The sequence below is a fragment of the Pinus tabuliformis genome, chromosome 5_1, assembly GCF_031772625.1.
Source record: "Pinus tabuliformis cultivar Carrire ecotype Pingquan chromosome 5_1, CPIR1, whole genome shotgun sequence".
Taxonomy (NCBI): Eukaryota; Viridiplantae; Streptophyta; class Pinopsida; order Pinales; family Pinaceae; genus Pinus; species Pinus tabuliformis.
The window spans coordinates 374925653-374997741 of record NC_142305.1 but is presented as its reverse complement, the minus strand read 5'-3'; the positions used below and the strand labels follow the sequence as shown (position 1 = coordinate 374997741).

Below are 72089 nucleotides of genomic sequence, written 5' to 3'. Positions count from 1 at the left end.
GAAAGAAATAGATCAAACAAAGAAGAATCATAAATTTTACAGTTGAAAGACAATGTTTTTCCTAGAGGATTAGCCCCCTTAGAAGATTTGTTTGACTTTAATGACGTAGCCAAAAAGCCTAAATCAAACCTACTGGAGCCAAAGTCTAAGAATGTAACATTGGAACTGAACAACAACCTAAGAAGATTAAATTATCCAAATCTATACCCCCAGCAGAAAAGCAAAAGTACATAGACATTTTCAAAAAATTCATAGATGTGTTTGCATGGAGTTATGAAGATTCAAAATCCTATGACACCAATGTTATACAACATAATATTCCATTAAATGAATACCATAAGCCTTTTAAGAATAAGTTAAGGAGAATCAACCCAATTCTCATGCCTCTAATTGAAAATGAGGTCAAAAGAATATATGGTGCCAAGGTCATAGTGGCATTAAGATATTCTAAATGGGTGTCTAATCTAGTTCCGACTAGAAAAAAGACTGGAGAAATCAAACTTTGCATTGATTTCCGAAATCTTAATAAAGCCTCTCTGAAAGATAATTACCCTTTGCCTAATATGGATCACATTTTGCAAAAGGTGGCTGGATCTAGTAGAATTTCTCTTTTAGATGCATTTTTCGGTTACAATCAAGTCCTAGTACATCGTGGAGACCATGAAAAAACAACATTTACTACACCTTGGGGCACTTTCATGTATGTCAAGATGCCTTTCAGTATAATGAATGCTGGTGCCACTTTCCAAACAGTAATGGAATTTACCTTTGTAGATGAAATGGGTTGATTTATAGTCATATATCTTGATGATATCACTGTTTTTTCAAAAAGAGATGACGAACACTTACTTCACCTAAGTAGAGTCTTTGAAAAATATAGGATGTTAGGTCCCTATACTACTAGTGTAACCCCTTATTGTTATTACTACAACCCACTTATTATATTGTTGTGCCCATGTAGTCACCATATTATTATTATTGTGTCCCATAAAAGCCTACTATTTTATTATTGTGCAGTTACATTATTATTCTTATGTCAGCTCTAATTGTATTATGACCCCTTCGACTCCTATATATAGGAAGGAGGTCTTTTAATTTGTATCATCTAAGAATTGCTCATTTCTTTAATGTAAAGGAGGTTTCCCTATCTTTCTGTGAGCTAGTTTCATAACATTTGGTATTAGAGCTTTGGATTCTAGGGTCTCACTGCTCCAAACAGGCCATCGTGGAATTTTCTCTATAACGTTTTTCACTACGAATTTTCAGAAGCTAAAACAAAAACCCATTTTAGAAAAAAGAAGTCTACACATCGGGTCCAAATTTCAGATATTGTCTTGCTATGTTTTCAGAGATATGATTTGAGTACGTTAGGGTTTATGCAGGCTCCTAAATTGCATCCCAAATATATGACCTGGGGAAAATTGTTATAATTTTCCCTCTAAGCATCAGATTGTAATTTCGTAAGAAGTTACAGAAAGAGGATGGACTATGGTTTTTTGTGCATATTTTTCAAATCCGAAGGTCAAAACAGTGACATGTGGCACTTCATACAAGTTATCTCTTCTAGAAAGGTATATAATCAGGCCATCTTGGGAGATTGTTCATAACTCTTCCTTGCAAATCCAATTTTGAGTAGACTGGTCGCATTGTAAAGAGGACATGAAGGGATACTGCAAGTCATGATTTCAGAACTAGAAGATCCAAAACTATAGAGTTATAGTCGTCTCAAGATCGACCTCCTAAAATCAAGAAAATGCAATATGAGGAAGTTTGATGGCAAGGATCTGGTAAATTGGATACTACAGATGGAGCAATATTTTGATCTACATGTGGTGAAACTATTACAAAAGGTACATATTGCATCTTGATATTTAGAACCAGATCAATTTTTATGGTATAAAGGTCTTTGTTCCCGTAAACCACTTGTTACATGGTCAACTTTCATGGAGAAAATGATAGCACATTATGAGGATACAAAGAGAAGCACCTTCTTTATCCAATTGATAAATCTCAAACAAAAGTGTTCAATGACAAAACACATTGAGGACTTTCAAAAATTGAATATAAGGGAAAATGATATTCTGGAGAAGCAGAGGATTGATGTCTCCATAGGGACTTTAGAGGATAACATTCAACATGAGGTTCGTCTTTGGGAACCTGATTCATTAGAGAAGGCATTCAGGTTGGCATGAAAAGTGGAAAGCAAAATTATGGCAACAAGTAAGTCTACCCCTCACAACTATAAATATGGAAGTGTTGTTTCTCCTAGCCTTCCACAACTTACAAGGTTGACACCACAACAATTGGAAGAAAAAAGAGAAAAAGGACTTTGTTACAATTGTGATAAGAAATACATTTAAGGTCATACTTGTGCTAAGAAGAAATGATTTAACATTGATTGTGAAGAGGAGGAAGAAAAGGATCAAGAAACATCAAAAGAAGAGGATGTACACTAGGAACCAACCGCAGAGAAAGAAGAAATGAATCCGACCATATCTTGTAAAGCATTGGCAAGAATTACCACTCCTCAAACTCTCAGGATAGAAGGACATATCAAGAAGAAAAAGGTTCAAGAAGTGAAAGATCACATCGAGAAAGAAGAAATGAATCTGACCATATCTTGTAATGCATTGGCTGGAATTACCACTCCTCAAACCATCAAGATAGAAGGAGATATCAAGAACAAAAATGTTCAAGAAGCGAAGATCACTTCGAGCATCAAGAAATGAATCCAACCATATCTTGTAAGGCATTGGAAGAAATTACCACTCCTCAAATTCTCAAGATAAAACGACATATCAAGAAGAAAAGATTCAAGCAGTGAAAGATCACATCAAGCATCAACAACAAGTTCTCCAACTTTTAAAGGATAATGCCACTTTGGTTCAGAATCGAATGAAGCAACAAGTAGATCAACATCGCAGTGAAAGAAGTTTTGATGTAGGCGATTGGGTATTTTTATGGCTACATCTCAACTAAGTTATTTATGAGAAGAAAATGTTGGCAATACTACGTGCACTTAAGAAATGGTGACCTTACCTAATGGGAAGACAATTCAAGGTAAAAATGGATCATTATAGTCTTAAATGCTTTTTAGAAGAAAGATTATCTTTGGAAGAACAGAAAAATGGGTCACAAATATGTTGAGTTATGAATTTGAAATCATCTACAAAAAAGGGAAGAAAAATGTTGTTGCAAATTCACTCTCAAGAAAGGATGAGGACATGGAAGCATTGTTTTGTGATATTTCTATTATCCAACCAGATTGGATAAACAAAGCAAAGGATGAATGGAAGAAGGACAAAGAAGTGTGCCCACTCATTTGAAAGTTGCAGAAGGTTACAGTTCAAACAATATTGCCAGAACATAACGAGGAAGGAAACATCATATTGGAACCTAGAGCAGTCACAGAAACAAGAACCCAAAAGCTACAAAATCTATCAATTTCAGGGTATCTCATCAACTAGAAGAACTTACCCACTAAAGATGCCACATGGGAGGACAATAATTTTATACAGAAGCATCAAGAACTACTCAAGCGTTGAGGACAACACTTTTTGAAAGAGAGGGGCATGTCAGGTCCCTATACTACTAGTGTAACCCCTTATTGTTATTATTACAACCCCGTTATTATATTGTTGTGCCCATGTAGTCCCCATATTGTTATTATTGTGCCCCATAGAAGCCCACTATTGTTATTATTATGCAGTTACATTATTATTGTTATGTCGACTTTGATTGTATTATGACCCCCTCGACTCCTATATATAGAGACGAGGTCTTTTCATTTGTATCATCTAAGAATTGTTCATTTGTGTAATGTAAAGGAGGTTTCCCCCTCGAAGAGGCTAATTTTTAAGGCATTGATCTATATTCCCTATCTTTTTGTGAGCTGGTTTCATAACATAGGAGATTTTGTATTTTCCTCAACCCAAAGAAAACATTGTTTGGTTTACAAGAAGGAAAATTGTTGGGACATATCATTTCAAAGGAAGGAATAAAAATAGATCCAACCATAAGTGAATCTATATTAAAAATTAATCCCTCTAGATATGTAAAGGAAGTTCAAACTTTCATTGTCTAGATCAATTTTCTGAGGATATTTATTCCTAATCTAGCAGAGCTTCTAGAAAATATAACAAATATGTTGAGAAAACATATAGAGTTCAAGTGGAACATTGAGGCTAAACAATCATTTGATATGGTAAAACAATTCTTAACCCAGGCTCTTGTGTTGATTAGCCCTGATTTTACAAAAGATTTCTTGATTTTCTCATTTTCTTCTGAGCATACTATTGTTGCAGTTCTCTTACAGAAAAATAATAGAGGACATGAACAACCTATTGCTTTATTTAGTAAATCCTTGAGAGATGTTGCATTAAAATATGATATCATGGAAAAACAAGCTTTTCCTTTGGTAAAAGAAATCAAATATTTTATAGTTTATATCCTTCATTCACATATAATTTCCTTTGTTCCAAATGATGTGGTAGAAGACATACTAACCCAAAATGATCCTGATGGGAAAACAGGTAACTTAATTTCTATTATCTTATAATATGACATTGAAATCAAACCTACCAAGCTCATTAAAGGTCAGGGGATAGATAAATTGATGGCTGAATCTAATTTACATTCTTTGGATATAAATTTTCTAGCTATACTCAATGAACCAGAAGAGTAGGCGACTCCACAAGTACCAGAGGATTTTGCTACCTCTCCCTGGTATGAACACCTTGTTTCTTTTCTACATCATTTACAAGCTCCTCATGGTTTGACCAAAATGAAAGCTATATTTCTTAAACTCAAAGGCATGAAATTGTGTATTTTAGATAATAATTTGTATTGGAAAGATATTGTTGGAGTTTTAGTAAATTTATTGTTGAAAGATGAGGCAGATAAAGTGACGTAGGAATTTCATGAAGGAGATTGTGGTGGACACCTGTACTGGAATACCACCACCAACAAGATCCTAGGAGCTAGCTTTTATTGGCCAACCTTATTTTCTGATATCCAAAAGAAAGTCACCTCATGTCACAAATGCCAAATATTGGAAGGTAAAAGGAAACTGCTTCCTTCACCCTTAAAGCCCATATTAGCTGAAAATGCTTTTCAATAGTGGGGTCTGGATTTATAGGAGAAATTCACCCTTCCTCTTTTTCCCAACATAAGTGGATTCTTAGAGCCACCGATTATTTTACCAAATTGATTGAATCCATACCTACTAGGCAAGCCTCTGATGAAGTAATCATTAAATTCCTAGAGAATAATATTATTTCAAGATATGGATGCTCTAGGAAAATCATTATAGATAATGCTGCAACATTCAAATCAAGAAATATGGTGGAATTTTTCAACAAGTATCAAATAACTTTGGTACATTCTACAACCTATTACGCTTAAGGAAACGGACTAGTAGAATCTTCCAAGAAAAGTCTGGTTAATATTATAAAAAATTTGTTGCAGGATAACAAGAAATGATGGCACAATAAGCTTGTAAACGCATTATGGGCAGACAGACTTCCTACTAAGAAGTCAATTGGCATGTATCCATACCAATTAGTTTATGGGATGGACGTTGTTTTTCCAACTTCATTAGAAATTCCTATTTTGAAAATGCTTCAAGAATTGGAGGTTGAAACAAATGACCTACAAAGAAGAATAAATAAAACAATTCACCTGCAACAGTCAAGAGAAGAAGTTCACTATAGAACTCAATTGATCCGAGAAAGTATTAAGAATATATATGACAAAAGAACTAAGGCTGATGATTTTTAGATAGGAAACCATGTTTTGAAATGAGATTCAAGAAGAGAAGAAAAAGGTAAACATTGTAAATTTGATCATTTATGGATGGGAATTTACATAATTCATGCTTATAGGGGAAATAATGCATTTTTTCTAAAGGACATGGATGGCCCAGAGCTACCTGGAGGACCTATCAATGGCAGGATGTTGAAACATTGTGTTTTTGAGGAATAGTAGTTCTCATCGCATTGATTGTAGAAAAAATTTTCTTTGTAATGTTATGATTGGGGTAGATTATGTCTGAAAGTTGAATCCCGTGGCGAAGGCCCTGAGCTTTTAGTCATCTTTGCCACCATAACTACAACAACTATAAAAAAATAAGATTTCGGAAAACAATGAAGAGAAGGATTCAAGGCTGCTAGTCTACTGTTCTTGACACCTCATAAGGAGCATGCCATCCCCAACTGGAGCCACTGTTACGGTCCTATCATTCATAGGATAAAATGATGATTGAATGTTTTCTTTCAATATTTGCACTTGTAAATAATATTGTATATTGCAAATTATTTCCAAAAAAATATATAAATAAATAAAAGACTGAAAAGAGGGTATATATATGAAAAAGTGGAATAGAAAAAGAAAAATAAATGATAAAAGAACCCAACATAAAAGAAAAATAAAATGTGAAAGTGATGCCAGTTCAAGTGACACTGATAGTACAATAATGTTTGAAGAATAAAATCTTGAAATTAGGTGTAGCTTGTTCAACATGCCACACTCCTTTTTCTTGTTTGAAACATATTGTTTAATCTGTTCAAGAAATTTCCAAATTATGTCAATTAGATTAGAATGAATAATTTAGCAAAACAGTGTAATCTTGGCTAAGATTATATTAGGTAGATTAGGTGAAGAAATTAATCCAACAGTGTAATCTGGATTAATGCAATTGTTAGCTTAGTTTTTATTATTTGAATAGGTGTTATTAATCATTTAAATTGAAAAATAAATAAGGGTTTGCAGTCATAAATGCACCCTAATCACTTTTGGTTGTGTTAGTTTAGGGGGAAAATGAACTTACTATGAAAAATGTTAAAAATTGATATTTTTTGCCCAAGGTTTGGGCCTTATTGTAAAAATATATGTGCAATGGGATATTTTATCATTAGCGCTTAAACCACAGACATCTTCCCACTCCTAATCATGATCCCCTTTTCATTGGATGGCTCCCAAGCTTCCCCCACCCTTGCCCAACCATGTTTCCCTTTATCGGTGGCGGGGTGGGGGGGGGGGGGGGCGTCAAAAAAGGTGGTTTCCCCATTGGGCCCTACCACTACATGTCCCTCTCACACCATTTCACACCCTTGCCTTCACTTGCCACTTACCACTCACAACCCCCCTGAAAACCACACAGTCGGCGCCCATTTCCGACAATGGTCCAGTGCCTTTTTCTGCCTATCACTCTTCGCCATGTCGATCAATCGTCGCACCCTTCCATTGCCACTTCCTCCCATTGAAATTTTCTCGTTATGATTTTAACACTTACAACCATTTCATCCAACGGTCCTGCTATGTTACAAACTTATAAATCCATGTACTCGCCTCGGTCACTTTCTTTCCTCACCCTCATACTCTCACAGTGGTATCAATCCGATCTTTGTTTTCCTTTTCTATCATCCATTTTTGACAGAGTAATTACTTGTGAATTCTTTTCCCATGCAACGAGCATTTTTATCCTTTGAAATTATACCTTGTTATCACAATGGCCCCGAACACCAAAACTCATTCCATAGTGGTAAACCCAATCCTTTTTCCTTATGTGGATTTAGACAAAATTCCCTTAGTTGACAGAGACTAAAAAATTGCTAAAACATAGTGTGAGTTCGACCTATTTCAATTACAGTGTTGGTTTCTAGACACCTATCTAGACAAAATGGAAGTCCTCTACAAAAAAGGACTTTGCAATTTATTAGTGATAAATGACAAGCTCAACACATGGTTAGATTATAGCTAGAAATTAATAACCATTTCTAAAAATGGTTCTTAGCTTGCATGCGTGAAAGGCACCATAATAGGTAAATCATTTTTAGAATCATTAACATATGATTTAGCAGTCCAGTATGAAATCAAGAACATCTTCATTTCCAAACCAACCTTTCTAAATATACTTAAATGAACAAGGTTTACATGGAGTTAGTCAAGACATATCTCCCCAGTGAACAATGTTGGGATCAATTGTGTGAGCTACCGGAGTAAGGAGATGGCTTGGTTGTACAGCTCATCATCAACAACACAACAATATTCAAAGGGCTGGCTATTAAGCAGTTCCATAAATCTAGTGCCACAAATTCAAGAAGTTTCAATTTTCCTAAATTATTGCAACAGTTAGATAAATTATGTTTAGGAATTCCTTAAATACATCCTAGTTAGTTTGACATGATATTTTGTAAATAACTTATAAATACTTCTCATTTTGAAGTATGAAGGGTTGATTTTTGCATTCCAAAAAGCTATTGTACTTTTTTATTTCATGGGTTGACCAGTAATAAAAAGGATATTATTCACAGGTTTCATGTGTTGGACTATTTGGTGAAGTGCTACTCTCATTGTTTATGTGTTTCTTTATTTGTTTCCATACTTAACTGTTCTTAAATCTGAATTATTTTACAGAAAGTTGATGAACATAATATGTTGATAAATACACTTTGATTCTAGTTGTGGATAATTTAAGTGTTTTATTATGATATCAAGTTAAAGAATTTTTAACTACTCTTTAGCTTCAATTGAACCTATATCTTTTCTTCTATTACATTTCATTTAAATCTAAAAGATCTAGTTAGTTCAACTACCTTGCTCCGTCATGCTCCTTAGAAAATATGAAATAGATCCACATTAAGTTTGTAGACTCCATAGCCCAGTGGAAGTTTCGGGCATTTAATCAACCAAATCAATTTTAAAATGAAACTCCGAACTCTCATAACTAGCCTAATATCTAAATACAATAAAGTTAAATATAATAGAGAGATTCATTTATGAGTTTAGGAAGGCTAGATCCTAAGCTCCAAAGTGGTTTTGTGGTTACCTTTTTGTTTTCTTTCATAACCTTAGAAATTAAAGAGTGCTAACAATAGGAACACAACGAAGAACCTTACACAATTCATGCTAACCTTTCCCTTCCTTTATAGGATTCCGCATAGTCGCAAATTTCATGGCTACAGGACAAAAATTACAAGCTCTCATCCATCCTTCCATCCATACATGTCATCTCCATACTCTCCACTCATATAACCATCTCTCTCCACCATCTAATTAGCAAGAAATACTAATTTCACCTCCTCACTATGATGTTATAGGAAGGACATGTACTGCTACACGAGGTCTTGTAATGCTAAGGAGGTCTTATAATGCTACAGGACGAGCTTGTGAAGCTATAGGAGGGGGATCTAATGATGAGAACCACCAAAAATACCATGATTCCTCTAGGAAAGGATAAGGAGAGTCCTCCAATGATTTTCTCATCATCCATCCATCACCCATTTACTCCATTTCAGAAAAACTTACTCAAATTTTATACTTTGTCTTACTTATAAAAAACCATAGAAGTTCTACTTTTCTAATGTTTTCACTACTCCCTCATGAATCTAACCATTTCCTCATGAATTTTCATCATCTTCCTCAACACCATCATGCAAATTGAAGACTTCAAGGGAGGATCAAAAGAATGCTACAAGAAGAAAACTCCTCTTGTAGCATCGTATGCAGCTACAACATAATTCACTAATATTTTATTGCACCACTAGAAGGCATGATGGAGCCTTGTCTGCAACTAGGAAGGGACACATCATCCTTACGAAGGATTTCCAACAGTAGTAGTCTCCTAGACAGCATAGTGGCACGTGCACACACTCAACAAAATCAATAGTCAAGGTATCATCAAGTATGAAGACATCCCCAAGAAACAAGTAAAAGTGTTAACTCCCTTGATCATAATGATATATGGCCAAACTCTAGCATGCAACCATCTACAAAAATTCGATCCATAGGTAGGACCAATTATGGAAACCCTCACCTCTTCCCTATGCATAAAATGACCAGAATGTGTTTTGATTGAGAGAGGTGTTTTAAAAGGGTAGAGGTGGCCAGTGAACTTGGCCACCCTTAGCTAGTAAAATTATGTTTGAGTTAAGTCACCCATACATTATGGAGATGTCAACTCAAAATAAGATGGTGTTATCAAAGAGTGGGTTGATAATCATGAGGAGAGAGAAATTATTACAAGCAGTGGGGAAAATGGTCCAAAAGAGTAAACCCGTGTTAATGCCATGTCATTGGAGCACTCTAATATTTTAACCCAAAGAGGATATTATTTCCTGTGCTCAACCTCATTTTCACCATCACTAATTCCAAAAACAGGTAGGGGAAGGGCGAGCTATTGTATCGGACAACCTAGGGTTCCACCGAGGAGTTTCAAACCCTATCTGCAAGTGCTATAGGAGGAAGCTATATGCAAGTCTACAAGTGCTATAGGAGGGCTGAGAGGAGCTACACGAGGATTTTGGAGGTGAATAAGGAGTCACAGTAGCTCGATATTTTCTCAAAACCATCATGCACAGACAAAGTTGTTTTGACAAGAAGTAAGTGATGCCCTCATTCCTTGTTTCTATATCCATTTGCATGAGGAGTATCCTTGAAGTTGAGAGCCTTTAATAGTAAATTGGTCAATAGGAATAATTTTTGGAAATTGTTTTGGTTAAAATAAGACAAAATTAGTTTGGTTGATATCAATTCAAGCACCCTTCTCCCTCACTACTACCAAGAAACTTAACAATGCTTCATCACTAAGACTGTTTGAATTTTTTTGAATTCCACACCTAAATAGCACCAAGGAGGAATAGTAGAAGAAATTAGGGGAGGATTTAATAGAACAAAACCCTCATACACCAAGAGAATTCACCAACACCCTCCTGTAGTGGACATCTTCAGAAGACACCAATGGTTTGGTTTCTTTGAGTTGCTAATATGTATGATGATGATCTTGCTCATGAATTTTGCATGGAATTACGTTCTCAAGAGGAAGATAGTGCCACTAATATTGTCAATGGGTTGGCCATCTCTCTCAATCCTAAAACCATAAGTAGGGTGACCACCTTACCTTTATGAATTAGGTGGAGCAAAGAAGAGAGGCAAGTGATTGTTCCATCTAGGAAAAACTTGTTCGTTTAAAAATAGAAGCATGTAGAATATACGAATGGAGTAAGAAGAGAATGTCTACCTTACCCTTGGGATGATGTAGCCTACCATATCCTCAACTATATATATTTATAGGGGATATTGATTGTGGTTTATGCCTACCACCTCAGATTGGTCCATGAGCTGTGATCAAGGCAGAATTTCCTCCCCCTCAAAGACTTAGTGTTCCTCATTTCCTTCTATAATCAATCATGGAGATGATTCATAAGGTGAGGGAAGGGAAGCACCAACACATATCTCACCATGGCCCCATCAAGTTAATAGTGATGTATGTTTTGAATGACTTGAGGATCCCTATCCTATGGAATAAATTTGTGGGCATGGATAGGGGGACTTTCATAGAAACCCAATCCATCACACCGGGAGAGACACCATCCTCTAGCATTAGAGGTAAATAACAAAAAATAGAGGAAGAAGAAGGAAAAATAATAAAGGAGGAAGAGGCAGTAAAAACAAAAGAAGAAGAGAGAAAAATAGGGTAAAAGTAGGCAGAAGAGACAAAGGAAGGAGAAGAAGAAATCAAATAAGAAGAGGGGCTGAAGCAGGTAGAAGAGAGAGTAAGCCCTAATAGACTTCTAAACCCAAAGGAGAAGAGGAAAAACCACATAAAACAAGTCTATCTCTAGGGAATACTGAACAGGAAGTAGCTTTAACATTAGCTACATTCGCAACCCTGTTAAGCCCATGAGGAATTAATCAGGACAAGGTCCCATTCATTTTAGAACCAAGAAGAGCACCAGAATTAGAAAAGGGAAACCAAAAGCTCCTACAAAGGTCCCTATTATTATTGGTGAATCACGAAGTAAAAATGAAGAAACAAGATTGGGTGAAGAAAATATTGAGGAGGTCACTCCTCCTAAAACCAAAACCAAGTCACCTATAACATCTATGAGTAGGCCCACTACTAGGTTAGTCACCTTCAAGAAGTTAAGGAAACAAACTACCTTTGAGAAAGAAGAAAAATAGAAGCTACAGGAGTATTAGGAGAACCTACATGAGAGACAAGGATTGCTACAATATGGCTAGAGTCTTCTATAGGGAGAGCAAGGGAAGCTATAGGAGCACAAAAAAGAGTTACAAAATGAATACACCACCTAAAATTTAGTTGGAAAAGATCGACAGGAGCTCCAATATCTTGACCCACAACCAAGCTTGGGTCCTACTACAAATGTATTGAAGGAAGAATAATTATCCCTCAAAAAATTGCAATCCCACTCCTCAATGAGTTGGAGATAGAGAGAGTCAGAACCCACAGGTGGATGCAAAATTTGAAATCCAAGAATGTGGAAGATGTGGGATGCATGTAGGGGAAAGTCATTAAAATGGGTAAGGAGTTAAGTGATTTCAGACTAAGGGAGTCTATTATGAAGGAGAAACTACATGAAGAAAACAAAAGGTTGAGAGAGAGGTTGCAAGAGAATGAAGCACAGCTTTCCACCATGGAAAGCCTCTCTATGGAAGTCCTGCAATGCAAGAAGCCATCAAAATATTATTATCCCTTCCTCGAAGAACAGTGGATGCAGTTCCAAATAAAAACTCTAGCACAATATGGGTCTCTTCTTTTTCATGACTACAAGAAGTTTATTTCTTTTTGCAACCAAAGTAATATGGAAGACATGGAAAATTTAGATGAATTCTATATGCATAATTTCACTTTGATGAGTATGAATTTTTGGGATCCTAATTCAAGACTAGGAGACATTCAGCTAATGGCTTCACCATCTTGGTTGAATCATGAGGAGACAAGGGTTGAGGAGGTTAAAAAGGTATTGAAAAAGGAGAAGAAGGAACCCTTGTGTATCACAGCAGTGTTAGTGAGCCCTAAGGTTGTCATCAACAATAATAACCACATCTCCAATGATGTTGCTTTAGGACCCAAATACATTGATATCTAGGAGAAAGGAATTCTACCCTTTGAAGACACCTTTAGAATGTTGGGAACAGAAAGTTTGCAAGCTTTCTAGATAAGATGGCATGCCTTACCCCACAGTATACAAGTCAGAGAATATTACTCTCTTGAAAGGCTAAGGAATGCCTTAGAGAGAACACCATTGTACAAGAGAATCATGCGTAGGATAAAAATCAGGTGGATAAGACTCAAACTCATTCAAACCTTACTGCTAGGATTACAAGAAGGAAGAGATGAAATAAAAGAGAAAAGGGAGTGGATTGGGATATAAATAAACACAGTTTTTTTCCCACAAGAGAGCACACCATCTCAAGAACCTTGGGATGTCAAAGAGGCCACCAAGGCCATGAAATAGATTCACATGGATGACTAGGTTTCTTATAGGATGAGAAACAAATTCAGCAGGGGGATGATGATGATTCCCATCAATCGATATATTTTAAAGGTCACCATGAGATCCTATAGCCTTAAAACTATCATTCTCTCACATTAATTCACATTTTTTGTTATATTATGCTTAGTGAGAGGAGTAAAAGGTGTTTTTAATAGTATGTGGCCTAATGTGGTTTAATTACAGGAAAAAGAAGAATTTTTCGACAATTAATATGCAGGGGATTGATTGACACAACCATGAGAGAATCTATGGAGTTTTTCCATCTCCTTAACTCCCCAACTCAGTTTGGTATCATAGTATCCTCTCTCACCAATTCGAATTCATTGGAAACCGAGTAACTGCTAGTCCATGTAAAGCTCAAGAGGGACAAGATCCACCATTTCTGAGATCAAGGAGGGAGTCACTCTTATTTTCATGGGAGCTTCTATTAGCTACCATTTTGTATAAATAAACAAGATGAAAAGCTCATTAGGATTCGAAATTTTGAATCAGATAGGTGTATCTGTTAAGCTTAGATCTTAACATTGTCATTTTGAACTTTTATGTGATATATGAGACCTTTACCTTTTGATAGTGAGAATATGGTTATTAAGCTCCATCTCAGTTAGTTTTAGAGGGCTAATACCGTTGGGTTTGGGACCAACCCAGAGGATTTGGTCCCTCTTTTGTACTTTTGTTTTGTCCTTGATTCCAAACAGTTCATAGTTTCTTTCATTTCAGTAGAGATTAAGCTATAAAAACATGTAGTTGCAAGCTTCTACATCACCTCTCTCATGGGAGAATGAGTGGAAGGATTCATAACCTGAGTCCAAAAATATTGTGTTTATGATTTCTTGGAAATAGATGAATGTTAGTTGTTCTACTTTACATTTTATTTCTATAGCTTAGAAGTCAATTTATTGATTATATTATTGTTATGGCATAAAATAGATGTTATTTAAATTCAACTCATCTTTTCTATCATAGGTTATATCATTTTGTTAATGATCAATGGATGTTTGCATGTGATTAATTGTAGGGCTATGTTGATCTGTGGGGAAGGGAACCTTTTCCACTTCCATCTTCGACTCCTCCATATTCTCTTTCCACTGTCAATTCTGTCCCAAAGATTTGTTTCCATAAGTCATTTTTCTTAGTAAAATTAGGACGCCATGAACATTTATCCTAGTGCAAGATAGAACTCTAAGAGGTCCTAGCCTTGGCTAGGGGGCTCAAACCAACCTCCCTTCAATCTCTTTAACCTCCACCCACCCCTCCATACCCTCAAGGCATCATTTTCACCCTCAAAAGCCTCTTGTAAACCCTCCTGTAGCATTACATGCCCTCTTGTAGAAATACAGGACGTCGTGTAATAGCCACTTGTAGCAAGACTGTAGCACCAATTTTCTTCACCACTTTCTATCCCCACTTCAACTATAGCTTAGTCAATATGAATAATGACCCCCAACTATGATTTCATAATGAGGGGGGCTCCTAGGCCACTCCAACCATTCCTTTTCCTCATTGCAAAACATAATAGAATTAGTTTGTTTATCACAAGTATGATGCAAGTAGGCTTATGATCTTCAAAGTGTGAACTAGGTAAATGATACATGGAATTATGTTAGTAGTTTGATGAATTATGCAAAACAAAGTAGCTTCCTTTCAGTAAGTATATTTGCTAGTTTGATGATTTTTTCAAGATAAAATAGCTTTTTTTCTACAAGTAGATTAGCCCTTATCCTTTCATGAATTGAGTAACTAGCATCTACAAGTTGAGAAAATGGCATTTCGACTTTGATAGTTAGAATTTGTTTTCAGTTGCACTTTCATCAACAATATTTCATTTTAGTTCAGTAGGAGGAATGGTCTCTTAGCACTTTGATCAAATGTCATAACTGAGGGTGGCATGAGTGGAATCCAATATGTTTTTCATATAGGAATGTCACCTCTACGTTTATACAAAGCCCACGTTGATAATTTTGAGTTTAGGAGTCCTTGGGAGTTTAAACATTCTTGATGCAATACCAAGGCTCGCCGGCTAGAATAATTCAAAACCAAACATTCATATTGCATATTCCAGTCTTGATTGGAATTCCTAAATGGCTATGAAATTCTTACCATGTCGTTTGTCTTTGTCTTATCAGAAAGATAATCTCCTCCAAAACTTGGCAATGTTGAAATAAATTCTATTCTCTGCAAACGTTTATATGTTTCCCTAATGTGTAAATACTCAATAATGGGATATTCTCATGAATTCCATTCTCTAATTCCTTTATTCTATTAATTTGGCTTGCTGATTATATAAGATTGTAGGTATAAGTCCATTCGAAGACACTAACAATCTCGAAAGACAATTTAATTTTATTAGAAAGCAACAAAGGATACACCCTACTTGGATTTATCATCTAGGAGATAATGATCATAATTAGAAGGAATTAAACTTATGAAGTGTTGAAATGAGCACATTTCGGTTACTAATCATAATGAAGCATTTCCAATGCTAAGTTTAAAGTCCAGCAAATCAACTAGAATCATATTTCCATACAAATCAAAGCATATGTTGTCCTATTTACTTTGCAAATTCTACACTTTCCAAAAGGACTTCCCCCTTTCTTGACACAATGTAGGAAAATTGATATAAGAAAATTTCACATGTTTCATGTGTACAACTAGATTTTGACAACGTTATTCACGATGCAATTACTTCTATTTAAAAATTCAATATTGTTAATTTCAAAATGTAATTTGTTTCTCCTTCAACTAAACTCTCTCAAAACTAATTAACAGAGATAACTTAATGTGGGTCAATAATCACATTTTCTGTAATTTCACAAATGGATGAATATAGCACAACTAGCTATTTTTTAAATAAAAAGAACATCGAATAATAGACCAAATATTTCAGATTAGCAGAGCATGCTTTTATTTACTCCATTGTCTTTCATTATGTTAAATCTAAAATCAACTATTATATAAATATTCAAAACATCACAAGTCGTATTATAAATGTTCAAAACTGCACAACTGAATAGATATAAGTACACTTACGTCAACAATAGTTTTCAACAACTATGTCATGTGAAACTATTTTGGAGGCTTGGTTATTTTAATAATAATCCATCTACGTATAGCTCCAATAAAAAATCTAAGTGAAAATTGAATGGCATAAACCACATGGAAAAGAAAAATGCAACTAGCTTTAACGAAGGAAAAAGAAATATAGAAATTCTCTGCAAATCATCAGGACACCTTCTAAGTTTCTTAGTTTCTAAATTAAACAAACCATGTATATCTAGATTCACATACTTTTACACCACATTCTTAGAGTGTGACTTATGGAAGCCTTGAATTTAAAGACAAATCTGTATATGCTCTATCTAGGTGTGAAAAATTAAATGAATGTTAAGATAGGCCTATATGTAAAAAGACAATCCAACTATGAAGGAACCAATATTCATTCATCTTGCTGAGATCTGAAAACATATTATTTCTAATTTATTGTTTAGAAATAAAAGAATCCTTTTAGAAATTAGTCTATAGTGGTTCGATATAGTCACAATATAAGTGCATACCATCAAAAGCTACCTCCTTCCTAAATTTTGCATCACTACTGCACCTATTGCTATCGTTCTCACATGGAAAAATTGAATGTTGCCAACTTGTCAAACCACTAGTCAAGAGTACGTTCCAAGCAAACTACATAACTATATGTAGCATCGTGAAGTAATCCTCTAAATTTTGTATGCAATTAGCAACTGTCTCAAACATTCAACATGGAAAAATGTGATAGACTGAAAATTATTTCAAGTCAAGAAGGTAATTTTGGCTCAAGTGTAGTTTTAAAATTGTAGACATAATCATTAGGGGAGTTTTGAGGTGTAAAATGGGCCTCCTAAGAAAAATTTTCAACTAAAATACACTTTATAAGAACCAATGGGATTCAATATGATGATGTCAACCATGGGGATGATTTACCATTTCTTAGTAAAAAAGTAAAAAGATAAAAAATAATAAAATAATAAAACTACTTTTTCAACTTGTATTTTCAACTTATCTCCTTAGGGTTTTACTCCAATTTCAAGCGAGAGTACTCGTTGGATGTAAAATTTAATTCATCATCCAAGAAGTACACATGTTTCATACTTTCTGTAGGAATTTACAGGGCAAGTTCCTCAGACAGAACACCAAAAGGACACCGCTCACAACCAGATCGCAGATCAATACACCAGTATTTTGACGTGGTTAAAACCCTCAAAGAGGGAAATAGTCCACGACCTGAGCCAACGCGGCCACTTCAGGCAATTTATTAATAAAAGAATGAAAATTTACATATGTTTCTCTCATGCATGGATTACCCTACAAATGACCCTCCATGCGCTTTAAATAGAATTCATGGACCAATCGGGTGTCAAGCCACGGATCAAGTGTCGGTAATACCGAGGAGAGAATGAATCATCAGATCACTACATATTGTGACCGTCGGATTGTAAGTTACAAAATGTACAATGGTAAAGAAACACACTTTACCTAACTCTATACCTAATTCTACACTAGACCAAGTTGTACTTAACTATTTCCTATGTGTCGGAATATCCTAACATCCCCCCTTAAGAACAACTTGGGATAGGATTGAAGGATTTACAAATATGACACAATAGGAGAAGGAAGGAGGCACTAGAGCCTATCCCCCCTTAGTGACAACTTCCTGAACTCCAACCAGAAATCGAAGTTTAGTGAACTTCGCCTCTGTGAGAGCCTTTGTAAAGATGTCTTCCACTTGATCATCTGTTGAACAATATTGCACTTCAAGAACATGGTCATGAATGAGCTTTCTGATGAAGTCCATGTGCAGTTCAATGTGTTTGCTGCGCTGATGTTGGACTGGATCTTTGCATAGCTGAATGGCACTTTTATTATCACACCAAAGTGTAGTCGGATGCTGCTGCTGAAAGCCAAACTCTGACAGGATCTGACGAAGCCACACGGCTTCCTTACTAGCTTCTACGGCACCACGATACTCTGCTTTTGCTGATGAAAGAGAAATGTCAGCTTGTTTCTTACAAGCCCATGTAATAGGTCCTGAACCAAGAGTGAACACATAACCAGCAGTAGACTTCCGATCATCAGGGTCACCAGCCCAATCGGAATCAGTGAAACCAACCAATAGAGGAGCTGCTTCGGCACTGTAATGAATCCCAAACTGAACTGTACCTCGAACATAACAAAGTATTCTTTTAGCTGCTTTCCAATGACTTTCACGGGGGTTTTGCATGAACCGAGAAACAAGGCCAACAGCAAAGGAAAGGTCAGGACGAGTATGGGTTAGATGCAAAAATTTTCCTACAAGTTGACGGTATAAGGTAGCATCAACTTCAGGAGAATTACAAGTGACTGAAAGTTTGACTCCAGACTAAAAGGGAGAAGGGGCTGGCTTACAGTCTTCCATGTGAAAATGACGTAGAATATCACAAGCATACTTGGACTGGGAAAGGGAAATACCCTCCTTGGATTGCAAGACTTGAAGACCGAGAAAATAGTGTAAGTGTCCTAAGTCTGTCATTTCAAATTTCCTTTTAAGGCTAGACTTCACATGGTTTATAAGGTTGGGATCACTACCAGTAAGGATAATATCATCAACATAAAGGACAAGGATGATAAGAGAGTTGCCCACTTTCTTGGTGTAGACAGTTTTGTCAGAATGACACCTAGAAAAGCCAGATTCTAAAAGAACGCTATCCATTTTGGCATACCAAGCCCGAGGAGCTTGCTTGAGACCATAAAGGGATTTCTTAAGTCGACATACAAGGCTGGAGTCTGTTTGTATGAAGCCAATGGGTTGTTCCATATAGATTTCTTCATGCAAGTCTCCATGCAAGAAGGCAGATTTAACATCCATCTGATGGACTTCCCATTTGAAAGAGGCAGCAAGGGAAAGAACAAGGTGGATAGAGTTCATTTTGGCAACAGGGGAGAAGGTTTCAGTGTAGTCAATGCCTTCAACCTGTGAAAAACCCTTAGCAACAAGACGAGCTTTATGTTTATCAACTTTCCCATCTGGTCCATACTTGGTTCTGTAAACCCATTTGCATCTAACAAGTTTTCGTCCCTTTGGTAGAGGAACAAGATCCCATGTATCATTTGCCAAAAATGAATGATATTCTTCATTCATAGAGGCTTCCCAATCTGGATGGCCTGAAGCTTCTGCAAAGGTGTCAAGATCATAATTCACTGGAGCTTGAGCCAGTAAAGAAGAGGCTCTCTCGAACTGAGAACGTGTACGTCGCTGATCTGTAGGATCACCGGCAAGATCACCTGCTGCATCTCGAGTAGCACGAACCCATTTTGGAAGCTCAGGAGCTGAAGGAGGATCCTGAGATGGTGGGGGAGGATTGTCATCCTCACTTTCATCATCTGAAGAAGAAATGTTTTCAAAGGTAGAAGAGATAGGGAGAGGTGGCACATCCGCTGGACTAGGCTCACAGGCCGATATATTTTCATCAAATTTTACATCTCTTCTAATGATAACATTTTTGGACTTAAATGGAATAAGTCTATAGCCTTTGACATCTTCAGAATATCCAACAAAAGTACATTTTTCACTCTTAGGTTCTAAAGCTTTATGCTTTTCATCTGGAATATGGGCCCATGCTTCACTTCCAAAAACACGAAAGTGACTTACATCTGGTTTGATTGAGCTCCATGCTTCTTCTGGAGTGATATTCTTTAAAGCCTTAGTAGGAGTGCGATTTATTATGTAATTTGCACAGTTAATTGCTTCTGCCCAAAAACTAAGACCAAGTCCTTTAGATTGTAGCATACAATTAGCCATTTCCTTTAAGGTGCGATTCTTCCTTTCATCTACACCATTTTGTTGTGGAGTATATGGAACAGTATGTTGCATTTGAATTCCATTCTCAGTGCAATAGTTGATGAATGTGTTTTTAACATATTCTCCGCCATTATCAGATCTTAACTTAAGAATTTGATGTCCAGATTGTTTTTCAACAAAGGCCTTGAAGGCCAAAAAAGTGTTAAATACTTCACTCTTGAGTTTTAAGAAGTATACCCAAGTGCGTCTGGAGAAATCATCAATGAAAGTTAAGAAATACTTGCATCCAGAGAATGACACAACTGGAAGTGGACCACATAAATCACTATGCACAAGCTGTAAAGGGGCTGAGGCGTGCCAAGAGGCACGTTTTTTAAAACTGTCCCGATGATGTTTTCCGAGTACACATCCGGAACAAACACCATCTCTGCAAGATACCATAGGAATACCTGTCACCATATTTTCTTTACATAGATGCTGAAGGGAGCGATAGTTTAAGTGACCAAATCGCTCATGCCAAAGTTTGCTCACTTCATCGTTATGAGCAACAAATACTGAGGTAAGATTTGATGACCCGAAGTTGTGAAACTTATACAACCTTGTAGAATCATCAGCAATGCCAGTAGCCAAAATCTGTTTAGGATCTCTTAAGTCCTTGATTACAACATCATGAGGTGAAAATTCAACGATTTTACCTTCACCTGAATGAGTTATCTGATATACAGATAGAAGGTTGCAGGATAAGGTTGGAACACATAATACATCATTAAACTGACCATTGTCTAGATGAACAGTTCCAGTCCCTACAACATTAAGAGATCTATCATCACCAACATTTATATATTTTTGGTGTTACAATCATTTAAAGAAGAAAACATGGCTTTGTTTTTGGCCATGTGATAAGAAGCTCCAGAATCAATGAGCCACTCATGAGAATGAGAAGAAGAAGATACATTTAATGCATAGCCAGACCGAGATGCTTGACAACCACATGCAGAAAGTGTCATTCCTGAAGATGAAGTTGAAGTTGAAGATTGGCCCAAATGGATGTTATGCTTCTTCATTGCTGCTTCCAAGGCTTCCATCTTCTTAAAGCATTTTGATTCTAAGTGGCCATCTCGATTACAAAAATTGCAATGTCTATCAGTCTTCTTCCCTTTGTTTTTATTTGTCTTATCATTTTGTTGAAATGATTTTTCATTTTGGGGCTGAAATTGCTTAGGACCCTTGTTTGGTTTAGGACCATTCTTTTTAGGATATGACTTCTTAGGATTCTTTGAATTTGGTTGCTGCTGGGCGGCTAACGCTTTCTTGGAAGAGTTTCCAAGATTAAGAAGACCAAGGTGTAAGAGTTTTTCTTGTTCTCTTATTAAAGAATCACAAAAAGAGTCAAAGGAAGGGGACTTGTAGTCTGTTCCTTGAAAAATGAAGGCTTCTCTTGTAGAATGGAAGGTGGAAACAAACACAGAGTAGGCTGGTCCCAACTTTGTAAGAATGGAATAGATAAGGTTACTATCTTCTTTCTTAACTTTAACACCTTCCAAAAGATATCTAAGGGTCTTGAACTTGGACAAGAAATCTTCAATGCAAGAAAAATTATTAGGGTCCAATATAAGCAACTCATTTTCAAGTTGATGGGCTCTAATTTCATTTTTAATCCCAAAAACTTTATTGATTTGCTTCATTGCTTCATCAGGAGTATCAATTTCTGCAATATGGAATCTAAGATCTGGAGAAATAGACATCCCTATCAATCCACGTGCTTGATCTTGCCTATTTTCCCATTTAGCAGCCTTATCTTCATCCTTCGGTTTCTTTTCTTGGCCTGAGGGTATTCTGTAGAGACCTTTACTTCTAAGTAAATCCTCAATGTAAGCCAACCATTGGAAGTAGTTGGTGCTGTCAAGGGTAACTTGGTATTGACTTTCCATTTCAATGGAAAATGAAGCTAACTATGCTGAAAATAAGAGTTCCAATGGATAGATCTCGAAAAATTAGGCTGGTTTAAAAAAAACGGCTCTGAAAACGGCTTCCGGATGAAGAAGTTATGGCTTTTTGAAAAAAAAGGTTGTTGAAGTTGCCGACGAAGTGCAGGAATGTGCGGAAATGAAAAAGCCCGCCCCCACAAAATGGATACTTGAACCCAAGACATCTACTCTCTTAAAATAGCTTTGAACCAAAAAATTTGAGAGAGAGAGAGAGGGGGGGGGCTTTGGGTTGCGTGCTTGCTTTGAGAAAGCTATTTTTCCCTACAAAACAAAAAACACAAAACCCAACACGGACATGCAAAGAAAACAAACCTTATGGCTCGAAGTTAGCTTTAGTCGAAAAACTAAATATTTTCAAAAATGAACCTTGCGGCTCAAAGTTAGCTTTGGCTGGAAACTAAATATTTTCCTCAATGTTTCTGATTTTTCGAGATCACCCTAAGGCACAGGGAAAAGAGCATACGCATGAGAAAAATCCTTCCTTTCTGTTTCTGATTTGCCCAGATCGCACAGAGTCGCAGGGCAAAGAGCATATGCAGAAATGAAAGGTATAGATCCGGTAATAAAAAAAGGCTAAATAAACCAAAACCGAAATAAACAGAGAGAAAATAACAGTAAACTGCAAATAAACACTTTATACCTCCAGATCTTAAAAATGACGCAGCTAGGGCTACCGAAAACCTTTTCGCGTGAAATGAAAGGGGTTCCTCACTGGAACAGATGCTCCCAACACAACAGAGCAGTCCTATCGGCGCGAAAGCAGTCAGAAACAGCAGATCTAGGAAACGGTAGTCGGATGCAGTTCTACCGGCTTCAGATTTGGATCACCAACGGACGCGGCCCTCAAATAGCTCTGATACCATGTAGGAATTTACAGGGTAAGTTCCTCAGACAGAACACCAAAAGGACACCGCTCACAACCAGATCGCAGATCAATACACCAGTATTTTGACGTGGTTAAAACCCTCAAAGAGGGAAACAGTCCACGGCCTGAGCCAATGCGGCCACTTTAGGCAATTTATTAATAAAAGAATGAAAATTTACATATGTTTCTATCATGCACGGATTACCCTACAAATGACCCTCCATGCGCTTTAAATAGAATTCATGGACCAATCGGGTGTCAAGCCATGGATCAAGTGTCGGTAATACTGAGGAGAGAATGAATCGTCGGATCACTACATATCGTGACCATCGGATTGTAAGTTACAAAATGTACAATGGTAAAGAAACACACTTTACCTAACTCTATACCTAACTCTACACTAGACCAAGTTGTACTTAACTATTTCGTATGTGTCGGAATATCCTAACACTTTCGATGGACCTTGTTACACAAAAAATGAGAACTACATGAAAAAATGTGATTTCAATCATGTTTTTCATGTATTTCTCATTTTTTGTTGAGTAGAGTCCATTGAAATTATGTAACATGGGTACTCCTTTGATGAGAAATCAAATTCTACATCCAACAAGTGTTCTCACTTGAAATTTGAGTAAACCCATAGGGATATAAGCTGAAAATATGAGTTGAAAAAGTGGTTTTTTCTTTTTCCCTCTAAAATTTGATGATGTAATGTCATCTTATTTTATTATTTCCACTATTATTTTATAATTTCCTTAGGAGGCCCATTTTAGACTTCAAAATACCTCTAATGGAATATTAATTTTTGCAAAGAAATCCTACACCAAAGCAAACAATATATGTATAATTTGAAGGGTGATATTTCAACCTAATCGCTTGGAGGGAACCCACAACAGTAGATGTGGCATGATCTAATGAAATTCATACATTACATTCATTATCATTATAGATCCACTGAAACCCTAGTCATGGCCTCATCTCAATAGATGCTCGTAGTGGCTCATTGTTCAACTGTTCTACATATCCTTTAAAGGAGGGTAGAACTGGGAGGAGGAATAATTTTAGGTTTGTTATTGTTGGTTCTTGAAGATGGATTACCAAAATTAAAAATAAGGTGGTAGGTTTTTTCACAGTTGAAGGACTTCATAATCTTGGAGAATCCTCGTCTTGATAGATGCTTATAGTGGCTCATTATTAAATTGTTATACATATCATTTAAAGGAGGGTAGAACTAAGAGGAGGAATAATTTTGGGCTTGTTATTGTTGGTTCTTGAAGATGAATTTCACAAATGAAAAACAAGGTGGTAGGATTTTATAGAGTTGAAGGACTTCATACTGTTGGAGAATTTAATTCCGACTACCGACTAGGTGTCATAATTTCCCTTTCAAGCGTAACATTCAATTAAAGTTTAGCCCAGTTCAGTTGACTTCCAGTTCACTCATTTATTGGTGATGTCTCCTATGTAATATATTTTAATTGTTATTAAGTAATAAGAATAGTGATTTGGGCTTCCCATTCTTCAATCCCTAACATGGTATCAGAGATCGATTTTCATAAGACTCCTTGAGAGAGTAACAGAGAACATGAGGAAATGTGAGGCAATCGTGAGAAGCCTCCATTATTGAAAGAATTTTGTGGTCAAGCCAGTGAAATCCAAGAGATGGATTGTTGTTTTCTGACAAGGATGATTTTTTTTTTAATTTCGTGAAGTGGAAACCTAAGAAAAATAAATGTCCCTTATGTAATCTATCTTAATTGTTATTGAGTAATAAGAATAGTGACTTGGGCTTCACATTCTTCAATCCCTAACATGGTATCAGAGACCAGTTTGCATAAGACTCCTTGAGGGAGTAGCAAAGAACACGAGGGAATGTAAGGCAGTCATGAGAAGCGTCCACTATTGAAAGAAATTTGTGGTCAAGCTAGTGAAAGCCAAGAGACAATTTTTTTTTTTAAGGATGATTTTTTTTTTGAATTTCATGAAGTGGTGAACCAAAAAAAAGATAAGCCACTTTGCAAGTCAACTAACCATTTTTTATTTATTTACAAAGTGACCATGCTACCCTGTACAGAGAGAAAGTGTGATGAACACCAAAAACATATGAAACTGAGAAGTTAAATGACTCATCACACCCTTTCTATGTCGTAAGGGCGATGATGTGGAAAGTTTGTTTGAAGAAAAATGTGATGATAAGATAACATTGTAGCACGCAACGTAGTTGTTCTGAAAAAGAAGTGACCTTTTCTTGAGGTTCACAATGTGAGCACGAAGTTTGAAAAGTATGGACAAAGGTATTTATGCCTATATTGACCTTAAAACGAGCTAATGTTTTTTAATATGTTGGATGAACGAAGCGTTAAGATATAATTTTTAAAAGGGCTTTGTTTAATATTTTTTAAAAAGGACTCCATCAAATTGTTTTAAAATGGATCATGTGATTTAAAAAAAAAAAAGCATTGAAATTTTCAAAGACCCTTTTAAAAGGCATTGTTAAAATTTTCATATTTCTGAAGTTCTTTGAGATATGAATAAGTTCTTTTCTCAAAAATGAAAAATGATATTTTTAAAAATGGGTTTTGTGGAAATTTTAAAGATTTTAAATGACTAATGTAATATTTTTTTAAAAATATGCATGTTTTTCCTTAAAAAAAAGCTCGTTCAAAAAACATTGTTTAAATTTGAAATTCCTTTTATTTTATTACAAAAGATTTTTTTTGAGAAGTATTTAAAAAAAGGGATAAAGAAAGTCATTGTGGAACAAGAATGCAATAAAAGTGTAGAGAAAGATTGAGCCACCACATGCAATCATTATATTTGCAAGTCGATTTGTTTTTTGAGTTGCATTCTACCAACCCTCAACAAATGAGAAAAGTGAAGAGGCTTAGAAAGTCAAAGGAACAACATGAGATTTTTTAGGTCTATTTCAAAGAGTTGGAATACAAAGGGAAAAAGAATTCCTTGACAATGGAATTCATAAAAGTAAGTGTAGATGATAACATTCTTCCCCTCATTGCAGATGCAAAGACATCCAAGGAAGTATGGGATACCCTTGACAGAATGTTTGGTGTAACGAGGAGTAATCAAGTTGAAGATGAAGAGTTTGGTGAATCTCATTATTCTCAGCCACAAGTGGAAGATGACTGTGAAGATTTTGTAGAAGAACTATAGAAAGAGCACAGAGATGCTCCTGAATCCCACTATGCAGAACCACAAGTGGATGACAATTTAGGGAATCCAACAACAGTACTTGTTGATGATAATAAAGTTTCCATTGTAGCAACCAACATTATGGTGAATACAACAATTCAATTTGTTGATATCAAGTTTGATGAAGATGAGTTGGCTAATTATTAATTTTTTCGTAGAATGCAACAAAAATATCTAATTGATAAACTTCTATTTGATGAGAAAATCCCACTCGAGTTTGAAAACCAAGTGGAAGAAAACCTCTTTGAAGCAACTAAAGTGATAAAGGTAGGGAAGGAAGGAAAATGAGAGAAAGCACTCATTGCAAAGAAGAAAAAAGAAAATTGATATGTTGAACTAAAAATATTTTTAATCCTAACATTGATTTCCAATGTGTAGATACACAGGACGATTATGAAGAAGAATTAAACTTCCTTGAAGCATGGATTGCAACACCATGTTTTGATAAATTCTACATTGAAGTTGCATAAATGAATGTTGAAGACAACATGGATGATGAAAATGTTAACGAACTTTGCATGCATTGGAGTCCTGAAGAGATGAAATTGTATTATGGACCTATGTTGATGAAAAACATTGATGATGAAAATTGCACTATAGAAGATGACATTTGGCAGCACTCTACATACACGTTAGTATTTGAAGACATGCTTACAAAGCCTAGAATAATGGAAGAGCTACGCCAGCAAATAAAGAATCTAAAATTTGAAGCCTATAGCGAAAGAAAAAGATGAACCAATTTAGATGATACACAATCTAGAAGAAGAGAGAAAGAAAAGGAAATCTAGTTGAAGTCAATTTTTTTAAATTGTAAGTCTAGATGAGACTCAGACCAATAGGCATCCTAGTTTAATTTTTCTTTTTTGTGGTTTTAATTAAGGGGGAGCGTTGGAGAATATAATTCCAACCACCTACTAGGTTTCATAACTATCCATCCTAGTGTCATAGTTAGTTAGAGTTTAGACTAGTTCAGTTGAATTCCAATTTAGTCATTTTTTTATGATGTTCATATATAATACATTTTAACTGTTATTGAGTAAAAAAAATAATGACTTCCACTTCACATTATTCAATCCCTAACACATAAACCTCACCTCCACATACAGTACCAAACATGGTGCAAATAAGCCATCAACTTTAAAAGTGATGATTTAAATCCACACTAATAAGTCTGTATGGGGTTTCCATAGGGAGGATGTACTTGCATGCAAGTCAAACGTTTATATCCAAAAGTTTTCTGATATTTAATTTTAATTTATCTTTTATACAATTTATTTTTTGAATTTTTAGCTCAATTATTATAATGGAGATGTCAATGTGGGATTGGATTTTCATGAATTACAAGTGCATCTTGCATGTCCTCTATATAGTTCTAAGGGGAGGGCTCCAATGGATAAAGCTTATGTAATTTTTCTAGTGAGGTGCCTCGTATTTCTTTCTACTCCTAGTCATTTTCCTCCTTGTTCTAATAGGAGCAGGGGTTTGAGTTTTTCAACAATGAATTACCCATCGGTTAAGTTTATCATCAACTACTGCAATTTTTTCCAGATGTAGTTCTTGTTGTGCTATTACAAGTAGACATCATTTTTTTCCTATGGTATTAGAAGTGTAGACTAGGGAGATTCTAAGTTGGAATAATTCTAGTGGGTATTGTAAACTTTTGGAAGGTCTAACTGCTTTTAGTTAAATCTAGAATGTTGAATCGAGAGTTGTCAATGGGAATGGAACAAAAACATGCCGCACAATTGCCACCGGGACACATAATTGCCACCATAATAGCTGGAAGAAATAGGAAAAAAAAGTAGGATTATGTTTTATGTTTAGAAAATTGTTGTTACTTGTTGGCTAGATGTTGGAGGCATATTGATGAAATGGTATATGTCGTAACTTATACACAAAACTAGCTATCATTCAAGGAGATTTCTTTGCATGCTTGTTTTGCGACAATTGAAAGTTTCTACTGTAATTTTTTATGTGGGAAACTGTTACAAGACATAATTTAGCTGGTATATTGGGTAATTGGTATAGGTCATTTGGAATTGTGTTCCTTGAGAAGATGAAGGGAAAATTTCCTTGCCTCAATTAATATAATATTTTTGGGACCAAAAGCCTTCCAAAATAGGGAGGTGTGAACTTAATTGGATCATTAAAGTATTTTTCATCCATCTTGATGCTTTTAGAGTGGAAACTTTACAGGAATTATCTCACAAGACCATTTTTAATGATAATTCCTAGTTTGGCAAATTGGGGTCTCAAACCTTCTAGAACCAATATGACACATCAAATGGATTTTCTAGAAGTAAAAATTCCCCTATTAAGTGCATCATTCCATAGAAATATTCCACAAATAGATACATTTCCTAGAAATATGCCCTACTAAAATTTCTTGAACAAACTTGCAAAACTTTTGATCTTTATCTTTCAAACATGTTTTCAAATGTTTTGCATGCAAATCAATATGAAGCATTTCTAACACATTTCATGAAACAATTTACATGAAACCTTTACAACAATTATACCACAAAAAATAATAATAACACAACCACAAATAAAACTTTTACAACAACAAATCAACCAATTAAATATGATTTATTAATAAGCAAGGTAATCCATTTTAAATACAACAAAAAATTAGTTTCCAGGAAATTAATTGCTAATGGAAATTTGTTACATCCCTCCTTCCTAACTTCCATGGCCTGAAATTAGTGGTACAATCCTCCTTTATATTCCTATGAATTGTAGAATGGCTCCATGAATTGGTAGGGAGATGGACCCTTTCCTTCAATGGTTAAGACCTATGAAATATTTGTGTAATAATTATTCTAATCATCTACGATGAATTAGTTTCAACATCAAAACCAACCCAAATCAAATATTCTATAAGTGCAATGTGAGAAACAAAAATGATCTCTCCAACTTACTTACTAGGGTTGAACCTTTCACACCTAAAACTAGAATTTCCTTGGGGTTTCATATAAGTGTTTGAAGCCAACAATTTTCCAAAGAACAATAAGATAGTCAAGCATGTCGAAAGAGTGAGCTCCAATTTCTCTTTTATCATCAAAATACCATGGGTCATGAAAATACCATTATCCATAAGAATAACATGGGTCTCTCTTAGATAACTTTCACCCAACTGAAATTTAAGCAATTAAATTAATTAATCCCTTTTTTACTGACTATATCTCTTGGTAATCATATAGGTTAATAATTTGTTCTCCATAAGTGATCATTTGAAAGGGATATTATAGTACTCTGTTTTCTATATTTGTTTTTCTCAAACAATCACAAACATGCATATCAATATTAGGATCGCAAATATGCTTATAGAATTTTTCCAACATATATTTTCTCTACCATCCTAACACAACTAAATGTAGAATCATTGACACCCTTTGCCATGCCACTTTGAAATCCACTACAATGTAAAACATTCCTCATAAAAATATTTGTTTAGGTTGATCGGCATGGCTCCTCATGGTACAACTTGATCATATTTACAATATATCCCATGTATCCTTTAGTGAGAATTCCAACTAACGATTTTGGATGATTGGTAAGTACTTTCTTTCATGGATCCCAAGATTTGAATCCTTCCTCATAAAACATTATTTCCTCAAGGAAAATGACTCAGAAACTTCCATTATTTTTTTATTTTTGGGTACCTACTATAATTGGCACAACTAAGACCTTCTCCAATATTATTGCCCTCATATCAAATGTTTGTCCAACATATCCACCCTTTTTCCTGAGTTCCATTACATATGTTAGAACAACTTCTAGGACTGTATTAACATCCTCTACTCCATTTCCTTTGAAGATCACAGGGAGGAGTAACTTTATGTGAATTATTACATCAATTAACCAAAATAAACAAGTTACAACTAGTCGCATGCATATCCATAATATTGTTAAATTCCTCATCTAGGAGGTTGTGTAGGAAAACCTAACCCTTAAATCTTTCAACCAAATATCCAATTTTCTTAACATAATTAATGAATTGTGGAAACAATTCCACTTGCATTTATTTAATGGAAATCTCCAAGGAAAACAATTTACATGTGTTGTTAGGATAATGTATATCGTAACCTTGTTTTCGTGAGGAAAACACAACATTTCAATAGAGTAAGCTACACACATAACCCACAATAATTAATGTAGTAGTTTCACACTAACCATCTTTATCAGGCTAAAAGCATTGGCACACATTGATTTTTCTCTGACTATACGACAATATGGAGTTTTTACATTAGATGGTCTCTCTATACTAGTTAGAATATTAACATATTCATCATTTTTTGACCTAGCTAAGCTTTCTGTATGACTTTGCATATCACAATTCCTCAACATTTCCTGAATTTTTCCATAAAGCTTTCACTTTCCTTCAACATATGGGTGCAAGAACACTTAATTTATGTGATTGCATCTATTGGAAAGTCCCTTTATTGTTTCCACTTTGAAATCATCACTCCCACTATTGAAAGAATTTTCTTGAAAATACCTCGGTTCTAAACCTTTTAATGAATGAATACATGACACCACCTTCTCATCAATCTATGCATAGAAAACATCAACCAATGTAGTTGTTATCAACAATTTTGATATCTTGCACCATGTTGAATGTGCAATAGTAAACCAATAACTAAGGGTGACATTTATTTCTAAAACAACAATAACCTTTCCATCTTCTTCCTCAATTTTATCACCAACTTCCTTAATTAGTTCCACATCATCCTTAATTTGCAAGTCTTTTGGCAATGGTACAAATAGATCATCCAAAATTTATACAAACATTAAATGAGGTTGTTTCATTGATGAGTTTATATTTTATAAATCTAAAGAACTATAAAATTTAAGAAATCAAATCAACCTTTTAGGAAAAAAAGGAATTTTATCGAAAGATGATCGATAAACCATCATGGATATTCCATTGGACAATTCATCACAATAGATATGATAAAATTATATTTAAAATATAAAACTCTATATAACTATTACAATTTTATTTCTTTTTAGATTTTTGGATCTGTAGTATATTGTTAACAGTGGATTCATGTGAATTAAAATTTTTGCAGAAAATAAAGAACAATAAATAAAATCTCACACACACATTTCACATAAGATATGACCAAGGAAACCCTTTCAAGAGAAAAATCAAACTCAAAGGTGACATCACTCTACTCTCTTTCTTTGAAAAGAAAATGTTTACGAGTAAAAAAAAATGTGGCTTGTTGCTTGTGGGATACTACAACGCATAAATCCTTTATGTGTGCTCTAACTCCTATCCCTCTCAACTATTTTTTCTTAGATATGGAACAAATGCACTCGAAGCAATGGGTCCCCTTTTCCTCCTTGTGGCTCGATTGTAACACAACCCGATAGCCCACTAGTGGTTAGGTTCAACTACCTTGACCCTTAACCAGAGTTATAATACAAAATATTCAAGAGTATTATAGATCATAAACACATGGATATCCCCTTTTTCATGAATAACGGTGGCTGATGTGGCATCCTCTCAAATTATGGTGATGAAAATACGAAGGTCAACTTCTGAGTGGAATAACTTTTTCATATGGACTCTGAATGATGAAATTAGTGTTTCGTTCGAAAGGTATTTGGGTGTTCAATAGGAAAAGAAAATTGACATTAAAATAGTAAAGTTTTTCCCGACACTAATTTTCCAAACTAGGTCCCACAAGTAAAAATAGTATTGAGAGTTGATTCCTCCACTTATTCAACTCTTAAAGCATCAAGATGGATGAAAAACAATATTATGATCCAATACGGATCATACCTCCCCATTTTCTAAGGCTTTTACTGCCCAAAAGCTTCTACTAAATGGGTGTTTCCTCCACCTTCACTCTAGTGTATCATTTATCTTTACTTGGAAGTTTCCCTTTCAACCCAATCTATAGAGTTTATGCTTCTCTTGTCTTGTACTTTTGTACCTCTTCTATAAAACTATATATTTTGTTAACTTTTCCTAAGCATGTTGTGTCAAATCCTCCATAGAAGGTAGTACATGTTCCTCTTCTTGATCTAGCATGGAAGACTCATAGAGTTTCAAATTCTCTACATTCACAACTAAGTAAATGTGCATGCATGATGGTAAGCTATGTCGATAGGAATTATCACCCACATTTTCCTATATCTCGAAGGGACAGTACCTTAGAGGCTTGATTTTCTTACTAGGCCCTTGTAGACTTCAGTTGTTCGACTATTGCCATGCTCTCTCTCCACCTTAAAGGATTTCTATAATCTATGTTGATCATGCATGGCCATATATTTCTCCTATGACTTCTGTAGTGTCTCCTGTACCTCTATATGGATCTTCCCAATATTATCTATAAAATTTTCATCCCTTAATATGTCTCTTGTAAGATCTTCCCTCACTCCTCCTTGCTACCCATATGCAATGTACAAAGGTGAAGGTAGAAAATATCCACAATAATTTCAAATGGGGACTTTCCTATAGAAGTGTGGACTACTATATTGTAAGAATATTGTATACATACTGGATTTCCATCTCATATCTTCAGATTCTTTTGGTTGTATCCCCTCATAAGCTACACCAAAGTCCTGTTCACTACTTTTATATGCCCATCTGTCTATGGATGGAAAGTTGTAGATCTCTTCATTTTGTGTCCATCTTCTCCGACAATGTATTATAGAATGCACTGAGAAATACTATCCTCTATCTGAAACACTACTCCTTGGTATCCCAAAGTGCACCTAGACCTATCCAAAGAACATGTTTGATACTTCTTTCCCAATGATGGCCCTTTTACAAGGAGTAAAAACACACATCTTGTTGAACTTGTGAACTACCACAAACAAGTAGTCATGTCCCTTGTCGATTATTGGTAAACCTACCATAGAGTTCATGGAACTACTCTCCCAAGGATGAGTGGTTACATGTAAGGGATGATATAGACCCTATTTCTTGTTATTATGGTTGCCGGTACAACAAAGAATGCATCTTCTTATGAACCTAACTACCCATTCATGCATCTTGGGTCAATACATATACCAATGTAAGTTGGCCATCGTCTTCCATACGCGAAAGTGTCATGTATATTTCAAGATGTGAGCCTCTCTAATCAACTGCAATCACTCACGTTTAGGAACACGTTGCTTTTACAACATGTAGAGTAACCTATCCTGGAGATTGTTGGTGTCTGAGTATGAAAAAATTATTCAACCCTTTACCATATTAATATGTCAATCTAGGAGTGTATACCTTTCAAGGTAACATGCAAGGTATATGCAAGAGAAAGTTTATAATCTTACATTGACCAAGGTTTCGTGACTAAGAAATTAAAGCATCACTATAACAGTAATGGAAATTAAATTGCAGAAAGAAAAGTGTTCACAACAATATATGGAAATTTGTAACATCAATAAAAAAAATACAACAACTAAAAAAAATATACATGAAAAGGACACACGCATAACACCTGATCAGAAGAGTGGGCTCAAATCCCTGGTCAGGGTTGTGCTTAACTCACATATTTGAGAACAATATCATTAGGCTGGAAATTTCATTAACAAGAGTTCCATTGTTACAAGGCTCAATTCTTACCTCAGCTAGCTCTCTTTTTCTCTCTGAATTCTGTCTTTTAAATATACAAACATCCAAATGAAACTTACAACAAATTGATCTCAATATTGAAGATGACATCTCATAGATCTATCCATCATGATTCAGCTAGAAAAAGTCAAATATGGTTATTATGATTGGGCAATTCTGGAAAACGGCTGCAACAGTAAATCTGCAAATATGTCCTTCGAAGAACCTTGCTTTTCTCCCAATAAAAACCAATTTTCTGAAAACTTCTAAAAAGGAAACTTATTTGGTCCATTCTGAACAAAACCCATGTCTCGTATTTTCCAGATTCGCTTTCATTTTCCCAAAACATCCAATGCAAAACTGTCACCTCTTATGCCAACTAATTCCTGAGTTGGAATATCTAATTATCTGTTGAAGACCAAATCTGCAATCTGAAAGAGATCTTGGAGGCTAAAATCATTAGTGAGGTTATAACGAATGAATAAACCAAAATCATGCATAATAATCATGAATTATTAAAAAAAAATGAGATCAGATATTATTTATCGACCAGAGCATAAATGATTATGAAATGGAATTATATAATAAATTATGACAAATAATGTGATAAAAGAATAGTGGAAATAGATTAAATGAATGTTAAGAAGTATCAATAATAATGACAAATTAAGAGCCAAACATTCCCCCAAACTGAATATGTTGCATGCCCACATGCAACCCAATGCCTCTGTATAAAGTAGGGGAAATAATGGTTTGAAAAATATGAGTGAATAATGCTAGTGGATTTTTTTATTTTTTATTTTTTTATTTTATTTTATTTATTTTATTTATTTATTTTTTTTTTTTTATGACATTCTCCTAAAATTTAATAAACACTCATGTTATTTCACCAATGTAGGTTGAGCTTGTGTAATTGATTCTGAAGGTGGAAGCCATGCAAGCTCAAAGAAAGTAATAAAAAAGTGTAGCAGGATTTCCTTCCCCCAAACTGATTAATTTCCCTGTCATCAATATTTCTATAGCACATCCCATGAGTATCCTCAATTAGTAATTCATCAATATTCAAAATTAGAATTAGGCCTCTTCATCCTTCCCCAAAATAATAGTAATGTTGTTAAGCTAGGATTAAATAGAGATTGATTGGGTAAAGCAATTATCTTTGGTTAAAGATATGAAACTTGTAGAATAAAGGAATGATAGATTAGATGATACAAAATGTCAAATATCAAATATCCTAAGAGTTTCATGCCTAATATGTAAAGTAAATATTTATAACTCAATAATAGATATAAACCATAACCATCATTATCCAAGAACTGATTAAATATTACCCCATGAACCATGAGTTCTAGCAAACCTTATATATGCAACAATGTCTTTATCGGTAGTTAGTTTTGAGAAAACAAGGTAACCAAGTAAATCATAGTATTGAATTAACTTCTATACCATAGGGATGGTCACTGCTGCCAGCAAGCATCCATAGCCTCGACAGGGATGCCTTTTTAACCCATTGAGATGCTAGTGTCCCATCTATTAGAAATAAGTACATAGTTACAAAAGCATTTCAATTTACTTAGAATTCTACTAAAGATCAAAGTTCTGGCTTAGTATCCAGTTAAGAACAATTCCATTCATGGGAACTAACAAAAGTGAACAAGTCGGCTCGTGATGAGACCTCTTGTCCTTCAGTTTTATGACCGAAGGCCATTACCCCAGCTTGGTGACCAGTAGTGGTAATGTCACTCTATTAGGACCTATGATCATGCTAGGTCGGCTTATTATGAGACCTCCTATCCTCCATTTGACTATTTCTATTTAAAATTTAACTATGGTTATTGTTAATCAATAAAATATCACTTAATAGATTGGGTGGCAAGCCAGCTCCTTATGAGCTAGGGATGGCGTAAAAATTTTTGTAGTAACTATTATCAATTCGGGTAATTTTTCTTCTCAAATACTAATAACCTTCAAATGACCATTGATAAATATATTTTTCTTTGTTAAGATTGGGGTTTGAGGAATAATTCATTAGATAGCGATGGAAAGATTTAAGTACAATTTTGTGATCATCATCATAAATTTTACAAGATCAGGCACTTGACAGATTAGGAAAGTTGAAAGTTGCCATGATGAAATCATCTTTTCATAATTATTCCTTCAAAAAATAAAATTATGTTTATAGATAAACAAAGATAAATTGACTATGCAATCATTATGTTAGAGAAGACCTCAACAATTAAATGTATTTTTCCCATTCACCAAGTTAATGTCGTTGCGCATGATTCAAGTTCCAATGTGTGTGGATAAGGGGGGGTTACGGATTGTTATGGATTATGGTGGTAATAATTGTGAGATGTATGAGCTGACACGAAATTTTAATAACAATGATGACATGACATCATTGATATTAAATATAATACATTTTCTATTAAATGCAACACCTCCCCCCAACTAAGATATGACTGTCCTCAGTCATAATTGAAACATCAATCAAATACACGGAGTTGATTAGGGACGTACCTGAAGAATTACCTTGGTGGAGTATCAACATGGGTGGAGTAACAGCACTGGGTACCTAGAAAAAATTTCACCACAGAGTAACAACACCGGGGACGTAGAAAAAATTTCACCATGAAGTAAAAGCACCAAAGGAGTAGCAACATTGAAGGAGTAACAACACCGATCGAGTAACAACACCAAAGGAATAACAACACTGGGTACTTAGAAAAAAATTCACCGTAGAGTAACAGCACCAGAGGAGTAATAGCACCGAAGGAGTAACAACACCGGGTACTCAGAAAAATTTCGGGAGTAACATCACCTACGAAGTAACAACACTAGCAGAGTAACAACACAAGTGGAGTAGCAACACTAGCTGAGTAATAGCATTAGCGAAGTAACAATAGCAGTGGAGTAACAGAACCAATGGATTAACAGCACTGACTGAGTAACAGCACTGATGGAGTAACAATAGTGATGAAGTAACATCATTGGCTAAGTAACAGCACCAGCAGTGTAACAACACTCGCAGAGTAACAACAGTGGCAGAAGAACAACAATGACGGAGTAACAACACCGGTGGAGTAATAGCATTGACGGAGTAACAACACCGACAGAGTAACAGCACTAACGGAGTAACAGCACCAGTGGAGTAACAATAGTGATTGAGTAATAGCACCAACGGAGTAACAACATCGACGGAGTAACAACACCAGTGGAGTAATAACACCAGCAAAGTAACACCACTAGCGGAGTAACAACACCAACATAGTAATAACACTGGCAAAGTAACAGCACTGGCGGTGTAACAACAACGACAGAGTAACAACATTGACGGAGTAACAACACTTGTAGAGTAACAGCACCGGTGGAGTAATAGCACCAGTGGAGTAACAACACTGGCGGAGTAACAACAGTTATATCTGAGGAAACCATATACTAATAAGACTCAGGAACAACTGGATAGATATGGAGAGACATCATGAAACCTGAGAACTTCCTTCATTTATTTTGAGAACAAAAACAACATCATAAAATAAATCAGAAAAGAAACAAAAATTTTATTGAAAAATAGTAAATAAATAAATAGCTCAAGTTGCAACGACTATGATTTTAATTGCAGCAATGTTGTTCCTAAGAGAATATCAATCTATTTCAAGAAACAACAATCTGTCAATCTGTCAATGGTAAATGAATGGAAAAATGTTTTGGCAGAAATGACTTGGATCTTCAAATGGAAATCAATTCTCCATTTCTCCTATTATGAATCCATTAGGTAATGAAAAAATCTTCATGTTGTTGGTGAGAAATAACGGGAATAATTTTGTAACAAACTCTTATGATCAATTTCCATGGCACCTTGAAAGAATCAAAATTACATGATATTAGATTTCTTAATAGATGCTTGGATGAAAATATATTATTTCATTATTATTGCCTTCAAGAATCATTTGTTCAAAAACAAATTGACCTCCTTTATTCTCTTGGGACTTGCAAAAAACGAGCGTCTACCTATAATAAAACATGTAATCATGGAAGAAGAGAGGTGACCGGGCTCTCTAAATCCAATAAATATGAAAAAAATAACTAGTTACTCTATAAAACAAATCCACAGAATGATAAACAGGGAAAAAATTATTTGTCACCTGTGGGAGAGCAGTGATCGACCATACTAATGAGCAGTGTTTTAATCATAACTCTGTTTTTCATTCGATTTGAGTGATTCAAAAGCCAAATGAGAGTTAATTCAAAGGTATATCACCAATATAAATAGGTTTTGAAAATTCGATGGTAAGATATGTCAAGTTTACTTAGAACAACCTGCATAACAGAGTCATTTTCGATTTCCTAGCTTAGACCAATAGTGGATATTTTAAGCATAACGTTTTCGTTTGATGATGGATTGAACAGATTAAAATTATATATTAAATTAGATTCATGTAAATATATCCAATAGAAACTTTTTTTGAAATCATGAAGAATTGATGGGTCAAATGAACGAAGGAACAGTCGGAAAAAACATTGTTTTAAAGGTGTTGATTTACGATAGATAGTCAGTATCTGGGTCATAACTTTTTCATATGATATTTAAATTGAGTGATTCAAATTTCATTGTAAACTATATTAATAGGGTGATATACCATAGAAGAATGTTTCCAAAATCTAGTTATTTAGGCCTCCAAAAGCTGACTGTCCCAACTCTGTTCCTGAGCTGCCTACTAGGCATACTATCAATGTTTTAGTCATAATTTTTTTCGTTTCAAATCCAAATTCAGTGATTCAAATTGGATTAGAAAGTAGAAATAAAGGACTACCTAGGATAGAAACAGGTTTTTGAAAATATTCCCATTTTGGCCCCCAAAACATGGTTGTACCAACTGTGATTTTAGTGATTTTATCAAGCCCACACGCCATAAGATATGATAATCAAGAATTTATTTTCAAAATGATGATGAGTGTTTGTAGAAATCTAATTTTTCAATATAATACATCTACATACATAATTAAATACAAATCTTTACCACTAATATTGATATACTTATCAAGTTGCAACAAACACAACTCATTCTACATATAACAAAAATTATTTATATACTTATTTATTCTATTTTCGACGCTAACCTATTATACCTTGAAAAATAAAACATACTTACGTATAAGAGTACTTCCAATGGGGTTTTAATCCATCCAAACAAGATAACAATCTGTCAATAGAGTGTGGAGGGAAATGGTGAATCATAATAATTTTAGAGGAGCTGCGCGGAGATAGGGTTTCTGCCCCTGCTTCCGCCGTTGGGTAGTGGCGGCCGGGCCGCCCCTGGTTCTAGCGACCCATCCTACGCTTTCGTTTTGACATCGACGCCATTCCCGTCTGCTGGTGACCTTTGCTGCTTATCAGTTGGGGTTTTTGCGTGTTGAATCGCCTGTGGCGGCGCTTCAATCGGCCCCTGCTTCCTCCTTTCGACTCTGTGGTACCAGTTCGGTGGCCCACTCGTCTTGGGCTCTGATCGGTAGTGATCCGGGGCTCTCTATCGCACCTGTCGGGTGGTTGCGGCGTGCCTTGTAGGCTTCGGCGGCCCTGTCTCGCTTCATCCAGGCGGCTCTTCTTGGCGGCTTTGCACTGTTTCTTTGGGTTTTTTACTGCGCGGCGGAACGGGGGCGAGTTTATTTTGGTCTTCGGATCATTTTTCGTGGGGGTAAGGTGGCTGTCCTAGCCGCCTCTACCCCCGGACCTACCTCTGCTCTGGCTGGGACCGACGGGGTTCCTCTGCTGGGGCAGTGGGTGCTTTTTTGATGGCTCGTTAGCTCTGCAGTATTGACGCATTGAGGGAACTGGTTTTGTTTCGTGCCGCATCATTACCGTTTTTTGTCGGTTTTTCTGCAGGTGGCTGATGAAGTTTTGGAAATTTGGTATCTACCTCTGGTTTGGTCGGGTTTCAGGAGGAGAGTTTGAGGGGGCGGGGGAAGCGTGACTACCATGGCTGCACTTTCCTCATTTCATGCTTCACCTACTTGCTTAGACAACCAGATTTAGATGTTTTATTGTTTCATTTTCTCCCTCAGCAGCTATGTTCTTGCTTTATTTGTTGTTTTCGCGGTGACGGGTATGGTTATCCTCCCGTTTTGGGGTTTACATACTCTTTACTTGCTGCCCTGTTTCTGGGCTTTTCTGGAATACTTCTCTTGAAGTATTTGTTTATTGTATGTGGCATTGCCCACACTTCTGAATATGCGTTTCGCATCTACAACATGTAATTTTCTGAAATTAGTGGAAATTACGGCTTTTCTCTCGAAAAAAAAAAGAGTACTTCCATTGGAGCCATTTTAGAAATAAGGCCTCAAGTGTATACAAACCCAAATTTGAGAAATGTCTCTCAATAAATACTAAGGTATGAGAGACCAACTTCCCTTGAAAATATGGTGTCAAAAATTGCTGGAGTATGGAGTGACGCTGCAAACAACTAATGGAGTGAAACCAACCTTCAATATGTCCTTTACTTTCCTGATTTCCCATTGTTGTCATATCATGAAGTTCTTTAGTTTGTAAAACAAATTGTTGACGCAAACTAGAAGAAACCTCCTTTTCTTCTACAATTTTTGGATTTTAAACATTTCCAATCTCGATATAAGTTTTCTGCAACTGTGTATGCGAGATAGATTTGGTGGGAAGGGTATGTAGATTTTGTAATTAAAGAATGTAAGCATGTTGTACTAGTTTATTACGGTGAGGGTGTGGGATGAGTTGAGCAGGATATTGTGTAGGGCATGGAGGATTTTTATGATGTAGTTGATTGGGATGTGTGGATGAATCTGATACGCAAGAAAGGTGTTCTTGAAAAGATGCAAAAGAATATGGATGAATTTTTGTGATATTTTTAGTATGGCTGCCCTAACACGAGTATTCCATAATAGGTTATGCAAGTAAGACAATGGAGAGGAAGTGTTTTGAAACATACACGTAGGCAAAGGTTTCCATGGTTGTGAAATTGCTGTAGCTTCTCCATCTCTTGGAAATGTTTTTTTCATCCCAGGTAAGAAAGAGAAACTATCGATGGGATGCTCCTTTCGGCCTTGAGGAAAAATTACTTCTTCAAATTCTGCTTGAATTTTCTTAACCTACAAAGCATGCAATTGTGAATTTAGAGAGCTAATAAAATCAACTTTAAAATGTTCAAATAAATCACTGATTTCATCTCTTATATCTCATGTCCTTGTAGCAGATTTGGAAAGGAAAGAAGAAAATTATCTATAATTCTTACCATCCTTGGATATTCCTCTTAAATACCTTATGCATAAATCACAAACATCGTCATATGATAGCTGAAAAATGTCAGATTTTCCTATCAGATTTAAGATTTCTAAAATTTCATCTTTGATTCCTTTAAGAATGAGTGTTTTTAAGATCTCTTTTTCCAAATGCTTATGCTTTGATTTTTCAAGGTTGTATTTAAATTGCTCCAAATAGTCCTCCAAGCTTTCTCTTCCCCTTATATCATACTGGAAATATCTTCATTTGCCTTGCAATATTCTTGGTACTTCTCCAAGAATACATTCTTCATGTCCTCCAATGAATTGATGTAGTTCCCACCAAGGCTCATGAAACATCAGAGAGCTACTCCTTTTAGAGTAAGAGGAAACACTTTCAACCTTTGATCATTAGTACAATAATCATATCCTCTACAAAGTAATTCAAACTCAAATAAGAATGTATCTGGGTCCTCATTATCTAAACGATGAAAATTTGCTAGAGAAGATGGAGGAATTATGTGCATTTGTGTCACTCCTCCTAGATCTCTGATAAGGAATTCAAAAGTAATAATGTGAGCCATTTCTTACCATAATAGAAGATGTTCTTCATGTGTTGCTTTGAGGTTCCTCCTTTAGATATTCCTGTCAATTTTTTAGTGGAATGGGTGGTGCTTACATCGCCACTTGAGTGAAATGATAAGATTTTTTCAAATTTCTACCTCTTTCTTCCTAGTAAAAAACAATTTGAAAGGAAATCTAAAGCTCAAGACCTGGGGCAGGGTGTCAAAGGACCATTCCCTCCCCTAGATGAGAGATTAAGTGGAAAGGAAAACAGCTAAAGAAAAAGAAACCTAGGGTTTTTGGCCTAGAACAAGGTGTCAAAGGACCCTTCCCTCCCCAAGACAAGAAACCAAATAAGAAAAGAATGCACACAAGGAAATCTCAAGCTCGGGACCTGGAGCAGTGCGTTAAAGGACCATTCCCTCCCCAGGACGAGAGATTAGTTTTTCAAAAATAAAAATAAATAGAAATGTAGGAAAAATTTAAGCTCAATACCTGGAGCAGGGCCTCCAAAGACCATTCCCTCCCCAAGACAAGAGATTAGACCTAAAGATAAAAACAGGAAAAAACCGAAAGAAAAACAACAAAACAAAGAAATGACTACGCGCAGGGCCTGGAGCAGAGTGAGAAAACTCCTTCTCTCCCTAGGATGAGAGATTGACCCTCTGGTCGATACAGATCATGTCTTGCACCTTGCTAGCCTTCCTCGGCAACGGTGCCAAAATGTTGGTGTTCGAGAATGAACAAATTATTCAACCCTTTACCACATTAATATGTCAATCTGGGTGCATACACTTTTCAAGGTAACATGCAAAGTATATGCAGGATCAAGGTTACAATCTTACATTGACCAAGGGTCAGTGACTAAGAAATTAAAGTATTGTTGTAACAGTAATGGAAATTAAATTGCTGAAACAAAATCATTCACAACAATCTATGGAAATCTGTAACAACAATAAAGAAAATACAACAAGTAAAAAAAAATATACATGAAAAGGACACGCACAACACGTGATTAGAAGAGTGGGCCCAACTCCCTGGTCAAGGCTGTGCTTAACTCACATATATGTGAAAAATATCATAAGGCTAGAAATTTCATTAACAAGAGTTCCACTGTTACAAGGCTCAATTCTTACCTCAGCATATCTCCTTTGTTTGCTCTATCTCCTCTCCCTCTACTATTTTCCCTCAACCATGGACCAAATGCACTTGAAATAATGAAACCCCTTTTCCTCATAGTGGCTCAGTTATAACACAATGTTATAACCTACTAGTGGTTAGATTTGACTACCTCAACCCTCAACGAAAGTTACCATATAGAATCCCCTAGTGTCTTCTACATCATAATCATGTGGGTAGCCCATTTTTTATGAATAATGGTGGTTGACATGGCATCCTCTCAAATTATGGTTGTGAAAAGAAGAAGGTTAACTTGTGAGTGGAATAATTTCTGATGCGAACTCTGATTGATGTGATTCTTACATTGTTGAAGAGGTCTATGACTGTAGAATAAGAAAAAATGTGAGGTGCTAAAGTGCCAAAGTTTTACCCCCAAAAAACATTGTTTGATGCCTCAAAATGTTGATGGAAGGTTTCAAACACTAATTTTCCAAATTGGGTCCTGCTGGTAAAAAAGGTCCTAAGAGTTTATTCCTCCACTTTTTCCGCTTTGAAAGCATCAATATGGATGACAAATAATATAATGATCCAATCTGGATTGAAAGACTAATTAATTGTCTCCACTGTAACCTTAAGCATGTCATTTCTAACTAATGACAAAGATACACACACACACACACACATAAGAAATAAATATAATGGTTGAATTAGATGTTGGAATATATATTCTATTGGTACAACAAACTCCCCATTTCCCTTAGAAATCTTTGGATGCTCATATGCATCACTGTCACACTCTACCACACATATTTGATGAGTGGAATCTTGTCTCGAAAATGAAATATTGTATTGAAAATGCCTCATACCTCATGAAAGATCTATTCAATAATATTACTTTTCCTCAAAATATGGAGGTACTGAAATGTATTCTTAACTATTTTTTTCATATGTTCTTTCCCTACATTAGTAATTTCAATCCTTATTTGAAAGAATTCACATTCATAGCTACTTTCTATCTACCCTACAATTAAGATTCTTTCCCAACCAAAGGTTTTATGAAGGAAAAGAAATGAGACATCTACCTCAAGCCCAAGAGGTGACTTAGATATCTTGAAGACACTTCCTTATAATTCTTCAGTTTCGGAGTGATCGGCCATAAAATACTTGAAGTGTTGTATTCATCAATTTGTACTATTCTCATGAGAATCAGTAAGAGCTTAGGGTGAAAAGGAAAACGCACAAAATATGGATAATTGTGTTGAGTATTTTAATTGCACTAAAATTATATTCCATGATCTTTTGAAGGTCCACAATATTTTCTTTCTCGTATACTACAATATGCATTTTACTTGAAGAATAATGGCTATAATAGAACTTAATCAACTCATTTTTTACGTCCAATCCTTCTTCTTTAGGATGCACCTAAGGTATCCAAACTCCCCATGTTGAATTTATGAAATAAATGGTCATTGGAGCTTGTATATTTTGCAAATGATTCCATCTACAAGCATCCACCATAATATTTTTATTGTTTCCATAATTAACCACATGTATTTTCCTTGATGTGGTATCACGTGACATTAAGGGATGATTGAAAATTTGAACAAATATGTTCAATGTTTATTAAAAATAATCAAAATTCACTTCAAAATGAAAGTTGGTATGCTCAGAGTTGGTAAATGTTTTTGACCACCCCTGATGCTTTGTAATATACTCCATCTAACTATCTTCCAAAGGATATCTCTCACTTGCATAGAACAACATATGCTTAAGAAAGTGTGCTAATCCATCCAAGCCTTGAGGGTCACTAAATGTTTGAATAGATACATTCATAGATGCAACATATTGAACATCATCCAATAGACCATGAGAATTATCTTCCAGTAATTACCATTTTCAATCTGATTATTATTGCCTAATGGTTACATATGGGTTCAATCTTTATCCCATGTAGATTCAATGTTATCCAATACTGAGCATCTCTAAAAAATATGCATTTTCTTTAAAGCAACCCGAAGAATAATTATGATTCGTACCATCATCTACCTTCATTTCTAATAATGGAGATATTTCTAAGTTTTCTTCTTCCTCTCAGGATTATGAAATGTAATCATTTGTTGTGCGTGCCTATCTAAGCTATGTCAATTCTCGAAAATGTATCTCTAGGTCCTTCTTCATTTGATCTAGAGGGCCAAATTTTTGGTTTCGTTACCTGATCTACTTCTTTTTCTTTTGGGTGAGGATAAGGATTGAGCATCATATCCAACACAACTTTCACCAAAATATTTTTTTTTCTATCTGATAGAGTTTCTAACTTTCTACTCTTCCTCCCTTCACTAATATTACCAGTAGGATTTCCAACTTCCAGCACCTCATATTTCTCAAGAAATCTTGTTATATTCTTGTTATAGTTTTCAAAACATTACAACAATTTTCACAAGCACTCTTATTGATGAAATGTTTTCATTGAGAGAACTAATTCCCAGCTACAACTAACGAGATACAATTCTAAAAAATAATCTTAAATTGAAAACCCCTCAGGAAGGCAAGATGCATAAGTTTGATACCACTGCAATATCCCTTACTAAATTAGCATGACCAAAATTGAAAAACTTTTGATTCTTATGTTTTACACATTTCATCAAACACTTTGGATGAAATCTTCACATAAATTATATGACAAGGAAAATAAAAACATAGCCACAAATATAAGTTTGAAAACAAGAAAGAAGCAAATTAAATTTGATTTATTAATATGCAAGCAGCCCCTTTTAGATAAAACAAAAAAAAAAATCAATTTATTGGAACACAATTGCTAATAAAAATATGGTTCAACCCTCCATCCTAACCCCTATGGCCTGAGATTAGTGGTATGACCCTCATTTTCATTTCCATGAATTGCATATTGCCACCACGAATTGGTGGGGAGATGGATCCTTTTCTTGAACAACATATACCTATGAGAAATATGTGTGATGTTTCCTCCTAATCAAATAGGGTGGATTTGCTTCACAACCAAAACCAAACCAAATCAAATCTCTTGAATGCCCAATGTGAGAAACTAGAATAATACCTCCACCTCACTAACTAGGGTTGAATCTTTCACAATCAAAACTAGAATGTCTTATGGTTTTTTCCAAGTGTTTGAAGCCAATATCTTTCCAAATAACAGTAAGATAATCTATCACACCCAAAAAGTGAGCTCCAATCTCTCTTTTATCATCAGAATACCATGGTTCATTGAAATACCATGGGTGATAATAATACCATGCATTATAATAATACCACGGGTCTCTAATTTATAACTTTCACCCAATAGACATTTAAAAAAATGAATTAATTAATCTCATTTTTAATCTCTATAGACCACTAGAATCAATATGATACTGATTCATTCTCTAGAAGTGATCATTTAGAAAGGGACCTTACAATCCAATGGCACAAGAATTTTATCAATTTTCTTCCACATGAAAGTGTTATGCCACCTGAAACTTGATCTTTGTATTCTAACGACCATGATTTAAGAGGGCGCCACATTGAACCCCATTATTCATGGAAAATAGCCTATCCATGTGATCATGATGAAGAATACTCTAGAGGAGTCAATGTTGTAACTATATCTAAGAGTTAAAGGGGTTAACGTTAACCACTAGTAGGCTATGAGGGTGTGTTATAATCGAGCCACTAGGAAGAAAGGGTGTTCCATTCTATTCGAGTGTGCTTTTATCTATAAATGAGTAGAGTAGTTAAGAGTGCATCATAAGGGAGAAAACATAAAGGGCTTCAACACTGTAGAAAAAAACATGCCACAAGTGTCACTTCTTTGTACTTCATCCATTTCCCTCGAGAGAAAGAGAGAGTGGATTAACCTCACATTCTTGTTGGATTTTCTTCCAATAAGGATTATTGAGTCATGTCTTATGTTATTCTAGTTTGCGAGTGATTGTTCTATTTTTCCTCTATTTCCTACATAATTATAATTTACGTGCATATGCAATAAACAATAATTAACAAATCCATAAATCTAAGGAGAAATAAACATTTATAGTGTAGGTTTTAGATTTTTGAATATATTTTATTATATCCACTGGGATAAATTATCCAATGGAATACCCACAACAATTTATGGATCAATATGTGTGTGTGTGTGTGTGTGGAGAATATTAACTACCCATGTGTCCACTTCTAATGAGATCGTTAGAACTAAGTTGGGTTTTTTTTAATAAAGAGGACCCTTTTAATGAGTGACTATTAACAAACTATCTAATAGGTTGTATACATTAATAATGCATCTAAATAGGAGGGTTATGGTAGGACACTTACAAAATTATTGTAAGACATTGTGACATTTTGTATTACCTTATAGTGGGCATCTTTATGTTGACTGCAAATTTCATAATATTCTAGAAATCTAAAAGATATGAACAAAGTAAATTGTTTGACTTCATTCATAGCCAAAGTATTCAAAAATCTCTAATAGAGTTATGTTGGGATTGATATAGTAGTAATATAACTAATAGATGTTCTAGTCCTTCTTTTGTAAGGTAAACATTTATTCATGCATTAGAACTGCACAATATACCTAGTTATGGTTTGCCCTAGTCTTCCACCTAGAAAGTCATACCATTGATAACACCCAAATTTCTTCAACATCCAAACATTAAGTTTATGAAATCATAGCGAAAAAACATAGATATTATTTTTGTATTCCTTTACAGCATAATCTATCCTTGAACATATATACAGAAAACAAAAAAAAAGAGACAAAGAAACAACAAAAATAATGAGTAGGCATTCATACCTAGAAGTTTGTAAAATGTTCACTATGACAAACTCCTTTTTGTTACTTGGCAAGCATTGTGGATTTAAAGGAAGGCCAATATGGTCTTAAAATCATTTTAGGTGTATGTCCAAGTCTTCATAAAAAGATGCAACTCATTCAACATGAGTAGGATTATCTCCTTGGCCACTTTACGATCCAACAATACGTGACTAAGTAAAATTTTTAAATGTTAGTAGATATCTACAATATACATCTATTCATTGTATCTTCCTCTACTGTGATCTATTTGGGAAATTCAGTTTCCTACCTCTCTAGGTAGTTTCTAGTCAGTTTGGTACTTGCAAACATCCTCTCTCTCCTACAATGTCACATTTCAATTCTATTATTTCACCTTGAATATTATATCGATTTTGGGTGTAAAAGATATGCTAAAGATTTACTCTTTGTTAGGCCCGAGAACCTCTAGAGCACCTCCATGTCCTCTATAGTAGGGGACCCTTCAGTTTCTCCTAGTGTAGTGACGATACATTATTAACAAAAATGAAGGATGTTGCAATCATCCCATAAGATAGATATATACTCGCAAGAAGGAAGCTAAGGGCATGGGTAGCCATGGAGAAGAGAAGCAAAGGGATACCAGGGCTCCTCGTAAGGATGAAATTATTTAAAGAAGGAACCAAAGGGGCAAGACAACCATTAGAGAGATAATTCCAAACCGAAGGGGTAACCCAACCAATCCAACTGCAATGGTCCAAGGAAGTGGTTGAGAAATAGCACAACAACAAAGAAAAAGTGAAACAAGGTTAACAATGCATGGAGCATGTGCTAAGAGAACAAAAGAAACAACTAAGGAGAGCAAGTTTACCTTTATAAAGACTTAATGCACGAGGCAACCTACTCATGCTTTATCATCATTAAAGAAAAATAACCCATGAATGATAATAATTCACAAAAATTAAAAGCTCAGTACCTTAGATCATCCCTAGAACAACAATTGTCTTCTGCATATTTTGGCCACATTCCATAACTAATGGCAACACATGCAAGTTTTGAATATTCTTCATGGGGGATAGGCATTTAAATGATGGCTCCATTTATCCATAACAACACATTCATTATTGCTTATAATCTCCACTCAATCTAAATTATTAATAGTTACAAGTTCTAGATGGATGTGCCATTAGATTCGAGTGATGTTGGAGGATCTTCCATGTATTAAAGGAGCTATTCATTACTGTTACATTTTCGTGAAGTCCATCTTTTCGGGAGTAAAAAGTATTGAATTAGTAATTGTATTGATGAATTGGTTTGTATTAATATTTAGATTAAGCTTTATTTATTCATAGTATATTTGATGTTAGACTGAAAATAAATGATCTGGAGTGGCTGTTAAGTTCTATTGAGTTTTGTATATTAGTGGTAAGGGAAGATTATTCCGCTCGAAATTAAACCTATGTAAAAATTACACTTTATTTATTTAGTTACATTTATTTATTTAAATTGTAATGTTTCCCTATAAAGATTTTGGATTATTGTATTGCAAGGTAAAGTTTTATGAAACGGGATTATTAAATTGTTTAATAATGAAGATAATTTTTTTTGAAATCATCCAAATTCTATGATATCTTAGATATCTAAGCTAAGAGTGAAATTAATTATTACACTTAGCTCTTATTGTTAAGATATATGAGAATCTAAATGTAAGAAAAGAGAGATTGATTGTTTAGGGAATTTATTATTTGACTTTGTTGATATTCGTAAGATCTAAGAATCTGCAACCAAATTGCGTCTCCATTGTTGTACGTTCTTAATTACGTTTAGGTTTAATCTACATTCTTACATTCTTCATTCTTGATTAATACGTAATAAGTTTTCTTTCAGATTTCATCTGATTGACAATGTGCAATCTCATTTATTTTGTGCATTGTTATACGCAATAAAGTTGACCGTAATGAAAATTAAAAACATGTTACCAAACCTTACAGATGTTGCGGTCGGAACGCGGAGGTATTGTGGGAAAAACTAGATATCTTTCGAAGTAGAGTCAAACATATAAATCTATTTACTACAATGCACATGCTGCCAAATATGTTGCGATCACTTCGGGCCCGTTGTTATTAGGTCTGGATTAAAAATTGAACGATGTGTCATGATACGCAAAGGCATATGATGCCACTGCTGTAATTTCACACATTTTTTCCCCTATATATTCGTTCTCCTTAGGTGAAAACCAAAACATCAGAGCATTCGATTACAAAGCTTCGATTTTGTATTGGCTAATCCATTCGGGTTATAGTTATTAGTTATTGGTTATAGACCTCTTTTATGCTTTGCAAGCGTAGTACTAGAATATCTAGTTCTGCAGCAATGTCTTTGCAATCAGTACGACTGCTTTCAGCCAGGCTTCTTATTCTCCTATCATTTATTACATGTTTGGCTTCCGTTAGAAACGCGAAAATACACTATCATACCTTCGTCGTAAGTTGACTTTTTCACTATTTTTAAGGTTTATTTTTGCATAGCTATAACCTTGGGAAGACAAAGGTGTCGGTTTTAGCTTAATCAATTTTCCGCAATATTTTGATTGTTTCTTTTGAACGCCTGCACAGATTGCACCGAAGAACGTTACAAGGCTATGCAACCAGTATACAATAATTGTTGTCAATGGACAGCTACCGGGTCCAACTCTGTGTCCACAACGGAGACACTGTTATTGTTAAAGTTATTAACAACACCCAGTACAATGCCACTATTCACTGTTATGTCTATTCAAACCCGATGTGAATCTTTGAGAAATATAATTATTGATAGTTTTGATTATAATACTCGTGGCTTATCAATATGTGTCAGGCATGGAGTGAGGCAGTTACGTACATGTTGGGCCGATGGACCGGCATATGTTACACAATGCCACATTCAACCTGGTGGAAATTATACCCACAGATTCACAGTTACTGGACAGGATGGATCCTTGTGGTGGCATGCTCATATCTCATGGTTCCGAGCTCCAGTGTATGGAGCTTTCGTAATATATCCTAAAAATGGCAGCTTATATCCATTTCCCAAACCCAATGAGGAAATTCCTATAGTTATAGGTAATGAGTCGCTATGAGATTCAATACATAAATGTTTGTTTGCCTATAGGATTTCGATGGTTAATACTGGTTCAAAGGGTTGATGTGATTAAACAGAGAATGGTGGAATAGTAACCCCATTGACGTTATAAATGAAGCACTCCTCACAGGTGGTGCACCCAATATATCAGATGCCTTCACCATAAATGGACAGCCGGGAGACCTGTATTCGTGCTCGACATCAGGTACTAACTTTACATAGACTTTAGTAAAGATCTGTAACTTGTGATGTTGAAAATTGAGTTAGAAACTAATGATATGGAGAAACATACCTTCTGCGGATTGTCGATGCTGCACTTATTAATGCGCATTTTTTCAAGATAGCAGGCCACGAATTTACAGTTGTAGCTGTGGATGCTTCCTACACCAAACCCTACAAAACGGACGTTATCGTGATCTCTCCCGGACAGACTATTGATGTTCTTCTCACAGCCAACCAGACGGTGGGCGAATACTATATGGCCGCTCGACCATACACTAATTTGGGTACTGCCGCTATTGATAACACCACGACTACTGCTATTCTAGAGTATATTGGGCATCAAAATTCCAGTAGTCCCGTTTTCCCTAGTATTCCATACTACAATGACTGTGACACCACAACTGTCACTCGATTTACAAGAAGACTGCGAAGCATGGCTTTCGTGGAATACCCAGTAGACGTTCCGCAAAGCATAGATAACAGCCTTATCTCCACAGTTGGTCTCGGGTTGCGTCCGTGCCCCATTGGGAGGACCTGTGCAGGCCCTAATGGAACGATGCTGACCGCAAGTGTGAACAACATATCATTTACGCTGCCCACGATCGCTCTGCTTCAAGCTAATTATTTTGGCGTTAATGGCGTCTTTACCACGGATTTTCCTTCAAATCCTCTTCTTACATTCAACTACACGGGAGATGATATACCCAAAACTCTTTGGGATCCTGAATCCGCAACAAAAGTGAAAGTGCTGGAATACAATTCTACAGTACAACTGGTATTTCAGACGACAAACATCTTCGTGGCCGAGAATCATTCAATGCATCTTCATGGTTACAGTTTCTATGTGGTGGGAGAAGGGCTGGGAAACTATAACCCAGTAACTGATCCGCTCAACTTTAATCTGGTTGACCCCCCTCAACGCAACACAATAATCGCTCCAATGAGCGGGTGGGTTGCCATAAGATTCAGAGCTGATAATCCAGGTATATTTAACCACCTATTCTTTTATAACCACTATTAATTTGCTCATCACCCTATTTTTTTATTTGGTTCAGGAATGTGGTTTGTGCATTGCCATTTAGAAGACCATTTATCATGGGGATTGAACATGGCGTTTCTGGTGAAGAACGGTCGCGGTCCTTTGGCAAGTTTGGAGCCTCCTCCTCCAGCCCTCCCGAGGTGTTAATGAATAGAAAGTGAAACCATCCTGAATTATTTGTATTCTGCCTTTCTTTCCTCATTTCTACCATATTTCTTCATTTGTTGTGGCTTTCATTTCGATTGCCGATTTGTTCATTATGTGTGGATTTCATTTCCATTACCGCTTTATATCTCCTGGACTTGAGCGTGACATAATGAACCGTAAATTTATTGATAAATTCATTTATTTTATAATAAACGATAAATTCATTTATTTCAAATCTCATTTATGATTATGTATCAATTTAATTTATAATTTTCTTTCATTTCTCTTTTATCTAGTTCCATATTATATACATAATTTTCAAATTTTACTTTAATTTTGTCGTTATTAATTATTTTTATTTTTTTCTCCGCTGTCCTGTTTAACATTGTAAATTATTTCTGTCAAACCCATTGTTATATGGTTTCGTGAAATATACTTCAGAATACTTGGATGTTTAAGTCTAAGATCGTTACATGTTTACGGGAAATGGAGAGATAGTCCTCTCAAAGCCGGGCAATATAATATTTTATATAATTTATTAAAATAATATTAAATTAATTTTTGATATCATATTTCTAAGTTGGAAACTTTCTTTTTAATTACCGAGTATTAATGAGTTATACAGTTACATTATATGTTAATTATTTTTAGAATTCGATTTACTATGGTTGTAATTTAAGTATTTTAAGTGAAGATCTTTTATTCTTAACTTTTTTTTATTTAATTTAAATTTTTATTTTTTATTAAATTTATAAAAAAATATAATATTAATAGTGTTAATGATTCAATTATTTTTTAATAATTTTTTTATATTAATATGTCAAAGAGCATTCTCTAGCAATATTTTCTAATTTAATAAAAAGACCTTAATTTCTAATTTAATAAAAAATTATTTATTATATATATTATTCCAATTTCAATTGATGTTAGTTATATAGAAACCATTCTATTTTTACTATCTTCTAATTCATAAGATTGATTTTCCCTCTCATAACCTTCTTCTCTTTCTTTGTTTTCTTAAAATGATATAGAAACTACTTGTCTAGTGTAACTTACCAACACATTGAAGTAGCTATCTATCTTGGTTTACCAAGCATGGGGTTTTTGCCTCAAGCCATATAATGTTATCTTGATTTGGCATACTTGTAACTTACAATCAAAGGTTTCAAAACCTTTGGGCTACTGTATGTACACCTCTTCCTCAATCATTCATTGAGGAAGGCAGTCTTCACATCCATCTAATGGATATTCCAACCCATCTATGCTCATAGTGCCAATAGAGATCTAATTGACGAGTACCTTGCAACAGGATCATAGGTGTCATCATAGCCAATCCCCTCTACGTGTGAAAAATCATGAACCAGAAATCTGGCCTTATTCTTCTCCATGCTACCATTTGCAGCTTGTTTTACCTTGTAAATCCAACGAGATCTCACTACTGACTTGTCCTTCGGTCTCGGGACCACATCCCAAACATTGTTTCGAACTATGGAGTCATACTCCTCCACTATCACATCAACCCAAAATGTCTGCTCCACTGCTTCCTAAAAGGAAGTTGGATCTATCTCAATACATGCACCCATAAGTGCCATGTATCCAATGTACCTATTTGGTGACCTCCTCTGTCTGTGCTGAGAAGTGGGTGCTCCCTCATTCTCTCAGGCATCATCCAAAAATCTGTTAGCCTCTCTAGTGTGCTTTCTTCCCTCTCTGGAAGACTCTTCCTGAGTGGATGTCTCCACTCTCGAAACCTTTGCATGTGGCTTCTCCACATCAATTTGAGGCCCCTCAACCTTACGAGCTAAAATCTCCCATCTGCATGTAGCTCAAGCTCCCTCACAAGGAAAACTCGCATTGCTTTCTCCTCATCAAATCTGATATCCCTACGAACTACTGTCATCGAACTGGTAAACATGTACACCCGATAGTTGTGAGGTGTATCAGTGTATCCCAAAAATATCCCTAATTATGTTGTTAGGTCAAGCTTCTTCCATGCATCTTTGGTCACATGGAAATATACCATTGACCCAAAAATCCTAAAGTGACCAACATCTGGCCTCTTACTGAAATAAGCCTCCTTTGGTTTCTTCATCTCAAGTATATGATGTGGTTTACGGTTCTGAACATAAACTGTTGTGTTGCATGCCTCAACCCACAAGTGTAGTGGTAGGCCCTGATCATGCAACATTTCCCTTGTTTCCCCTACTATGCGTTCATTTTTCCTCTCATCAACCCCATTCTGTTGAGGGTTATGGGGTGTTGTTGTGTCCCTATAATACTAGTGATTACCCCATTACTATTGTAGTTATACCCCTTATTTATATTGTTGTGCCCCTATTATCCCCATGTTGTTATTTCTGTGCCCCATAGAATCCCTCTATTGTTATTTCTATGGCTTTATATTATTATTGTTAGGTCGCCTGGATTATATTGTGACTCCTTAGACTCCCATATATAGAAAGGAGGTTTTGTCATTTGTATCATCCAAGAATTGTTCATTTATGTAATGTAAAGGAGGTTGCCCCCTCGAAGAGGCTGAATTCTAAGGCGTTGATCTATTTTTTCTATCTTTTCTTGAGCTGGTTTTATAACATTTGGTATGAGAGCTTTGGATTCTAGGGTTTCGCTGCTCCAAACAGGTCATCGTGGCATTTTCGCTATAAATTTTTCTGTGACGTTTCAGAAGTCGTAAAAAAACCCATTTGAGAAGAAATCGCGCTCAACCTTGGGTCCAAATTTTAGAGCTTTTTGCGTGATATTTGCAGAGATATGATATGAGGAAGCTGGTCTTTTTGCAAACTCCTGAATTACATTCAAGACAGGTGACCTGGGGAAAATCGTCCTAACTTTCTCTCTGGGGATCAGATTGAAATTTAGTAAGAAGGTACAGAAAGAGGACGGACTGTAGCTTCTTGTATGTGTGTTTCAGATTCAAAGGTTGAAATAGTGACTCGTGGCACATCGTACAAGTTCGCTCTACTGAATTAGTCTAAAAGCAAGTCACTGTGGGAGATTTCACATAACTCTTCCTTGGAGAATCCAATTTGGGTCAGACTTGTGGCATTGGAAAGAGGACACTGAAGGCTACTACAGGTTGCAATTTCAGAACTGGATGATCCAAAATTACAGAGATACATCAGATTCAATATCAGGCTTCTATAAAGTGAAAACATGTGTGTAGTTTTTTTAAAATTTTTGTGTAAGCTTGGTTTAACTGAATTGAAAGGGCATAGTAAAGCATTATTATCGGTAACTGATGCCCCGCAAAAAGAAAATGCAAACACCTAGTAAGGAACCTGAAAGCTCTAGCATGACTCATGAAGAAGAGGAAGAAATGCTACATGATATATCAAAATTACAAGAACAAGTGCAACAAATGTCACGCTCACAAAAGCTAACAGAAGCTAAGATAAGTGGCGTGGAATCTAAGATAAGTGGCATGGAATCTAAGATAAATGGCGTTGAATCTAAGATAAAGGGCACGGAAGCTAAGATGGATGATTTGAAGACAGATTTGAAGAGAGACATGGCAGATTTGAAGACAGATTTGACAAATTTCCTACAAGAAATACTTACTAATGGTGAAAAGGTTGTAAAGGAAACTCATGATGTGAACAAAAGTAATGTTAATCATGATTCCATAGATGTTAATGTTGGATCGAAGACCCACCATATTCCAAAAATCGATATGAGGAAGTTTGATGGCAAGGATCCCGCCACATGGATATTACAGATGGAGCAGTTCTTCGATCTCAATAATGTGCAAAACACACAAAAGGTACGTATGGCAACTGTATATTTGGAACCAAATCAGTTTGTATGGTATCAATGGCTTTGCTCTCGTAAAAAATTTATCACTTGGGCAATTTTTACGGAAGAATTGATAGCACATTATGAAGATACAAAAAGCAACACTTTTTTTAGCCAATTGATAAGTCTCAAACAAAAGGGTTCAGTAATGGAGCACATTGAGGAGTTCCAAAAATTGAACATAAGGGTAAAAGATATTCCAGAGGAGCATAGGATTGATGTGTTCATAGGGTCTTTAAAGGATAATATCCAACATGATGTTCGCCTTTGGGAACCTGATTCATTAGAGAAGGCATTCAGGTTAGCAAGAAAAATGGAAAGCAAAATTATGGCAACCAGGAAGCATACCACTCACAACTATAAAGATGAAGTGTTGTTTCCCTAGTCTTCCACAACCTATAAGGTTGACACCACAACAATTGGAAGAAAAAAGAGCAAAAGGGCTTTGTTACAGTTGTGATAGCAAATACACTAAAGGTCATAAGTGTGCTGAGAAGAAATTATTCTACATAGATTGTGAAGAGGAAGAAGAAAAGGAGCAAGAAAGGTCAAAAGAAGAAGATATACTCCAGGAACAAAGCCTAGATGAAGAACAAATAAATCCGACCATATCTTGTAATGCATTGGCGGGAATTACCACTCCTCAAACCATCAAGATAGAAGGACAAATCAAGAAGAAAAAGGTAATAGTGTTGATTGATTCAGGAAGCACCCACAATTTTATTCATTGTAGGGTAGCAAAAGAATTGAATTGCTTCCTATATCCAGCACCAGAGTGTCAAGTGATGATTGCAAATGGAGGAACAATAAATTGCTCTGGAAAGTGCCATAATATCAAGCTATCCATGGGAGAATATGTATTGACTAGCCCAATGCTTTCCATTCCAATGGGAGGTGCTGATGTTGTACTAGGAGTCCAATGGCTACAATCCTTGGGTACAATAGCTTTTAATTTTCAAGAACTTTTCATCAAATTTTCTACGGAAGGAAAGGAAGTTGAATTAAGGGGTATTGCAGGGAAACCAGGAAAGATAATCAGCTCTAATGGTATGACAAAGCTTCTAAAAAAGGAGCAAAGAGGTGTAATTGCACAATTATGTTCGCTAGATGTTTCCACATTGGAATCATCTATTTCTCCAGATCTCCAAAAAGTCTTGGACAATCATTCCAAGGTATTTGAGACTCCCAAAGGTCTCCCACCTATGCGTGATCATGATCATGCTATTCATCTGATTCCAGGAAGTGTTCCTCCAAACATCAGGCCGTACAGATATCCCTATGTCCAAAAAAGTGAAATTGAACGTATGGTTGCAGAAATGCTAGAGGCTGGTATAATTCAACCGAGTCAAAGTTCTTTCTCTGCTCCAGTAGTATTGGTGCACAAGAAGGATGGATCATGGCGCATGTGTCCGGATTATAGGGAGCTCAACAAGCTCACTATTAAAGATAAGTTCCCCATTCCTGTCATTGATGAATTACTGGATGAATTGCATGGATCAATTTACTTCACCAAGTTGGATCTCGTTCGGGATATCATCAAATCAGAATGAAGATTGAAGACATTCTGAAAACGGCATTTAGAACTCATGAGGGTCATTATGAATTTTTGGTCATGCCTTTTGGCCTTACCAATGCACCTTCAACATTTCAAGGTTTGATGAATTCAATTTTCAAACCATTCCTTAGAAAATTTGTGTTAGTATTTTTTGATGATATACTAATCTACAACAAGTCTTGGAAGGATCATGTTGAACATGTTGACAGGGTGCTACAACTATTGGAGGAGAAACAATTATATGCAAAAAGATCCAAATGTTTCTTTGGAGTCCAGGAGGTGGAATATTTGGGTCATATTGTATCTCATGAAGGAGTTAAGGTAGACCCTAGCAAAATTAAAGCCATTAAGGAATGGAAAATCCCCACATCCATAAAGCATCTGCGAGGATTTCTTGGGTTGACAGGGTATTATCGCAAGTTTGTTAAGAATTATGGGAGAATAGCAGCACCTCTAACAACATTATTGAAGAAAGATGCATTTTCATGGACTCCGGAAGCAACAAAGGCCTTTGAACATCTTAAAGAGGCAATGTGCCAAGCACCGGTCTTAGCTACACCGGACTTCACAAAAACCTTTATTGTGGAATGTGATGCTTCAGGAAATGGAATTGGTGCTGTTCTAATGCAAGATGAAAGACCCATTGCTTTTGAAAGTCGTCCAATCAAGGGAAAGTTTTTAAGCAAAGCTATTTATGAGAAGGAAATGTTGGCAATACTCCATGCACTTAAGAAATGGCGACCCTACCTAATGGGAAGACACTTCAAGGTAAAAACGGATCATGATAGCCTTAAATACTTTTTAGAACAAAGATTATCCTCTGAAGAGCAACAAAAGTGGGTCACAAAGATGTTGGGTTATGACTTTGAAATCATCTACAAAAAAGGGAAGCAAAATGTGGTGGCAGATGCACTCTCAAGAAAGGATGAGGATGTGGAAGCATTGTTGTGCGCCATTTCTATTATCCAACCAGATTGGATAAACGAAGCAAGGGAGGAATGGAAGAATGATGAAGAAGTGTGGGCACTTATTCGAAAGCTACAACAAGATTCCAGTACGTCTGATACATTTAGCTGGCAAAATGATTCGTTATGGTACAAAGATCGCTTATACCTCTGTAAGAATTCCCAGCTAAAACAAAAGATTCTTATGGAATTGCACACTTCTCCCTTAGGAGGGCACTCAGGATTTTTAAAAACTTACCACAGGGTTAAGAAGGAATTTTTTTGGGATGGCCTTAAATCAGATATTCAAAAGTTTGTGGCGGAATGTTTGGTTTGCCAACAAAATAAAGTTGAAACAATTAAGACACCGGGTCTATTACAACCTTTATCCATTCCAAGCCAACGTTGGGAGGAGGTTTCAATGGATTTTATCACAGGTTTACCCAAGTCTGAGGGAAAGAGTGTCATCATGGTGGTAGTTGACAGACTTACCAAGTATGCACACTTTTGTGCATTATCACATCCATTTAAAGCCAGTACAGTTTCTACTGCATTTATGGAAACAATTCAAAAGCTACATGGAAACCCAAAGATTATTGTAAGTGACAGAGATCCCATTTTCACTGGAAATTTTTGGACAGAATTATTTTCTTGTCTTGGTACTCAGTTAGCTCATAGCTCATCTTATCATCCTCAATCTGATGGGAAAACTGAGATAGTAAACAAATGTTTGGAAGGATATCTTCGTTGCTTTGTATCTGATAAACAGACACAATGGGTCAAATGGTTGCCTCTGGCTGAATGGTGGTATAACACTTCCTTCCATACAGCAACAAAAATGACCCCATTTATGGCACTTTATGGGTATCAACCACCATCCATCACATCATATTTAAGAGAAAATTCTAAGGTTCAGGCAGTGGAACATCACATCGAACATCAACAACAAGTCCTCCAACTCTTAAAGGATAACCTCGTGTTGGCACAAAATAGAATGAAACAACAGGCAGATCAACATCGCAGTGAAAGAAGTTTTGATGTAGGTGATTGGGTATTCCTACGGCTACAACCATATAAGCAAATGTCCCTAAAGCAAGCTAAGAAGGATAATAAATTATCACCAAAGTATTATGGTCCGTACAAGGTGTTGCAAAAGATTGGTACTATGGCATACAAATTGGAGCTTCCTGCAGCTTCTCGATTGCACCCAGTTTTCCATGTTTCATGTTTAAAGAAGGTTATAGGCGACAAGCTCCCAGTTCAAACAATATTTCCAAAACTTGACGAGGAAGGAAAAATTATATTGGAACCGGAAGCAGTCACAGAAACAAGAAATCGACAGCTACGAAATCGATCAATTTCAGAGTATCTTATCAAGTGGAAGAACTTATCCGCTGAAGATTCCACATGGGAGGATGAGAATTTTATGCAGAAGTATCCAGAACTACTCAAGCGTTGAGGACAACACTTTTTTGAAGGAGAGGGGCATGTTGGGTCCCTAAAATACTAGTGATTACCCCATTACTATTGTAGTTATACCCCTTATTTATATTGTTGTGCCCCTATTACCCCCATATTGTTATTTCTGTGCCCCATAGAATCCCTCTATTGTTATTTTTGTGGCTTTATATTATTATTGTTAGGTCGGCTGGATTATATTGTGACTCCTTAGACTCCTATATATAGAAAGGAGTTTTTTTCATTTGTATCATCCAAGAATTGTTCATTTATGTAATGTAAAGGAGGTTGCCCCCTCGAAGAGGCTGAATTCTAAGGCGTTGATCTATCTTTTCTATCTTTTCTTGAGCTGGTTTCATAACAGGTGTCGTCAACTCTCATTTAATCCCTTCCACTGCACTGAATTTCTTAGACTCATTTGAGATATACTCATCACTGTTATCACTATGTATATCTTTAATCTTCTTTCCTAACTCTTTCTCCACCAATGCTTTGAAGTCACAAAACTTTGTGAAAGTTTTATCATTTTTCTCCATGAAAAATATCCAGCATTTATGAGAATAGTCATCAAAAAATATAACATAATACTTGTATTTGGCCATGGATGGTGTCGTTAATGATCCACACACATCTGAATGGATTCTCTCTAGAATAGACTCTACTCAACTCTCTCTGTCTCCAAATGAAGACTTGGTGTATTTTCCCAAAGTAAAACCCTTGCATGTATCAAATTTCTCAAGCCTACCTTTGGGAAGACTGGTAGAGATCTGCTGCAATATCTTCAAATCCCCATGATGCAAGTGCCCCAATCACGTGTTCCACAACTCTTTGACATCTTGGCTCTGCATGTTTTCTGCTTTTGAACTCAAAGCAACACATTCCTCTACCTCCAACTTATAGAGATTCTTCACATGAATCCCTATCTTCTTTACTTGACCTGTGGCTATGTGTCGAAGTAACATCTTTCCTTTCGAGAATATCACATCATAGCCTCTATCCTCAAGCATGGAAATGGATACTAAGTTCTTCTTCATCCCGGGTACATACATAACATTATTCAAGGTAAGTGGAGCCTCATTCTCCTCTAAAAAGCAATCGTGCCCGATCCAAAAGCACTATATTTCCCATCATCAACTATCTCGATATGCACCTAGAGATCTTTCTCCTCTAGGTCACTAAATAACTGTTTGTCAACATTCATGTGGAATGAAGCTCCATTGTCTAAGTACCATACACTTCCCAACATAGATGACACCATGTGTGCAATGAGGGAAAAGTCAAATTCGAATTGAGAGGCCAAAGCCTCACTCGCTGCTCAAGCTGAGGACTTCTCCTTGGACTTCTTGAGTGGACAATTTGTAGCAAAATGTTCCATCTTATGACAATGAAATCATTTAACTTTTGTCACATATTTCTTCTTACCTCCATGATAAGAATTTTATTTGGAATGGGAATATTTCCCTTTCCCCTTCCTCGCCTTAATCACTAAGGCACAATTCTCTTCATCATCAGTCTTTGATGAAGAGCCATCCTTGGTGTTCCTCCTAATATCCTCCTGCATCAAATCTGACCACAGTCGTTCCCAATAGGGAAGTTTCTCCTGATCATTGACAGAGTCTTGATAACTATGCCAACTCTTTGGGAGTCCTTGAAGAGCAATACTCACCATATACTCCTTCACAACCGTGATTCCAACACTTCCAAGTTCATCACGACATTGAGTGAACTTGGTCAAGTATTTGGAAATAGCCTCACAGTTCTCCATTTTGTGTTTTTGAAGTTTTCCCTTGAGTGCCAATTTCCTTTGGTCACTATCGTTTTGATACAAATCCGTCAATTTTTTCCTTTCCATGGAGACTCGAGACAATGTGGTCTCAAACTCCCTCAAGGATTATCCATCTTGCCTTTGCCACACACTTCTTCCACTCATCCAAGTTTTTTACATCCATAGTTGCTGGCTTGGGGACTTCTTGATCAATGAAATTTTTCAAGCCATTATCTTCTAACACAACCTCCATCCTATCCCTCTAGGATATAAAATTTGAGTTTCCTTCCGAGACATACTCGAGCCGCAAACCGTAGAAAACCATCTGTCGATCCTGAGGTATGAAGTGAAAATTTGAATTTCACCTATAACCCTGAACTCAGAACCTTTGAAATCTCCTCTCATATAATGTTCTCAGCTTCGATACCATGTAGATTTTTATGTAGATTCACAATCTCATGCAATCTACTAAAGAAAGAGACAAGAATATAATTCTACTCTTTACAACGGAAGCACATAAAGGTCTAGCAACACAATAATCGACAAGAGAAAGAGATTAAAATACACATAACACAATAAATATTGAGGGAAACCCACAACTCAAAACCCCACTATTTGTACTGTATATATCAGAAAACCAAGACGAGATTACAATGTTGTTCTCAGAAGAACAATCCCAACACTCAGTAAAATCAATCTCCAACTCACAAGCAAGCTCTTGGTCAACACTTAGCCAATTCACCATCTCTCCATGTCCCTATTTGCTTGCTCAATTCCTATGGATGATTAGCCCATCTTAAAGGGAATTTAGTGCACTGAAAATTATGCAATCCCTTCAAGGATCGGTTCTTGATTGCATGCACTATCAGTGCAACTCAGAAAAATCTAAAACAAATAGTTCATTATCATTGCACTATAGTCTCAACTAGGTTGTTCTCATAATTGACATGCATGAGTTTCTGATGAGGGAATCGTCAGTTAATTGGAGTAACACTACTCAAGTGCACTAATGCATCAACTAACGATTAACTCACTATTAGTTCCTCAAATAGTTTGGAACTAATCTAACTAGACTTAACTCAGTAAACTGAGTTAACTAATTACAACTCATACATAACACATCGTGGACCCCTATAATATAGGGGGAATATATACATGACTTTAGAAATAATTCCAACTCGAAATTCCTAAGCTAATTAAGTTTAAGAAACTTAATTATCTATTTACAAATTTTTATGATAATAGAATTCAATTTTAATTCACAGTTTAAGTCAAGGAAAAATTAAACTGGAATTTCTCATTTCCATTCCTCAACATGGCTATCATAGATGAAACTACCATTGGTGATCTTCTTGGATTTAATGATAATGACTTTAGACTTGTCAGTATTAACTGTCATACCTATCTTAGAGCAGTAGACATGAAGAGTCGTAAGCTGCTTGTCTAGGTCATCATGGCTCCTTGCAATAATAACGATATCATCAACAGAAAGGAGAAGAGTAATGATAATACTTGGAAGCTTGGTGCTTTTTCAACCTGCAATTTCCAGACACTCCTCTATTTTATCAATGTAAATATTAAGATTAAAATTATACATCAAGAAATTTTATCCCCCTTAACACTAATAGATCCAAAGTTAAGATAATTATGGACTATTAAGATAAATATGGACTATATACATACCATGTATGAACGCCATTCTAAGCATGTAAAATATTACACATCTCCTTTGTTTTGAGAAGTTACACAACAATAAAAATATTTGAAACATATAATTCTTTCTAAGTTTGTAATTTTTCCTTGCTTAATTGTAGTTTTAATGCATACATGATTCAACCTCTTAAAAGCCCCCTTTGGCACTCTTCTTGTGTAGACTACACAACTTAAACTTGGAATTCCAACAAATATTTTACTACATTTTGTAATAAAGAATGCTCCTAGAAAATCATTAAACTGTAAAATAGTGAGATTATACTAAACATTTTAATCATAAGGTTTTTTTTTTCAATTGTTTTATATAATGTACCTCAAGAAAATGTATTCCTCTTAACACAATAGATCCAAAGCTAATATAAATCTAGACTATATATATGCCATGCATCAACATGATGTTAAGCCTGAAAAAAATTATAGATCTCCTTTGTTTTGAGAAACACACCAATAAAATGTTCCAAAGATATAATTCTCCCTAAGATTGTAATTTTTCATTGCTTAAGTTGTATTTTTAATGCATAGATGATTCAACCTCTTGAAAATCTGATTTGGCACTCTTATTTTGTAGATTACACAATTCCAACAAATCTTTTACTACATTTGAAAATAAAAAATGCCCCTAGAAAATCATCAAAATGTAAAATATCTAGATTATACTAAATGTTTTAACCATAAGTATTTTATTTTTCAATTGTTTTATATAACAATCAATTGCACCATATGTTGCAAACGAATCGCAATAAGATGAAAGGATATGGAGAAATAGCATAGATGAAGACATATGTGATATGTTACAATTTGAGTGAGAGAATAATACGGTGTTAAAAGTAAAGTGAATTCCTCTTTTGCTATCATATTGATTTGAGTTGTAATATGTTATTTGAGGGAATGCTCAATAGTTTCATAATTTTACTTGTAGCTTGTCAATGCTTTTTCTTCACCTGATACCATCTTTTTTATACCATGTACATCCTCTCCCATGAATAATCCTACTAATTTACTATTGTTTCTTTCTCTTTACTAAATTTTCATACAAATGTACCAATTCAAATAACTAGGATGTCAGACTGATATCATCAACTACGACTTTTTTTTTTGTTCTACAATTCTCTTTAAGATGATTTGAGAATAACCAATAAACCAGAGTGACACCAAATTATTTTGGCTTTCAAGATTTCCTTCACCAACTCCAAGATTTCCAACTGACCTAACCTCAAAATTCAACAATGAAAATAGAGAGAGATATTCTATTTTGTCCTCAATTATACATTTTAGTCTTGCATCACAACTTGTACCTATTGTATATTCACAACTTCTACCTATTTTATATCGTTTTTCTAGCTCTAAATGTGTAAATTTGTGCATATTTGAACATTATCAACAAATGCCTTAACACTACTCTTTGGATCTTTTAATCTTCATTTCTCTTCGCTTTAATTCTTTTGCATTGAATTACTTACCACTATTTTATTCAACCATTGTTTGGTTTACCTTAGTCTAATAATATCATGCAGAGAATAAGTGTAGTAATTAAAAACATCACTTTGGGAGGGGCCTACCTACTAGGAGAATATGGTGAATATGGAGGTTGATTAGCTGTATAGGCCTTTGGCAACAAATGGCTAATCAAAGCCACCTATGAATAGAGGATTGAATCACGGATAGGAATATAACTACTTCAAATGATTCTATTATCTCAAGACATTTGGTTCATCTAAAGAGATTTAACTCATCAAAGGGACTTAGTTATGGTTTATAACCTTTTAGGGAACTCCCTAGCCTGGAAATTTGGAAATATATGGTGGTGAATGTAAGTGTGGATCCTTGATTCATATTTAGAATTTCTTGTAATCTAACTTAAATATATATAAAAACTTTTCTCTATTTATAGCTATATACATTTTCTTAATTAAAATTGTGTATACAATTTTAAATTTGATTTTTAAAACCCATTAATGACTATTTCAAATACAATAAATTTTCCTTATCATTTATACAACACTTGTCACTCTATTGAGAGCTTCAGGCAAAGCCTTAGAGGATTTTCAAATAAAAATTTTGACAGCTCTAAAACATGCTTTCTTTTCTTTGTTCAATTATTTTTTGTGTAGTCTTGAGCTTTCGAGATGAGTAGGAGAAATGTAAAACTGAATGAGTCGAGCAATCCTTGCAATACCATCCAACACTGAAACTTTATAGAGTTGTAGTCATCCAGCCCATTTCTGTACAAATAAAAGAGGGTATGTACCTCTATTACCAATGCCTTTTGAAATACCAAGTACATATATTTAGAATCATACGTCATTAGGTTGTGATAGAGTAACACAATCTTGGACTATGCCAACTTCACCCATAAGTTTTGCCCCAACAACATTCAAAACCCCATTCCTCCACACATGTATGTCTTTCATTACCAACCTCTAAGAATTATTGTTGTTACATATATTTTGTTATTGCAAATTATTCTTGTGTGAGGTGTGTTATTACCATTCCTACTTTTTTAGGAGAAAGGAGATTATGAATGTAGAATGAAATCCTTCACATAAGGATATTCCACCATAGCAGAAATACATGTAGATATTATGAACATCTCATAAATAACAACCATACTGATAATCCCAAAAATACCCATGAGGCACGACATTGAAACTACATGGAATGTTAGTAAGGGAGGGAGAAATCACATAAGCCTTGGACACCATAGAATTTGGTGAGATCAATCATCTAACATTTAATGGTTATCCTCTATGTTTTTTTGCCCCTATACACCATTTAGTATGGCATGCATTATAACTTCGGAAATTTATCTGTTAGTTGGGTTGTGGGTTAGCACTAAAGAAATGTGAGCTTTTATCTTAACTCGCACAGATTCACTTCTCGGTGTTTCAGTGCATGCAACTCTCTCATCTGCCTGGGGATTCTTAGAGTGGCACATCCTAGGGGTTTCATGCCTATTGTAGCCAAATATTGGGTGGTTATCGGTGAAAGAATAAAAAATAACGACATTTATCCATCTATGCTCATCAGACTTCATCCCTAAATATATGAAAAGGTTGTATGTGAAAGCTGTTGAAAATAGTGTAATTAGGTGCGGTCTTCATTATGTCAAATTTTGGAACAATGTATTTTTGTATCAAAGAATTATTTTTTTGGTGCTCTAATTGAGAGCCATAGACAAGTCATGTAAATGAATACATTCATGTATTATTGTTCATGTCATTGTAATGAATGTATGTCCTTCTAGATTATCAAAGAAATAATCAAATGTGTACCCACAATTTTACTCAAGAAACCACTCAAAGGAAGGCTATCAAACCACATTAGCTCAGAAAATTGTTCAAAGGTTATGTCAACCTAATCTAATTTCACGTCGACCCAATAGATGAGAGGGAAAACCTATATATAGGCTACGTGTGGCTCCTCCAAATAGCAATTCGATTCATGTCTCTCATAAAGAAGTGAAGCAATGTTAAGGTCGAAGAAAGAAGATAGCTACAACACATGAGGAAGTTGGTCCCCTCATGCAAGTTACCATCGAGCCTACTCTTCATCTTGATATACGGATCAGGGTTAGGGTATTGCATTTCGTGATTTCATGAAGGGTTTGAAGGGAAGACTTGACCTCAAACAAAAGGAGAAGATTGTGGTTGGATAGTGCAAGGGTATCGTAGTGCTAGAAGAGCCCTAACTCCATCCACGTGTATGCATATGCTCTGAGATCTAGGGCTTCTCCCTTCGTTGTGGTGACTTTCAACCTTATTACCGTGTGGAAGCTTTGTAAACTATCTCTATTCATAAGTGTGACAACTTATAAGACAACTACATGTGGAGTAAGTATAGATTGATGCTAGGAGAGCCTATTCGAACTGTTTTGGTACATACAGTCATAATCATTCAACTGCAGAACTGAACAATGTGATTGGGTACACATTATGAGGTATTGTCATTTGATGTTCAAGGCATTTTGGACTCAATTTTGGGTCGTAACTTCTAAATAAAGATTCTATGAGAAAGAGTTCAAGGGTTTTTCCTCTCAATTTTTGGACAGGTTTTTGCCATGGCATGGGGCCAATATCTTGTGTACTTGTGCATGGTTGATTTTCTTGTTTTTATAGGTGGTTGATGATAACACTTCATGGTAATAATAATATCAATCAAATCTGAAGAAAATAATATCTTAAGAAGTTATCAAAGTAAAGAGAAACAGATTGTGTATTTCCATTAATTTCTCAACATGGTATGAGAGGGTGGTTCAACAAAGGGCATAAAGAAGATAAACTCTCTCATGTAGTCGCTGGAAAGAATTAGGTTATGTTTGACAAAATTCATCTGCCAAAAGATGAAGCAAGTATGGGTCAGTGCAAAATGGCAGAAAAGAACTCGCAGTTTATCTCTGAATTTTTTTGGGTGATTAAAGGAGTAAAAGATCCATATTAAGGTGGACAGATCTAGGGTTAAACTGCTTCCTCAGATGGGTATAAGGAGTAGAAGAACCTGGGCAGATATCATCTTGACATACCTATGAAGGTGCATACATCTGCTCGATGGAGTAGTGACCCTAATCTCAGCATACATATGAATAGAAGGTGTAGACCTGAGATGGATGTTCTCAGCATACTTGTTAGGTGCAGTCATGGATAGATATCAGATGTATGGTTTGTCTTTGATGAGAACAAAACATTGTCATAGGTTTTATACTAGATCTTGCTCTCAATGTACTTGTAGGTATAGTCAAGATGGAACTCAAATAGATTGAGAAATAGGTCTCAGATGAATTGAATGAGCAGGAAGGAGACGTTGCACTACAGGAAGACCATTTTTCAAGAATATGAATGGAATGTGATCACCATCATCTTCATATGGGTAAGTAAGGGTATATAACTTGCATTATTCTTCTCTGAAATTTCCTTATGATATAGAAGAAAATACGCATTAAAGGAAGGAAGGAGATCAAGGGCTTGATTGCACCTCAGATAGGTATAAGGTGCAGGCAGTCCAAGTTTTGGATCCCTCTAGTATCTCAGTGGTTAATAAAAGAGAAGAACTCAGTATCCTTGTGAATGAAGGAGAATAGTCTCGGCATGATAAGAGAGAACAATGATGATAGTGACAAGAAAAGTCTTGGTAGAAATATCTATGTTCAAACCTGTCTCCTAAGCAAGCTTCGTATACTTAAGTTTCGGTGATCTCACAATCCACACAGTGTCAATATGATTGATATGAAAGGATGTCATCCTTGTCTCAGCATATGTTGTAGTCTCAGTCTCACTATTTCAAGGAGAATTACTATCATCCCACAGATTGAAGTCATAGTATTGGCATAATTGTCATGAAACTCTCTCTCGGCATGCTCACAATACTCACAGTACAATGATGGAGATATGATGAATCAGTCATTATGGTGATTTTCACAGTAAAGATCTCAACAGACATTACTGACATAATAAATAATAAGCAATAATGATCTTAGTGAAAGAGAAACAAGGATGGTTGCAGTCAAGGTGCAACAGTGACCTAATTGAAATGCTAGAAGACTTACTCTTTGAAATGCAGTAAAGAAGGTCATCTTCATGAGATCTCAATTGAGCGATCTAAGTAAGATGATAAGAAGACAATCATCTATTTCTCCTGATAATCAAGATGTCACATCTTCGGACAAGTAAGCTTCCTCATATAAAAACTTATGGTACTTGCGAAAAATGGAAAAAGGATAAGTTGTGGAAAAAATGATGAAGGTCAAAAGGCTAAAGCATGAGAAGGGAATTTTGGTCCTCAAACAATACAATTTAGTACAGCTAAGATCCAGTGCTATGGGCATATCATGGAGAAAAGTGCATATCATCTGAAGGATAGAGGAAGCTAAAAGAAAATATGGAGTATTATATTTCTAGTATGAATGAGATGATATCCCTCTCAAAAGAATCTTATTAGAAATCTTTGTAGATATGATCATAGTAATAAGATGCATTATGGAACCGCATGGGAATCATGAAGGACATAGCTCTTGGGAATCACATTGTACATGAAAGGAAAGGAAGAAGTCATCCACGACAAAAGAAGCATTTTCCAAATGGGGATATACAAGATCTTGAATATTCTCTGATGGAAACCTTAGTGGAGGATCCCCTAGTCAGCAAAGGCATCAAGTGTTACATCAGGAAATCCAAATTTTGGAATTCATGAAATGATGAAGCAGATCAAGGGATTGAAGATGTTTTCAATCAAGGAAATTGCTGCAAGTAGTAAAGGTAAAACTAGGTGTGTATGCTTGTGTTTATATTTAATATTGTAATATCATGTCACATGGTTGCAGGTAACATAGATAAAGAATGATCTCCTCTTCTGAAAGGATGTAGAAGGACATAAGTCACATTAGATGAAATCAACATAATATCCGCATATGAAGTATGAGGTGGTTGACTACGATTGAAGAAATATTGAAAACACCTAGGATGGAAGATGTGAGGATGGAAGAGATCATGAAGTATGCAACCATGATGAAGGCAATGAACCTCTAGAGGATTTGGATGAATTGTCTAGGAAATATCCCAGAAATATGTGAAGGCTCTGATGGAAGTCTAATTAGATGAGGACCCTTGACAACAGATATCATTGGGAGATGTGTCAACATGAATGCGGGATGATTGATTCCTACAAAAAGATGTCACTAGAAGAAAGGCATCACCAAAAGGTAATATGTGATTTTTTTTTGGTGTATGACCTCTCGGAAAAATCTAGGTATGTGTACATGATCAAGGAAAGGAGAGTTGTGAAGAATGTCACAACTATGTACCTTGTGATCCATAGCAATTAATGTTGAATAAAAGTGAAGACATATGAGCCTATGAAGGAAGCCCCAGATGTAAATCCAAGGAGGATACTTTCTGGGAATAAAGGAATGTCATAACGAAGGAAAGTGAAGGATGGTTGAACCCTACATGTAAAGAAATTGATGATATCAAAGTATTGGATCGTCAGTCAACTAGAAGACCCTATAAAGCACTGATGATAGAGTCCCTTGGTAAGAGGGAGCTCTGGGAAGTTCCTATGAGCGAAGGAACTCGACCAAGTTTTTGAGAAAAGAGAAACTTGGAACTTGTCCCTGATTAAGAGGGAGAGTTAGACATGACATTTTGGAAGAAAGAATGGAGGATTGTGTAATCATCTAACATCCGAAACTCTTTGAGGCTATGGTAGGGAATCCAAGACAAGAGTGGGGAAGAGGACCGATATTCTTGAGGGTTGGGAACCCAAGATGAGAATAGTCCTAGTAGGGCATACTCATAGAAAACCCAAGTGGGTATGACCCTAAGAGAGACAATGATGATGCGTGTCTATCAACCATTGGTCTCACCAACATTGTGTGCTCTCATCTAAGTGAGATATAGAGATGTTAGTCAAAGCCTTGCTAAATGGAAGAAATGTTGGCTGAAATGATGCTATAATAGCTAGATAACTAATCCGACTCTTTGCTTATGATAAATCTTGTATTGAGAATTTCCATGTACCATGTATGAATGAATACCTCTCTAGTTAAGAGGGGGTGTTGAAAATAGTGTAACTAGGTTTGGTCTTCATTATGTCAATTTTTAAAACTGTGTAATTTTGTATCAAAGAATTATTTTTTTTGTGCTCTAATTGATAGCCATAGACAAGTCATGTAAATCAAGGCAGTTATGTATTTTTATTCATGTAAATGTAATGAATGTAAGTCCTTCTAGATCATCAAATAAATACTCAAATTTGTACCTACAGTTTTACTCAAGAAACTGCTCAAAGGAAGGCTATGAAACCCCATCAGCTCAACTAATTGATCAATGTTTATGTCGACCTAATGTAAGTTCACTTCGACCCAATGGATGAGAGGGAAATCCTATATATAGGTTGCGTATGGCTCCTCCAAATAGCAATTCGACTCATGTCTCTGATACAGAAGTGAAGTAACATTAAGGTTGAAGAAAGAATATAGCCACAACACATGAGGAAGTATGTCCCCTCATGAAAGTTACCTTTGAGCTTGCTTTCTGTCTCTGCATATAGATCAGGGTTAGGGTATTGCATTTCATGATTACGTGAAGGGTTTGAAGGGAAGTCTTGACCTCAAACGAAAGGAGAAGACTGTGGTTGGATAGCATGACAGTATCATAGGGCTAGAAGATCCTTAACTACATCCATGTATATGCATATGCTCTGAAATCTAGGGCTTCCCCCTTCAGTGTGGTGACAGTCAACTTTATTACCTTATGGAAGCCTTGTAAACCATATCTATTCATAACTGTGACAACTTATAAGACAAATACATGTGGAGCAAGGATATATCGAGGCTAGGAGAGCCTATTTGAACTTTTTTGGTGCAGATTATCATAATCATTCAACTGCAGAACCGAGGAGTGCGATTAGGTACACATTTTGAGGTATTGTCATCTGATGTTGAAGCCATTTTGGAGTCAAGTTTGGGTCATGTAACTTCTCAATAAAGATTCTATAAGAAAGAGTTCAAGGGTTTTTCCTGTCATGTTTTGGAGAGGTTTTTGCCCTAGCATGGTGCCAATATCTTGTGTACTTGTGCATGGTTGATGTTCTTGTTTTGATAGCTAGTTGATGATAACACTTCATGGTAATGATAATATCAATCAAATCTGAAAAATAATAATAGCTCAAGTAGTTATCAATGTAAAGAGAAATAGATTAAGTGTATTTCCATTAATTTCTCAACAACATCTTCCTTCCGTTGTCAAGTTATAGAATATAAACCGGTATATGTCAGTGACATAATAAACTGTTATATGAAATTAAAAAAACTACTATAACGAAGGATGAGATTTATATTAAATTTCTAAACAAAATTAGTTGATTTATTCCAAGAGAC

General features: G+C 35.6%; 1 pseudogene; it reads left to right on the top strand.

Moving 5' to 3' along the window:
* Nucleotides 1-49820: 49820 nt before the first annotated feature.
* Nucleotides 49821-51975, top strand: LOC149165011 (laccase-12-like; annotated as a pseudogene).
* The last annotated feature ends 20114 nt before the right edge of the window (nucleotides 51976-72089 follow it).